The sequence below is a fragment of the Pygocentrus nattereri genome, chromosome 21, assembly GCF_015220715.1.
Source record: "Pygocentrus nattereri isolate fPygNat1 chromosome 21, fPygNat1.pri, whole genome shotgun sequence".
NCBI lineage: Eukaryota > Metazoa > Chordata > Actinopteri > Characiformes > Serrasalmidae > Pygocentrus > Pygocentrus nattereri.
Genome location: NC_051231.1, coordinates 30,322,389 through 30,391,672, shown reverse-complemented (window position 1 = coordinate 30,391,672; position 69,284 = coordinate 30,322,389). Strand labels below are relative to the sequence as shown.

At 40.5% G+C, this 69,284-nt stretch overlaps 1 protein-coding gene across 2 annotated transcripts; it reads left to right on the top strand.

Annotated features, from left to right (window-relative positions):
- The first annotated feature begins 9,486 nt into the window (after positions 1-9,486).
- Positions 9,487-65,703, top strand: grm2b (glutamate receptor, metabotropic 2b). Of its 2 annotated transcripts, none has more exons than XM_017711100.2 (6): positions 9,487-9,690; positions 23,873-24,498; positions 48,729-49,566; positions 52,184-53,247; positions 59,814-60,048; positions 62,967-65,703. In XM_017711100.2, the coding sequence occupies exons 2-5, from the start codon at positions 23,998-24,000 to the stop codon at positions 60,000-60,002; spliced, it is 2,592 nt and encodes an 863-aa protein (XP_017566589.1). In that variant the 5' UTR covers positions 9,487-9,690; positions 23,873-23,997; the 3' UTR covers positions 60,003-60,048; positions 62,967-65,703. The 2 variants fall into 2 exon arrangements, with proteins under 2 accessions (XP_017566589.1, XP_017566582.1); XM_017711093.2 differs by having other exon boundaries at positions 59,814-59,994; positions 62,967-65,702.
- The last annotated feature ends 3,581 nt before the right edge of the window (positions 65,704-69,284 follow it).

The following is a 69,284-nucleotide window of genomic DNA, read 5'->3' as shown; positions in this document are numbered from 1 at the left end:
GTGTGGAAGGTTCCTTTTTTTCCAGCTTCCCATTTAAATGTTCTGCTCCACCTTAAAAGAGAAATTCCACCAGTTTTTAAAAACGCAAAACTGAGATGTAAACAGTCATTTAGAGTGGTTTGATGTGAAGCAGCTCATTGTAGAGACTTTAATTTCTTTACAGTGGTGGTGATGGGAACCAGGGTTTCACCATGACTACAACACAAATACAGACATTTGATTTACTGTCTAACCTACTGAGCCTCTATATGCAATGTTGATGATGGTAAAATATCCCTCCACAGTGAACTGTTTCAGTGTATTCACAACCATTTATTGTAATAACTCTCTGATGGAGCTTTTAGAGGTGGACGTCCGGTTCCTATCACCACCACTGTGAACAATTCTCGCTCGGTACGTTTCTCTAGAATGAAGCATTGTTTACATCTTAATAAGACACAACTTTGCTGTCAGTATAGTGACTAATGTTGGTAGCCAGCTAAACGTGATGTGAGCGTGTTGTGTTTAATATTCAAAAGCATTTTGCTCTGATTTCAGTAATGAGTGGGTAACTTTCTAACAATCCAGCTACAGTGAAGTTGACTAGTTGCTGGTTGTCATAGCGATGTTTCTGGAAAATAATGCTTGCTAGCTGCCCCCCTCAATCCGCAACCAGACCCCATCAAAACATAAACAAACACATGGGCACGTTGACCGCCTGGTGAGTTAGAGGGGGTGCCTTCAACCATTGTCTTTCATCTGTCCCCGGATTGGCTGAATTTGACCAATCCTGTGATGTCACAGTTTCACTGGTGGTTTGACTGACAGAAAGCAGCCTTGCTAACACTCCTCAGACTGACAGCTGGGATGCTTTATGTATAAAACTTTGATTTTTTTTTTCTTATCATTTGCAGGCCTAGCACTTTACTAGCAGAGCTAACTGCCTGTTTCTTTCTGTCTTTTCAGATAGAACGCTTTGAAATGTTTTTAAATGAATTTTAACTCAGAAAAACTAAATTGGAGAAGTTCATAAGAGCTGGTTGTACTTTGTGGAAGAAAAGACTTCTCCATAATGACAATGGCAAAAACTTACAGCAGTAAAGAGTAAAACTGTCAGACTTGGGAAAGTCATTCTTATTCCTTTTTTAGAGTTATAGTTATTTTCCTATGCTAATTAAATGTAGTTATGTGCTTACACACTTTCTTATGTACTTAGTAGCGTAATGAATTATGATTGAATTCGATACATTCTACGTTATACAGTCTGCATCATCCACTTTTGGTCAAACATGTAAAGGATGTTTCGTTTTTCCGCAAAGTAAGATTGCAAAAGATTAACAAAAACTTTTCACAATGTTAGATTCACTGAGTGTGTTACAGGCAGAGCTGGGATGTAACAGAGTACATGTATTGTGAATATTTATTCAGAATATGGAAATTAAGTATCTGTATGTCGTCCAAGTTACGTTTTGTAATGATGGTATTCAGAACACAGTTTTTTTTGCATTTTTAGGTGAATATTTTTTTAATAGTCATCCACGGAATGTAAAAAAACAACACAATATTCAAAAGACTCCATCAATGCTTGTGTTAGCTTTAATTATAGTAATTTCTAGATAGACAAATTGTCTTTACAAACACTGAAGTTCCTACTGAATCTTGAGTAGACTGATAAATCAAAGTGATGATCAGTTATTAATCTCAGTGTTACTGAGCTCTGCTAAAGCCTGAGTAGACTGATAAATCAATGTGATCAGTTATTAATCTCAGTGTTACTGAGCTCTGCTAAAGCCTGAGGAGACTGATAAATCAAAGTGATGATCAGTTATTAATCTCAGTGTTACTGAGCTCTGCTAAAGCCTGAGTAGACTAATAAATCAATGTAATGATCAGTTATTAATCTCAGTGTTACTGAGCTCTGCTAAAGCCTGAGTAGACTGATAAATCAATGTGATCGGTTATTAATCTCAGTGTTACTGAGCTCTGCTAAAGCCTGAGTAGACTGATAAATCAATGTGATGATCAGTTATTAATCTCAGTGTTACTGAGCTCAGCTAAAGCCTGAGTAGACTGATAAATCAATGTGATGATCAGTTATTAATCTCAGTGTTACTGAGCTCAGCTAAAGCCTGAGTAGACTGATAAATCAATGTGATCGGTTATTAATCTCAGTGTTACTGAGCTCTGCTAAAGCCTGAGTAGACTGATAAATCAATGTGATCAGGTATTAATCTCAGTGTTACTGAGCTCTGCTAAAGCCTGAGTAGACTGATAAATCAATGTGATCGGTTATTAATCTCAGTGTTACTGAGCTCTGCTAAAGCCTGAGTAGACTGATAAATCAATGTGATGATCAGTTATTAATCTCAGTGTTACTGAGCTCAGCTAAAGCCTGAGTAGACTGATAAATCAATGTGATGATCAGTTATTAATCTCAGTGTTACTGAGCTCAGCTAAAGCCTGAGTAGACTGATAAATCAATGTGATGATCAGTTATTAATCTCAGTGTTACTGAGCTCTGCTAAAGCCTGAGTAGACTGATAAATCAATGTGATCGGTTATTGATCTCAGTGTTACTGAGCTCTGCTAAAGCCTGAGTAGACTGATAAATCAATGTGATCAGGTATTAATCTCAGTGTTACTGAGCTCTGCTAAAGCCTGAGTAGACTGATAAATCAATGTGATCGGTTATTAATCTCAGTGTTACTGAGCTCTGCTAAAGCCTGAGTAGACTGATAAATCAATGCGATGATCAAATACAGGTCAGAGTATATTCAGAAATCTTTTTTTTATGTAGTTTACCTACCGTCCCAACTTTTTTTGGAGTTAAGCTTGCATTAAAAACTGATATCTAGTTTCAAACTCTGTCCTGGAACAAGACAAACAGTGAATCACCATTATCAGCATAATTTACCACCACTGGGTTAATTCGCACCTGGGAAAACACTTCTGTGTGATTCACAGACACCCTCTCTCTCCTCCTACTGACAGGAGGCAACACCTGTTCTTTCAGGATCTACTCACCCGTCAGCAGAGTGGCGTACATCACCCTTCATTCCAGACAGCTTGTCTGGGTACGTTCTCACTGTAACCCCTTCACTGTAAAAATAATGTGGTATGAATGTAAATAAGCAAGTGAAACTGTCTGGCTCAAAGCTAACAGAAGTAGCAGAATGTAGGATGCAGATTTGGGTCATGCTAACTTACTATTAGCCATTAAATTAACCCAAGCTCATTGACAAGTTATGTATTGTATCCATCAGCCTCATCAGTTTGATAGAATTCGCGATTTTCATATCATTTTCACGTTTTTGTTCTATCGGGAATCCCTGTGGTGTCAACCAATCCTGATTGCTTGCTTAAGCCACTGATCTATAGGCTAATGAACCACCAAGCTAGCATTAGTGTGACTGAACAAAACTGTACAGACGACAATTATATCGCGTTGTCAGAACAAAACCTAGGGTGCTGACCCAGGCAAGGACTGAACCCCAGTCTACAGTGTCAAAGGCAGAGGTGTTATCCACTACACTATCCCAACCACTACAGATGGCTGCAATAAGATATTTGGCGTACTAGCCGTCAGATTATCTACCTGGCTTCTGTCTTCATTCACCTGCTAAAAAGTTTAATAATTCAGGCAGCCTCAATTAGGTTTGCTACATAATGATGAGTTTACCGTTTAAACTGCTATGCTACCGAGCTGCACCGCATTGTTGTGGCTATTTGAATCTAGGCAGGTTGGAAAAGACAACAAATTTGCCACCGTGTTAAGATTAACTCAATTACACAACAAAAGCAATATCCAGTCGTCCCCACCAGTGCGAAGGCTGGTTATTAGTGGTTATTAGAAACCATGGTTAAAGTGTTTATAAAGATCAAAACTCTGTCAAAAATATCTTCATTATAATGCTAATGTCTGCTGGTGCCCCTATGGGGTTTCTAATAGTATGTTAGCACTAAGCTAAGAGTTGTGCGTATTAACTTGTTTTATCCGAAGCTAATAAAAGACATCAGTACATCGCTGTTGTCGGAGGAAAATCTCGTATCCCCACTTTTTCAGTTTTTGACATAATTTGAAAAAAACCTGTGAGCCTTTACAATGTATATAAATTTCATGATGAATGGACTAAAAGAACTGACCCAAAATGATTTGGAAAAAAACGTCTGGTTCCATTGACTCACATTAACAGTAAAGTATGTTTTTCCTTCTCCTGTAAAGTTACCATTTTGGAGATACGAGGTTTAGTTCTGACATTTAAGAACTGAAACTTGGTCAAACTATAGTACTGTGATGTATCTAGAACTTCTAGAAGACCTAGAGTGGTCTTTCTCACAAAGTCGGTCCCAACCATTGCTAATCCAAACAACCACAATCTCCACAGTCAGCACATCATTAGGTCATTGGTTGATTCCACTGTTATTAATTGTGTTGGTGGTCCAGCTCCAGCTCCAGCCGAGTGTTTCAAGAATTTAACCCTTTTGTTTCCAACCAAAAGAAAAGTTGGATGTTTAGGTCAATTTAAGGGTTTTGACAAAGTATTTTGAATTATATTCTCCAGTTCTCATTATTGTAAATGCTTTTAATAAATGTAATACAATTTTAAATACATTTTAAAATAGATTTTAATTTGAATGTACTGGAGAAGCGGCTTAGAAGTGTGTGTGTGTGTGTGTGTGTGTGTGTGTGTGTGGGGAAAGCTTGTCCAACCCAGCAACAGTTACTACAAAAAATGCTTCTGTGGAAGGAGCTCTGTCTACTACTGTATTTCAGGAGGAAATTGTTGCTTTTGTGTTTGCCGAGCGGTTACGTAATTCACAGCAAGCCACGTTCACTCTAATTACACATTCTGTGTGTGTGTGTGTGTGTGTGTGTGTGTGTGTGTGTGTGTGTGTGTGTGTGTGTGTGTGTGTGTGTGTGTGTGTGGAAAGTTCTGGCCTCACTTCTCCTGTTCCACCTAAAATATCTGAGCTGGTGGTTGGGGAAAAAAGGGAAAAGAGGGGGCGTATGACCAACGCAGCAGGCTTTGTACCCATTTGTGCCCCCCTCCATCACTCATTCCCACATCCTCACATTCCCACGCTTGATTTCCTCCCATCATTGCACTCCATTCACAATAGCTGGAGAGCCCGTTCTGATTGGACAGGCAAGTGTTTCAGGAGTCAAAACGCCATTAAGGACATAATGATGAACTGAGCAACACCCATAGCATCACACTTAGCATTTGAATTATGCTTAAGCCTGTTTATTAGTATAGTTTGGCTAAAACTGCTAATATTGCTACGCGTGAATGAAGGTCACTGGCATTAGGAAAATGACCTCATGCTCAGAGGCGGCTACTAGCTTTCACACATTGTTAGACACATTAGCATGTTAATCATCAGTGAGTTAGGGTCATTCCGGCCTAAAACGATCCCTCGTTGGCTTAACAGAGCTCACGCTTTTATACTGTACTCATGTTGTCATTCATCAGTGTTCTCTTACTACAGTTCCCAGCATGCATTGCGCACATGCATCACACAAAGCACTGAGGGGGTCAGCCAGTCCAGACTGCTAGTCTAGCGACTCATCTATAGGCTAATGAATACCACCAAGCTGCATCACATTTAATGGTCAAAGTCATTTAAAAAACAGTGATTTTACTGTTATTTAGCACAAAATGAGAGACATTTTAAATCCATAGACTAGGTAAAGCATCTACAAAGCTCTCTTGCTAACTGTCTTTTGACTTGTTGTCCCACTAGTGGGTCATATTTACGACAGATGTTGTAAATGGGTGTTGGTTGCTTGAAGTGTCCACGAAAGTGAATGGCCACCAACTAGTATTACGCACCACTAGCTTCAACTCATTATGGGCCATGTTAACACATACATGCACACTAGTGAACACACACTAGGGGACAGTGAGCACACTAGCCCGGAGCGGTGGGCAGCCCTACTGAGCAACTGGGGGTTAGGTGTCTCGCTCAAGGGCACTTCAGTCATGAACTGTCAGCTGATGGGATCGAGCGATATATATACGCCAGTGTATATGTAAGTGATATATGCACTTTGTGTCCATTCCACAGGTGTTTGTAACATTACAGGTGCCCATCTTAGTGAATCATGAAACACTGAGAGCTGCATCACAAACAGTTTTGATGTGAAATGTCCGTTCAGTCCACCTACAGACTTTTCCCATATGATAGCTGGAGCTGTGTATGTGAAGGCCACAAGGTTATTATATTAGCACAGCGCTGCGAGCGCAACATCCAAATGAACTGTAGGAGTTTGTGAGCTGCTGTTTTAACCCAGCTGCCTCGCCGCCTCGCCGCCTCGTGTTTTGCAGTTTATGCTGTTTGCTAAACTGCTGTGCTGTGGAAGAAATACAGTAGCATATTGTGAACTGCTGGTAGGTGCAGGTAGAGACAGAGCTTTGTAATGAGAAAAGAGAGTAGTGATGAATTTAAAGGGTCCATATCATTGAAAAAATTTCATTGCTTTTATGAAATTCCATACTGATTATAAAATGCTTTTATTGACTGTTCGCTCCTGAGTACCTGCAAGACCTTATTTCCTATTATGAGCCATCACGACTACTCAGATCACAGAGTGCTGGCTGGCTTATTAATATTTCCTAGAATTCATAAGGCTGCAGCTGGGGGAAGAGTCTTTTCCAATAAAGTCCCCAAACTCTGGAATGATCTTCCAGAAAACGTTCGGGATTCAGACACAGTCTCAAGCTTTAAGACTAGGCTGAAAACTCACTTGTTCAGTTTAGCTTTTGGTAGCTAATGTTCCCCCTTAGATAAAGGCGGCAGATCCAGGGGTCCATGGACACAGGGAATTACAGTAAACTGAGACGCTGGTGCTGTCGTCCCTCTGCTCGCATGCGGTCACTCAGGTTTGTGGACGGTGGAGCGGAGGGATGCCAGACTGTCTCAGAGTGCTGCCGTGTCTGTGTGTCCTTCTGGTTCTCTCCTGTTAGTTAAGCTGTCATAGTCAGATCGGCCGGAGTCTTTAGCCACACTCTGGAATTATTCACATTCCCTGTTTTACATACAAACAGACAGAATAAAACGAATTCCCTCGCTCTGCCATTTTTCCGAGTATATGACCGCCGACCTGTCTGGCCAGACACTGAAGGACGACTGACTGTCGAGCCCTCCTGATACTCACTTTAGACCAGCTGCCCACGCCCAGCTACCGCCACCTGCCTTGGACTAGCTGCCCGGAAAACTACATTGATGTTTTCATGGACTCCTATTTATTACTACTACTAATACTACTGCTATTAATATTAGTAGTATAATAACTTTGTAGATAGTCTGACCAGAGGAGGATGGGTTCCCCTTGTGATCCTTGGTTCCTCCCAAGGTTGCTTCCTCAGTTCTGAGGGGGTTTCTCCTTGCCACTGTCACCCCTGCCTTGCTTACCTGGGGGTTTTTACATTCATGTTAAAACTTTGTCTTACTGGAATTCTGTGAAGCTGCTTTGTGACAACATCAAGCTCCATACAAATACATTTGATTTGATGAAAGCATTTAGTTTTATGTAGTATATTAATGCTTTTAAAGGTTCAAAAGGTCCCCAGTCCATGCAGTCCATATAGGGAAAGCAAACCTGTTTTAAATTCACTTTTTGTGATGTCAAAACCAGCACATTTACATATACCCATCTGTTCAGCCTAAAGCACTTTAGCTCCACCCTTTCATGACAAAGTTATAAGAAGTGTTTCAGTCTGGACCACTTTTTGAATCAAGCACAATACAGGACAGCGAATTAGAATAGAGCTCATTTACATATTTCACTGCATATGGCACAGCAACATAAGCAGCCTGTTCATTTCTGAGATAAAGATTTCATGAAGTCAAATTTGTTTTTGGTTTGTCAAAAAAAAACATTATGTGTGGGCCTTAAGCAAAAAAAAGTAAAATAGGGAATATGGGCCCTTTAAAAGCTCACTCTTTCAAATAAAGGTCCCAAAAATGCTTCTTTGCACAATGGCACAGAAGAACCCTTAAAGATTCCCTGAAGAATCTTTCAATGGATTTTCAACTTTACACTGGTAACAATCTGGATGGCCCTGTACTTCTTTTGCCCAGAGAACACAACGCCCATTATTTAAATCAATCAGAAAGGCTGAGTCATCAGATCACAGCACGTTTCCACTGTTCTTCAATCTGTTTCAGATGAGTTTGAGCCCTGAGAGGTCGGCAGCGTTTCTAGACATGTGTGTTAACATGTGGCTTCCGCTGTGCATGGCAATGTCTTAACTTGCATTTGCATATGCAGCATAGGATGCTGTTTACAGAAAACAGTTTAAATAAAAGTATTCCTGAGCCCATGTGGTGATCTCAATCACAAAACCATGCCGTTTTTAACCCAGTGCTTCTGAAGGGTCGAAGCTCACAGGCATTCATTTATTTTTTAGTTTTTGGACAGTGACACTACACAGTTAGAAATAAAGGTTCTGTGCAGGTTCATTTCTAGTTCATCAAGGCACAAACAATGTAGATGTTCCCTCAAAGGTAAGTGGTTTTAAGACCCTTAAATGTTTATCCAGGTGAAAAGTACATATTTGTACCGAACGTGTTAAAGCTCAGAGGCGAGGCGGGGCGGGGCTCGTGGAGTCAGTACAGCTTTTATCATTTCAGTGGATTATGGTTCAGTTATGTTCCCTGGCTAAAGGCACTGAGATGGTCCCTTGAGGGTCCCACCCCAGTGACAAGAGTGGCAGTTTCATACCTTTATTTCTGAGAGTGTATATTGACCAAATAGCAATGAAGTTGACCAGATTAAACCTGTGGTTTTGCTTCAAACGCATCAATCACTGCCGTCTGTTTTCACCTGCGCCTCACACTCTGTCCAAACTTTTTCCAGGACTGGGTTTGTAGAACTGCATGTTCTGCCGCCTCATGTTGGAGCGTGTTGCACAGGCTCCACCTTTTGCAGATACTGTCTAAATTTGGAGCAGGGGTCAGGGTGTCGGATGCCCCCTTTAGCACAGCACGGGGAAAAAGAGCCGGAAGCCCGTGATTAAGACAGCAAGCAGCAGTCGTCTTCCCTGAAGCGAGCGCTCAGGTGATGTAGGTGTTCGGTGAAGGCGGCTCAGCCGCAGACTGGATGAATGGCTCTGGCAGAAGCTTCGTGACAGAGAACCGAGATCAACAAATCGCTGTGGAGCGCTGGGAGAGCTGGGAGAGCGGGGGTGGGGGGGGGTTGGGGGTGGAGGAGGGGAGATTCCTGCACCGTCTGAATCTCTCCAGCAGCGAGGCTGAGTGGCTGAACTGCGCGCGCTGTCTCGTGGAGCGCAGTTCGGGTCTCGGCTCGCGGACCAATCACCTGAGGAAAAGGCGCGAGCGCGCGAGGAAGTAGCCTATCTGTTGCATACGTTTAGTTATTTATAGGCTGCGCGAGCGTGGCTCCGTCTCATTTTCTCGGCGAGTTTATTCGCGCGCGCGAGTCTGAAAGTTACGCACGTGCCACCCCCGCCCCCCCCCCCCCCCACCACCACCACCCCACCTCACCAAAAAAAAAAAAAAAAACAAGAGAGAAAATAAACCCAAAGGTGTTTTCAGCACCGCGGATTTCCACTTCAGCACCGCGGACAGCTCACCTGCCTGGACACCCGCCTCCAGGTGCCGACTGGACGTTCGGCTGGACGCGAAGCCGAGCTGCTGCCTCCTCCAGAGACGCGCGGGGGGCTGACTCTGAGGAAGTCTTTACAGGTAAGACACCCGACCGCCTCCTTTCAGCGGTGACCGTGGTAAGCGGCACGGCCGGCACTGCGCGCGCGCCAGTGTGTGGTGATTTCACTACTCTAGCCTGAAGCTCGCGCCTCTCTCTCAGCGCCAGATCAAAGCCTTGTTATATCGCGTGCGTGCGCTGGCATCCATTAGTTGCAGCGCAAACAGCGCGAGCCTCTAATCGCGCGCTAATTCACGCGCTAATTCACGCCGGTTGAAGTAGATCAGACATTTGCTTGCGTGTGTTTGTGTTACACAGGGTCCAGAACCGGCTCCGGTTCCGCGATATGCGCCCCTTTATGAGCGCGAGGACTGAAAAAATATCATAAACAATGAGCCACTCCCACTTTCTTTATCAAATAAGTCAACGCTGTCCCGACACGTTGGAGCATGTATGGCACGAGCGTTCTCCAAAGAAATTATTATTATAATTATTATTATTATTATTATTATTATTATTATTATTATTAATAATAGTAGTAGTAATAATAAAGAAACCCAGTATGTCTCCAACTTGTTTCTGAGCGTAGGTTTCGTCTAGGCAGATATTTTAATTGTAATAATGATGTAATTACATTGTAATAAAAGTGTAATAATCATCACAAGCACTAAAACCCTACAAAACGTTTTTGAACGCTTGTGCCACGTTTAAAAATGTTCGAATCTCATTGTGTGAGGAAATAAAACATCAAAGCAGGTAAGTGTTGTTTATTATAAGCGGACTGTTCCCAGACTGCCTTCTTCTTTCATCCTCAAAAGGCTGGCTTGTTTCAGATCATTATTTCTTGGCTGACTTCTGCAGATTTGCATCCACAGTGCCTTTCTGCAGATCCGACTTCGTGATCCAAACAGTGAACACAAGCTCAGCAACACTGCTGTGAGAAAAGCAAACTTTGACGTTATGGCGCTTTACAGTAGGCTTAGTGCAGCCTGGTTGGAGTTTGTTTCTCTGAAACAAATACAATTGTCTTGTACAGTTGTGGGAGGAACCTGAAGAATTTAAGTGTAAGTTTGCCAGTGGTAAATATTTTGCGTGCAAATGTGTCAATAATGTTCCTGAGTTGCTTTTTGAGCCTGGTGTTTAACGTAAGAACGTACAGATGTTGGAACAAAACCTCGTATCTCCAAAATGGTAACTTTACAGGAGAAGGAAAAAATGTGCTTTACTTTTAATGTAAGTCAATGGAACCAGACTTTTTTCCAAGTCATTTTGGGCCATTTCTTTTGGTCATTCATCATGAAATTTACACACAATGTAAAGAGCAACAGGTGTTCTCAAATTAGCTCAAAACCTGGAAAACGACCAAAATGCCAGGTTTTGTTCCGACAGCAGCGATACACTAATAACGGAGACTGTATAGAGACTAGTATAGACACAGTAAACAGCCTTACATGCTTGCATAACTTTTGCTCGCACAGCAGACTGAGCAAACTTGCTAAAACAATCCGATAATGAATCTGCGCTCTTGTGCCCATTTATGTTGCCCTATTTATAGGACTTTTTTAATTATCTCCACTTTTCATGTGGCTTAGCCAGCTGGCAAATGATTTGATTAGGTTGCGTCCACCACTTTCGCCGCTTTAATTAGAGAACCGAGCTCAGGGAGTCTTCACATAGTCTCCTTCTGCCAAGAAACATCACACTTATTTTATATAACAGTATATGTATAGCCACCCGCCTACATGTGAACCCTTTCAAGAGGCCGTTTGTGGTTTTTTTCACGGCTGTTGTGCCTCTGATATAGTAATGCTATAGTCTTCAGCGCTCACTCTACATGAGGACGGTGGCGGTGGCTTCATTCAGTTCAGTTCCACTGCCATTCATTTACCACTAAAAACCTCTTCAGCTGAGGATGAATAACACTTCTTCATAACAAAACACTCTGAATAACACATTCAGTCAGTCTGCAGACCAGGCGTGAATACACGGGGCGGGGGGGGGTGAGGGGGGGGGGGCTTTTTCTGTGAGAAATCTCTCAGCTTCAAGTGCCCTCTTCAGTAGGACAAGCCAAAAGCTCCCTACCTACAGCCATGAGAACCTAATCCAGAGTCCACAGTGACCCCATTCAGCCCAACCCCCCCCACACACACACCCCTCCCCCGGATGAAGGTTCCTTAGTAACTAACATAGAAAGAAAAGGGTGGGACACATTAAAGGAAACGCTCCATGGGTCACATCCAAACACCCACATCTACAATGAGCTAAAGGAACAAAGGAACCTTGTATTGCTGATTTTCTCTAGAACATGATTCCAGAGCTTCGGAACATGATAAGAAAATGATCTTGAAATCTTGAAGAAAGTTATCCTAAAGAACCTTTTGTGTTACTATATAGAACATTTCTTCCTACAGGTTAAACAGTCAATTTCCCCACCCTTAGAAAAAGAGGGTTCTTCAGGTGTTCTTTAGAAAAGACAGTGGCTATGTATGGAACTGTGAAGGAATGGTTACATATAGGGTTCTATAAAGAACCTTTTGCAAATGGTTCTGTTATTGTTAGAAGTCTAAGAACTTTTTTCTTACTTTATAGAACCCTTTTTGCCAGGAGTGCATAGGGTCATTCCCCCCCCCCCCCCCCCCCCCCCCCCCCACTTACAAAGGGGGTTCTTCAGGGGTCCTTTAGTAAATACAATGGTTATATATGGGAACTCATTGTATGTGATTCTTTAAAAAATCTTTTAAAGTGGTTCTGCTGCTGTTACACGTCAAAGAACCTTTGGGGGTCCTATACAGAACCCTTTTTGCTAAGACAATAGCACAAGGTCAACCAGGATTCCTTAGTAAAAACACACACACACACACACACACACACACACATATATATATATATATATATATATATATATATATATATATATATATATATATATATATATATAACCATTGTCTTTGTCATTACTAAAGAACCTTTGAAGAACTCCCTTATGGTTCTTTGGTAAAGGCAATGGTCATATATATGAATATATATGCTATATATATATATACATATACATACATGTTTTCAAATGGTTCTGCTATTTTTACATATCATAGAACCTTTTTGATGCTATATAGAACCTTTTTGCTAAAGGTGCCTGGATGCTCATTTTTGTCTGTACTTTCTAAAGGTAAAGAAATCCCCCCGACTGATGACGGGTGTATGATGGAAGCGAATGAGCAGCTGCTGAAAGTGGTCTTTTATTACTGAGTCTACAGATTCAGCAGATTGAGACTGAGATTCAGGCACTTTCAGGCGTGCACATCCTGAGGCACATTACTCAGTAACTATGTGGAAGCCGGTGCAGAATAAGTGATTATTAAGTTATAAGAGCGAGGAGTGGAATCCTGGACCTTCCAGCAGGTTCCAGGAAGTTATCCATTCAGAACTCACAGTTATTGCCAACGATAACAGAAGCACGTTTTCTTTCTGTGTGGTTTATTACTCATTCATAGCTCTTTGAAACAAATGGAGTTGCCTTTGTAAACGCACATTTCATACTTTCAATCCGGACCACATTTGTGTTCATAAGCAGAAGAGGGGATATTTAATTATGATTTGAATTTGATGAACAGTTGCTGTTGTATATGAAGTCTGATTTTGCAGAAAATGATAGTTTTCTTCAAAATAAACACAAAAATGTCAAAACTGCAGAAAGCTAGAGATACAAAATGTACATTGAATGGCCACATAATTAATTACATGACTATGTAATAACTGTTTAATTACATAATGACATTTAAATAACAAGGTAACATGTATTTTTAAAATATTTTTTGCCGGTGTTTTTGTCATTTCTTAACATCATAATGCAACAAAGCCAAAAGTGCAGATTGAAAGCCGGTGAAGCAGAATGTAAATTAAATACAAAATGCAAATATGTGCCTACATAACCATGTAATAAATATGTAATTACATCATTACATTTGTATAGTAAGGTTTAAAGTAAGTCTTTTACATTTTTCCCCCTTTTTGGTATTAACTGACCAGAATTAAATGAAAAGTGCAGATTTAAAGCCTGAATGCAAATACAGTTAATTATATAGCTATGTAAAAAATAAGTATATTACTATTACAAGTTGAAAGTAACGGCTCTTGATGAGCCATTACTTGACTTATGGGGTTAAAAGATCACTTATTTTTTAAAAACAAGGGCCTTTACAATTTATGATGCTGTAATGTTTGTGTAAAACAGAATACAACTGTTATAAAATGGACATAGTGAGTGGACGTAAGTGGACATAAAGCTGCTCTAATCAAGACAGATCTGTCATTTGGCACATTGGGGAAGCTCTGCCATACAAAACACCTCCTGATATAATTATGCCTGGACCAAACTGTTAAAACACAAGTCTTCTTCATATGAACGCTTCAGAAATTCAGGTTCCCAGCCAAGCAGAAGATCCTGCAGAGATCAAGTGCTTTAGTTCTTCTATGACTGCATCATCAGTGTCATTATCCGGCTTCCCCACCGTTACTCAGACGCATCGCATGTTTGACTATTGAATTCTCTGGCCAGCGCCGCCTCGGGGTCTTGGATATGGATGACACCAGCGCGGTGCTCTCCCACAATTAAATTACACCAGGAAAAAAAATAGCACTGCAAACAAACCCATTCATCTTAATTATCAGCTGGTCAACTGGCAGAAAATTAGAAGGAAGAAGTGCTAATTTTGGAGGGATGCTATCAGTCTGAGCGTCGGAATTCTCCTGCCTTTTCTAGTCCATCAGCATAATCACTCATTCATTCATTTTGGCTTTGCTTGAAGAAATGATAGTAAACTGGGAAGAAAAGCTGGATTCTATTGTCAAACACTGCCAGCTGGAGGCTGAAAGATAATTACAGTATAAGACTGTGCATGGAGCAAATTTGGAAAAAAAAAGGCATCAAAAGAGTTATTTTGTTGTAGAAGAACCAGCTTTGGTCCACCTAAAGATCCTTTCAATGCATTTAATGTGATTCTTTAGAGAACCAACCTCCATTTGCTGGATTTGTATTGTATTTTCAGTTACCAGGGACATAACCTTGTCGCGTGACCTTGTATACCATCCGTTAAAAGGTTCTTTAGAGACCCAAAGGTGGTTCTCTAAGGCGATGCTACAAATAACCCTTTATTTTTGAAGGTCCTGCTACGTTTGTGTGGTTTTATGTACCAAATTCAGTCATCATTTATTTTTACATTCTTCACAATTAAACAGGCTGTTTTTGTTACTGTTTCTTTAAGATTCAGATATGTAAATGACCCCTTGCCTGATTGGTATTTGGCCTTATTCAAATAGCAGTGAAGGCTGAGACACTCCTGATATCAATTTGAATTGACGGAGCTAAGCTGCTGTTGGCTGAATAAGCAGATATATGTAAATTAGTTGGTTTTGTGATGTCACAAAAAACAGTGATGTCCAACTGGCAAAGAGAAAGATTTACGATGACGAACATCGATAATTTGGAGATGGTTGGACTTGTTTGCGTTTATAATCACTCTAATCTGCAACGAGAAACTTGAAAAGTCGTGAAGTTGAAGTCAGGTTCTCATTCGACAGCTTCTGGTTTGAATTCTCTCGGTCCACCTTAAATGGTGCAACAGTTGTATTCTGGTGCCTCAGGTACCATTTAAGGTGGAATGGGAAAATTCAAATGAGAAGCTGATCAATGAGAAGCAAATTCAGCCTCATAAAAAGTCAAATATTGAGAGAAGTTTTGCAAAAAAACTTGGTACTTTTGCGAAAATGTTTCCTGCCAGAGATGTGAGAAAAGCAGCTATAGATAACAGAGCTAAAGCTTAAAGCAGAGCAAAGTAAGCCTGTGTTCTCGTTTATATTATATTTTTTAGTCTTTTCTAGGACTTTGGCTTACAGATAATACGATATATCTTCAGCCAAGATGGTGACACGTTACTCCAGTAAAATGGACATAAAATGTTGTGGCTCCCAAGGTGGTTTGATTTTTGCTGAACGACCAACATTGTTACACATGGGTTGCTGACCCCTGAACTAGCTGTTTATACACATTACAGAAAAAAGCCCAGTTATTTTACATAGCCAGCCCACAAGAAGCTCAGAAAAGGTGAGGGACATTTTCATTACACAGTTTTAAACAATGTAAGGTTAAATTAGGCTAATGTAAAAAAAATACTAGAAGTCAATAGTCACCCAAATCTTTTCTGTGAAAAACATCCCCAAAACTTTTCTCAACAGGTTCAAACCGCATCCAGGTCTTCATCAAGGACATCGTCGATGTGGTTTAGGGCACAGTATAGCTTACCATATCATGTAACTGAATGCAGGGGCAGCTAGTTTAGATAAGAGCTGTGCTGAATTCTGAATTCTTTGCATAATCTGACTCCCCTTTATGTTCATGCAAGTCATACAGACATATAGTGGCTAGATGACATGATTTCTATTGTTTCTATTTATAAACATATATCAAGTAACACCTGTAGTCTAAATTGCTTCCCCTCAGTGTTTGGCTATACAGTGAAATTTTGCTTGTTTATATAGTTCACAGTAAGTCATACTGTAAACCGAAACCACACTGACATATCTGTGCTACCTCACTGAAGACCTGGAGGCAGTTTGAGCTGACAGAAAGGTTTTGGGGACGTATTTACAGAAAAAAGTTTTGGGTGACTATTGACTTCTAGTGTTTGTTAGCTACACCAGCCTTGTAGCTCCAGTATAAAGGTAAGGAAGCAAAATTTGGACACCAAACATATCTTGGCTGATCGACTGCATCTGTGGTAGGTGGATTTTTTTTTTGACAAACTGCTCCTTTAATACAGTATTGAATTGCCACCTACACTGTTTGATTACCACCTGCAATGTTGCCTGAAAATCTACATTATTGAATTGACACCTACAGTGTTTATTGAACACCTGCAGGGCGGAATGAGCATCTCAAACGGAAACAAATGACCACTCTGCTGCAGAATATTTCTCACCCCACAGCCAGTTCACTGTTACAGTCTAAAATCAAATTAAACATCTCGAACTTTCCTCATAATTAGGCCACTTAGTTAGAAGCCTCAGTTTTACCCTCAGCAGAAAAGTTGTGTTGGGAGTTTTTAAGCTTTCCGGCAATACGCCGCTGTTTGCATCATGCTCCAGAAACGACATGACAACATGACAGTGCGGAATGGTTGAAATTGCAGATTGAATTTGCATCATAAATGAGCAAAACACGAGTTTAAATCACTTTCTATCATGCTTACCTTCATTATTGGCACATTCTGGCTTTTGGAGTCCAAAAATGAGGCTGTGTTGCTCATTAGAGTTGGATGTGGATGGAGGAAAATGATTGTTTTTCCTCGCTTCTAATAAGGCCTCTCCTGTCCAGATCCTGGTATATTAGCTTGGCATGGATTAGGCCATTAACTCCAGGCTTCACCCTAGTTGAGGAGACAGAGAGCCCTGCTGGTCCCATCTGCTCTGGAGAGGGAAGGAAAGCCATGATTCGATTTTAATGTCAATTAAATGTTTCGTGCAGCCCTGGTCAGTGGCCCCTGCTGGTCATCTTCAGAGCTGTATCCACGTTGTACCCATGCCAAGGAAGTGTCAGGGCTAGAACTCCAGCTTTCGTCAATAATTATAGAGGCTGTTTGCTTTCGTTAATGACACACACACTTTTTCGAGGTGTCCTAAATTTGTCTTGAATTAAATTATTTCCCCATATCTGTGCACTAAAACATCTTGAATTCATTTTGATATGACTATTTCCCATTCTTACGAATAAACAGGCTGTACCTTTAAGACTGATATATGTAAATGAGCTCTGTTCTGATTGGCTGCTCTGTATTGAGCCTCATTCAAAAAGCACTCAGAGCTGAAGTGCTTAGAACTTCAATATGAAGGAGTGAAGCTAAACAGCTGCAGGCTGAAAAGGTGTATATATCTTGCTGTTGTCGGAACAAAACCTTGTATCTCCAAAATGGCAACTTTACAGGAGAAGGAAAAAACCTGCTTTACTTTCAATGTAAGTCAATGGAACCAGAATTTTTTCCGAGTCATTTTGGGTCGTTTCTGTTAGTGCATTGATCATGAAATTTGCATGCAATGTAATGAGCATCAGGCATTTTCAAATTATGTCAGAAACTGAAAATGTCAAAAATGCAATATTGACAACAGCAATATGTAAATGAGTTGGTTCTTGTTACATCACAGAAACAATGATTTGAAAATGAACTGTTTTTGCAGTGTGGTTTCTATGTATGGACCAATGGAAAGAGTAAATGGAACTTTTTGTTAAACAATGTTTACGACTTTAATATCTCAAACTCCTTTATTTCAAAAAGTGAGTTTTTTTTCTATGATATTGGCCCTTTAAAATAAGCTAACAAGCTGAAGCTTACTTTCATTTGGCTGTATTATTTAAATGTAATTCCATATTTGATTATTTTTATTTACACCTGCATTCAGCTTACATTCTGTGTGGACAGGTTTCAGTCTGCAAAGTTTTTCTGTTATCACAAAACTAAAAATAACAGTAAAAATAACAGAAACATGGCAAAGAAAATAGAAAAGCTGTTTTTTTTTCTTTGTGACAAACAAGGCACAATAACTTTTCATCAAATTCAAATCATCATGAAATATCTACTATTCTACTCATAAGCACGAATGAGGTCTGGATTGAATGTTTAGAATTTGCTCTTTTGCTACATTTTCTCTGCTCATTTTGAGGAGTTATGAGCAAAGTGCCAAATGCAGGGGGGTCCCGGGGGGTCCAGGACCTGCTAATTAATTGCTTGGACCCCATGAATGTCTAAAAATCTAAATACTGGGGGGTCCCTGCAAATAAACTTAATCACAGTCAGTGAGCTTCTGACTGGTATTCTTAACTAACCATAGCTGCAGCACTGGTCTACCTCAGGGTGGCGCTGTAGCAGATTGGTTCAGCCAGCTCTGGTAAGTGAGCAGCCAGCCAATACTAGTTTAGCGAGCCAAAATACCCCCAAATACTAGGGGGGGGGGTATTTTGCACACTGGTTATGAGCAAGAAAAAATGTATATAGAATTACACCATACATTCTGTAATCAGGGGCGATACCTGTGACTTCGGTTAACCAACTCACATATCCATGCTCCGCCCACATATGAATCTATTCCTAGTAGGTTGTTGATGGGTTGGACCAGCTTTGCAGCGAAAAACATTATTCATCTTCATCTCATCTCATCATCTACGGCATTTGGCTGACGCTCTTATCCAGAGCGACTTACAATTTGATCATTTTACATAGGCAGGCCAAGGTGGTGTTGGGAGTCTTGCCCAAGGACTCTTATTGGTATAGTGTAGGGTGTCTGGCCAGGCTGGGGATTGAACCCCAGTCTACAGGGTGGAAGGCAGAGGTGTTACCCGCTCGGACCACCTGTTTTGAATGGAGCCAAGTTGAACTGTGTTGATTTGAATTGAGTTAAGTTTGTGTATAATCGCCATATAATGTTATATACTGTTTGACACTTAAAGTGAGCAATACTGCAGAAGAACCAGGTTAGGTCCACCTCAATGACCTCTCAACAGAACAAAATCCTAAAGGGGTCTTGAAAACTCCAGAGGGACCAGGGGAGAAGTGGTAAAGGTGACTGGTGCAACGCATTGAATAAATCAAATAAAGTACAAATGACAAATATATGGTAGATCTATAGTTATGCAAAGGTCTACTCACTTGGGAAATCTGCTGGAAATCCTCCTGTAATGCAGCCAATACAAAATGATGCAAGCAAACCCTCCTATGTAAAAGTAGTGGGTTGAGTGGGGCTTTGGGATTGGACAGTTGGGCATTGCCCCACTAAATGACCTTCTAATGCCAGGCCTGCTTGTCCCTATACTGGAGAATTTGAAGAGTTCATTGGCATCCTTTAAATGCCATCCTTTAAAAACATGAGCTGGAGGTCATGAGTTATTCTACACACAATGTATAATGAACCTTAAATACATTTGGTCACAAAAGCCATTTTTGTCTATTTTCAAGGCATTGCAAGTTCACGCTTTACAGCAGAAATGGTCGAACGCCAGTGCTGTTCTCCCGATAAATCTGTTCAGCTAATCAGCACGCAGTATTTGGGTCAGGTGGCGCAACACTGCCGCAAACTGTTTTAAGCACAAAGTGCAGTATGGAGATCTTAAAATAACAGCTACTGCCATTACTTAAAACAGAGGACAGTGTGTTTAACAAAGAACCACTTTGGATTCAGGCTTGTGTGCAGAATTCCTACTAAATATAAAATTTTGTAAAAACACAAAAAAATGTAAAAGCCAAAATGTCATAACTCACATAGTGGCTTTAGACACTTGTTGTATTTTGTAAAGAATGTTAAATATTGCACTTAAAAGTGTTCATTACATGGCTTGTTTAACTCTGAAACATGAAATGACCATTGGAGTGGTCTGCTTTTGCCAAAACCTAGATTTAAATAAATAAAAAAAAATAATATGCATCTTTGTAAGTTACCTGCATTTTGTTGAAGTACTTTTACTTAATCAAAACAACCCAATGGCAGTTTGATTGATATTACCTGGAATCCGCAATAAATTGTCTTTCATCCACTGAAGAGTTTGTTAGGGAACCAAATGCAGTAGTTCAGTGAAATAGTACAAACAAACCTCTATTTTGAAGAGTATATGATTTAAATAGACTGGACTAGGTTCAATACACAGCAAAATATCCACCTGCTGTTTGATGCTTACAGTGTTCAATTAAAAGATCAACAGCTGCAAGAATCTTGGAAATCCTCTGCATACAATTTTGCGTAGAGCCGCTATGTAGTGTTATAGTATTCCTAAGTATACAGGGAGATTCACTTGAAAGAGACCACAAATGTTCTGTAATAACTCTCGCTAGGGTAAAGCAATCTGGCCGAAACAATGTGTAATGTTCTCCTCAGTATATGAAGCTTCAAACAAGCCGCGATGCCCCTGCGTCGGAGGGATGAGGTAGGCGCTGGACAGCTGTCGCGATGTTTAACCCCTCAGTGAGTTGAATAGAGCTGAGTTGAAGTGAGCTGAATGGAGCTGAACTGAGTTGGAAGGAGTTCAGTTGAACTGAGTTGAAGGGAGCTGAGTTGAATGGAGCTGAGTTGAAAAGAGCTGAGTTGAACTGAATTGAATGGAGCTGAGTTGAATTGAGTTGAATGGAGCTGAGATTAATTGAGTTGAGTTGAACAGAGCTTAGTTGAACTGAATTGAATGGAGCTGAGGTGAATTGAGTTGAAAGGAGCTGAGTTGAATTGAGTTGAATGGAGTTGAGTTGAAAAGAGCTGAGTTGAACTGAATTGAATGGAGCTGAGGTGAATTGAGTTGAAAGGAGCTGAGTTGAATTGAGTTGAATGGAGCTGAGTTGAATTGAGTTGAATGGAGCTGAGTTGAACTGAATTGAGTTGAACAGATCTGAGTTGAACAGGGTTGAACGGAGCTGAGTAGAATAGAGTTGAATGAAGCTGAGTTGAATTGAGTTTAACAGAGCTGAGTTCCTGAGTCGAGTTGTGTGGAGCTCATTTGAACTGCATTGAATTGAATTGAATTGAGTTGAGTTGAACTGAATAGAATTAAGTGCAATACAGCGGAGGAGAGAGGACTTGAGATGAGTCGAGATGAGTAGATTTGCTGATGATGCACTTTAATTTGAGGCATTTCGATTTGAGCATGCGACAGTTTCTCATTAGGCTGAATGAGAGGTTTGTCAGCGTGTCTAACCTAGCTACACATTTGTGGGCGGAGCCTGGAGAGGTCCATGATAAAAAAGGCAAAGAGGTGCAGAGGAGCATTTGAATACAAATCCAATAGTTGGGGGTTTGATTCCAACTGTTAGCATCTTAGATTGGCCATTTGCCCCTGGGCACTTAACCCCAAATTAGCATCTGTCAGCCGCCTTGCGAAACAACGTCAGTGAAATTGGCATCATTAATATTCCCCCTCACGCTTAGTTTGTAAGCCAAGCTGCTGTCATTGTCATTCTGTCTCTCTTTAATTCAACTTTTCAGGAGCCAGTCTCAGAACTTTTTACTTCCACGTTTATTTGGCAGAGCAAACTCTATTTCATTCGCTTATCAAAATTAACTCTTTGTTCTAATGTGCACTGTTTGTTCTGGCAAGATGAAAGATTCAAATTAATTGCTATATACTGCTTACCTTTATCTCAGTACCTCGTTTCCCCAACTTCCACACGTCCTCTAGTTTCCATGGTAACAGAAGTAAAGGAAGAACACCCTAATAAATGTGAGAAATGTTGCTTCATTAGACTAACTGTGGGAGTTTGCAAGGGAGAAACGGGGCTGCTTCGAATGCAAATATTATATATGAATAATAAATTATAGTTGACATTTCTAAAACAGCATCTAAATTAGAGGTTTGGTCTCAGAATGTGGCCTATACAATGTGCATGTAACATTTGCCGAACATGGTGTTTTAAATGCAGTAGAAATATTGGACGTGTTATGGTGTTAATCTGTATTTGATTAGCAGTCCTCACTTGGAGTTGAATCAAACAAAGAGTTGAAAATATTTTGAAATATTTGGATTTGGAAATATTACACTATTATCACAATTACCCTGTTCTCCAACAATGAGAGCATCCACCCATTTTCTAACATACACACTCTTAAAAAGGTGGTGCTTCAAGGGTTCGTAAGTAAAGAAAGTGGTTCTATATAGAACCGTGAATGCTCAAAGAACCCTATACATGAATAAAGGGTTCATTGTGAAAAGGTCATTCAGAGCAATGAAGAATGTGAAAATCGTACTAGATAACACCCAAAAACACCCACTTCTATTGTTATAGTATCAAGCTTGTACAAAATAAGAACCTATTTGGCTGCTACATGCAACCCTTTTCAGAAAGGTTCTGTATAGAACCATCTGTAGAACATTCATGCACCTTTTCTATCAATCCAAAGAACCTTTTAATCAAGCAAAGAGTTATTTGAGTGTTCATGGCTCTATACAGAACCATTTTCTTTACTAAAGAATGTCAGTCTGATAAGGTCAGTCTGTTTTTAATCAAAGAAGTTTGACTGGTGGTGGAACATCACTGCTCAAACGATCAGATCTCCTTCGTAGAAGGACATTTTATGGTAATGCACTCCAACACCCTTAGAACACTTTTGCAAGCTTCTTAGTTTGTCTCCAGTTTGTCTCTGTTTGATTCAAGTATTTTTCCTAGAATCCAAAGAAAATTGAAGAACCTGTTAGAGACCTTTATTTTTAAGATTATGTACTGGAATTGAAGTGGACTGACAGCTGAGTTGAGTGGAATTGAGTTGAGCAGAGCAGAGCAGAGCTGATCTAACTTAAGTTGAGATGATATCAGATGAAATGACTTGACTTGAGCACAGCAGAGTTGAGTCGATCAGAGATGAGTTGAACTGAAGTGAATCAGATTAGAGCTGTGCTTAGCTAACATGGTCTTGGTTGAGTTGACCAGAGCTGAGCTGAGCTGAATTGAGTTGAGTGGAGCAGAGTAGAGATGAACTGAGCTGATCTAGCTTGAGTTGAGTTGAGTTGAGTTAAGTTGAGAAGAGCAGAACTGAGCAGAACTGAGCTTACCTGAGTTGAGTTGATCAGAGCTGAGCTGAACTGAATTGAATTGAGTGAATCAATTAGAGCTGAGCTAAACTAACTTGAACTGAGTTGAGTTGAGTTGAGCTGAGCTGAGCTGAGCTGAGCTGAGCAGAGCTGAGCTAATAAATGATGACTAAAGCAGAGCAGAACTGAGTTGAGTTGTGTTCAGCTTAGCTGTGATGAGTTGAGTTGCACTGAGGTGAGTGGAATAGAGTTGATGGGAATTGTGATGAGATGAGAAAAACTGAGTTAAGTTGTTTTGAGTTGTGTTCAGTTGAGCGGAGCTGCAGCGAGATGAGTTGTATCGAGTGACAAAGAGTTGAGTTGAAGTGTGTTATGAAAAGTTCATTTGAGCTTTGGGTTGAGATTTTAAAATTCATTTTATTTTATGTTAATTTAATGAGGGTAGTCACAGTGAGAAAAAAATAACCTTTGGAAGCGATCCCTGGCCAAGAAGACAGCACCCAAAAACCAAGAGGACAGTCAACAAAAAAAAAACACCAATAACAAAACCAAATCAGTATGTGGAGTTGAGTGTTGAACTGAGTTGAGTTGAGATATGTGGAGTTGAGCTGAGTTGACGTAAGTTGACTGGAGTTTAGTTTTTCCCTCACATTTTCTCTAATATTTCCCCCCTCCAGGTCCTTGACAGCCCAACAAGATGCAACAACATTCAATGGAAACCTCACCTGCTCATGAAATCCAACACTTCTAAATATACAAAGGTTTCTTAAAGGGTGCACCTAGCATCTCCATCTCCCCCAACATGGCTGGGATTCCCCACCAAAATATCCCATTTCTATGGCTCCCCCTGGTGGCCTTTCTACTGCTCCTACCACCCCAGATCCAGCCCAGTCCCAGGTACCTCCCTGCCCTGCCTGGCACCAAACGTGAGATTGTGATGGAGGGTGACTTGGTGATTGGTGGCCTGTTCCCTGTGCACGAGAAGGGCGAGGGGATGCAGGACTGTGGGAAAATCAATGAGCAGCGAGGGATCCAGCGGTTAGAGGCCATGCTGCTGGCACTGGATGAGATCAACCAAGATAATCACATTTTACCAGGCATCAAGCTGGGGGCACACATCCTGGACACCTGCTCCAAGGACACGTACGCACTGGAGCAGTCGCTGGAGTTCGTGCGGGCATCGCTCACCAGAGTGCACCAGCCTGGCTTCATCTGTCCCGATGGTTCCAACCCAGTTCCGGACGAGGTGCCGCTGGCTATATCGGGAGTGATCGGAGGCTCGTACAGTGACGTTTCCATACAGGTAGACGGGGGGTGTATTGTGTTGACCAAGTGTTAAGAATGGTTTTACTTTATAACAGGCTACCTTCAAATACATATTTTCCTAGAATAGCTCAGGTAATAGACACACTTAACTGCAAGTGTCCAAGTCTTGTACATTCAAGATCAAATTCCAACTTGCCACCCATTTCAATACTGGTCATAACAGGCCTCGCCCACTTGTTCTTGGCATTTCCCCTTGGAAAAAACCCCAACGGCATTTTAAGGCCCACTTAGTTGAATGATTGAGGGACTGAGTGAACACAAGTGTCAACTACAGCAGCAAAACTTGCCCAGAAATCACTGACCTGACATAATTCCCTTTTAAAATCCCCCCCAAAAAAGGAAGACAAAACCATACCTACTTAAACATAATAAAATGTTTCATGTGTTTTTGTCATTTGAAATTGCTTAAATAATGGAAGTATGTGGAAAAAATTATTCTTAAAAATGAAGTGGGTTACTTAGTAAATTGTTGCCATTTGGCAACAAAGCACAATCGTAACATAGCACCATGAAATATATTTAAAAATAGCACCATAAAATCTGATTTTTCTCTAAAAACATCCTTTTATCATTTTATTGGAAATAAGCACAAACAAACCCAACTTACACTTAGTGAAATGTATGACCCAGTATTTGCAAATAGTTAATTAATACAATAAAAAATGTATACAATTTCAACTGGTATTTGGAATGTATGGTTATAACAACATCATAACAAAAATACCTGGTCATGTGATGTCATGCAGCATTTGTCCTTTCAAAGTAAAAGGCCTTTTTCCACAATTAAATAGGAAAACACAGATTTTATAATTACTGTTTTTTAGTAAAAATGGTGAAAAAGTAATTGTTGCCATATGGCAACACCGTGCAGTAACTATAACATTTGATTTGATGGGTTTTAGGTAGCAAACTAACTCCATCTGTTGTACCTGACTGTTGATACAACTGTATCACTTGACTCTGTTCGCTTGCTAGTTGGCAAACTAGGGATATATGGTTAACAACAGAAAGCAAGGCAGCACAGGGTTCTAAAGCAAAGCTTACAGACAGCAATATTTGTACAAACTAGCTGGTTAGTTGACTGAGGATAGCTGGAAAATTCTGGTGCTCCCCGACGAGTGATTAGCATTCACCTCCAAGCCAGGGCATCACTAGAGGTTCATACGGGGATACGGGGGCTAAGCCTGTACTAGGGGGGGTCTGGGGGCATGGTCCCCAAAATGATTATAATGCAACTAGTAGAGTAGCAACAGACAGAAAAAAGGTCAAGTATATCAACAAATGATTATTAGCTCCACAGAGATCTGCCTCTTCACAGTTTGTATTAAGCCCAGAGCCAGTATAACAAATACAATATCCATCCACTTACAACAGGAACAGATCAAGCAAGTGTACTGACGTCAAGCAACGCTCTCTCTCCTCTCTTTACGATAAGCTACAAGGGCCTAAATATACTATTCAAACAGATTATAGATCAGTCTCAGATGCTGCAATCTCTTTTTCCTCTGTAGGCATGCTTGATTAGCCAGGTGACAGAACTTCATGGACACGATGACAAATATTGTTTTGTTCAGTTAAGTTCAATTAATTTCAGCATTCATTTTAACGGAAAGCTTATACAGCTCTCCCTCAACTCCAACCCCCGTCAGATCTGATGCTTCAGTCCTTTTAGTCTCCTTCAGCTCCTTTCGCTCCACCTCCTCCTGTGCGAAGTAATACATTCATTTTATTTAGCTCAGATTTACAAGAACTCCAGGGAATAATGAGATATATCAATTTAATCTTTTTTTTTAACTAGGAAAAAAAATCTTTTCATCTGGAACTGCTGACTTTTTATTTTCCATCTACCGGTTGAAAAATTGAAGGCTATAAAACTGCTACGATGACCTTTTCACACAAAGTTGAAGTCAAGAATCTGCCGAATAGGAAGCAGCTTCAGCCTCGTCCTTTTCATTGACATTAACTTACTGTAAACAACAATATATGGCAAATGCCGCTGTTATTCTTTCCAAATACTGAAGAGAAATCTGAAAAACAAAGAATATAAAGAGCGTTATTTCTATCCCTCTTGTTCGTTCACACTCTCTAAATGAGGTTAAACTAGTTGGCTTGCCAGCCAATTAGCTAATGGCAGTATTAGCCTAGCCTCTTTTCTTTACCTCACTCAAACCCAAAGTTAGCCAGATGGAGTTAACAAGCAACCAAGTAAAACAGATATCCAGCTATACTGACCATACTTTGCCACTAATCCATATTGTAGGTGGATATTTATTCTGTTTTACCCTGTTTCACTCTGGATATTACAGATTTTGAATAAGGACGAATGTTTATTTTACTGAGCTTTTATTCAATATATGATATATGATTGGCTTACAACATGAGGTCTGATGTAATTGGCTGAATGTCACATTAGTCAATCTCTGCTAATACAGCAGAGGCAGTGCTGTATTAGAGCAGCAGCAGCAGTGCCTCACCTAGGTTGCACCCTACTATGACAGTATATTGTGAACAACAATAAACTATAAACAGTTTAGACTAGTAACTCAGGAAGGAGGGCTAAATAACATTTAGGAGGGACTAAAACCCCCTTAAACTTGGCCTAGCAATGCCCATGCCTCCAAACATAAAGTATTAGAGAATACTGAGCGGTCAGCTAACACATGAAAAGACCAGAATGATGCTAGTTACATTTGTCCCTGTTTAGACGCTAAACATTTGAGTGCAATTTACAGCTTTGTTGTTGTTGGAAGTCCTGCATGGTTTCATTAAAGAACTTTTGGCGATCATTGATTGGTACTTTCAGTCTAAACCCCCACAGGTCTGCCAGCATTAGAGCATTCTACATACAAGCTGCTGTGCATTGCAGTGGAGAACACAGGGGCTGCGGGTGTAAGCATGCTTAATTACCATCCCTGTTCCTTTAGGCTGTCAGTGCCAGAGAAACGGCCGAGCACTAATTACGCTCCCACTGACTGTTCCACAGGACTAGATGCTTAATAATTCCTTCAGCTGCTGCGATTTCAGGCGCTGATGGTGCAACGCTCACAGGAGAAACATGTCAGCTTTTGGTGGCCACTGCTGCGGAGGGAAGCATGTGTCAGCTTTTTGCCCGAGTTCACCTGGACAACCTTCGGCCACATGAGGATTTGTTATGTTGTTTTCTTATGCAAGAAGCAGTGGAATGTTAAATGTCAGGAAGCTGTCAGCTCGCTGGAAGTGCAAGGCTTCGAATTTTTATGCAGCTGCAACAGTTACAGTAGATTTAGTTAGAGCCACTGACCAGCATTTTTCCACGGAGAACTAATTGCCATTCCCAAGACAGCTTTTCAAAATGTCCAGGATCGTCTTACAATGGAAATAAAAGTGATAAGAGAACTACATCATCTCTCATATAATTTATTTTTCATTCAAAAACACCAGCTGCCCTTTACATTGACTTTGGTTCACGATGAATGGTCCAAAACAAATATTGTTAAAGAGTCACATTGTAAAGGCTGAAATAATCATTTGAAACTTGGATTTCACGAGAGTTTCTCGGACCAGGGTTTCTGTCTTTACCTATTAAAGTCATAACCACAGCCTCCCAAAGAAGTTCCGACTCCATGTTCAGATCTTAAATGCAGAACCAACATTATACTGATGACAATAGTAGATAATTCACTCACATCCTTGGAAGATCCTCGCAAGTTTTGACTGAGTTCTCTTTGAATTTTTTTTTCAATTATCGGGTTCATCCGCTCAGGGAAGGGGGCCGAAACACAACTCACATTACAAAATGTTTCTCCCTATGTTGGTGCAATTACACATTTCCACCAGAGAGGTCTCCAAATCCCTAAATCCTACATAGTGTAGCTGTAAAGATAAGAATATTATACACTACAATACACTGTTGAAAGGCTTCTAAGGCCATTAGTCTTATTCCAGTGTGGTTACTGTGGGACCAAGTTTTTGCTGCAACACAAGTTACTGCATGATCAGTTGACTCTAGCATGGGTTCAGACAGACAGCACGTTATAATTGATTGCATACAGTTACTTTTACATATAGATTTAAATTACTTTCAGTTACAATCAGTCAATTTTGGAATAAAATTTATTTAGTGCAAGTTACTGGTTCACCCACATTCACCAGTGACCGCACCCTCTGAATAGCAATTACTGCTTTACTGACAAGTGGTGGTCAGTGCTCTAATCAAAACTACTGCAACTCTTGCAGCTTCACTGTTTAAGCTGACAGTTCCTTGACATTTGACATACCACAGCTTTATGTACAACTAAAAAATGGCCACACGTCTTCATGCGGGCAGTTCTTGTGTGGTCCATCTGGTTGTCCAGTCAAATTCTGTAAAAAGCTGACATGTGGACAAGAGTTTGGATTCCCGCACCTTCAGTCAACTAATAGCTTAGATTAATAGTTAGCTTAATAGTTTATTAATCAAATTACGGAAAAAAAATTGAAATTCGAATAAGATTAACAGTCAAAATGCAGTTTTAATGAAATTGATAGTTTAGTTTAATAGTTAATAGTTTCATAGTTTATTAATAAATTTAGGGGACAAAAACTTTTGATAAAAGCTGGTGGCTGCCAAAATGTTTGACGGTCAAAAAGTTGGAATCACTTGCCAACCTTTGTAATTTAACAAATGCATTAATAACTTGCACAATGTAGAAATTAAAAATTTGATAACGATTGCAGAAACTTCATACCACAAGTCATTTGTAGATGTTTTTTTCCATATATCAAGTTGAGAAATGATAAATAAATGCTACAATTATGTTTTGCCAAGGTTCTGACCTTAAGTTTTGAAGACCACTTGATTAATTTTTTATTATTTAAAGCATTGAGATCAAACTTTTGAATGGCAGTTTATACACGTAAGGAGTTGCATACACTAAATCCACTAGTGGGCGCTGTGGACAGTAGTCAACTAGTCAAGGATTACCTGAAATACAACGGTGATGAAATTGTAATGATCAAACATGCAGGAGGATAGAACATAAACTAGTTTTTCTGGTAAACTAAAAAGTATTTTCGAGAGTGGAAACCAGCTCCACTGCAAGCTGCATAAGACTTCACTGTAATACAGGCTCACTTTCACTAATAGAAAAGCGTTGTTTGACTGATATCCTAAACCAATCAGAGACCATTCAACGTGATGTACTCAGAATTAAAGCAGGCTGGTGCTTGTGGTGTACCAACTGTCATAGGCATGAGGTTATCTTGTTTACTTGCTATCAATGGCTTCAAACCAGAGTCTGGAATAACTTCTTAAAATGAGGTAGCATGACTCTTTCCTGGCTCTGTGACGAACCCTTATTGGTGAGTAGAGATGCAACTGCTTGCTAGTAGTATTTGTTTTGACAAATATATCACTGCTGTTGGAAGAAAACCTTGTATCTCCAAAACTTTATAACTTTACCTTCATAACTTTACAGTAGAAGGTCATTTTGGGCCGTTTCTTTTAGGCCATTCGTCATGAATTTTACAAACAATGTAAAGCGTGACTAGTATTTTCAAATTATATGAAAAACTGAAAAATAATAATAATAATAACAATAATAATGATAATTTTATTTACATAGCACTGTTCATGCTGGTGGCAGCTCAAAGTGCCTTAAAGACCATTGATAAAACATAGTTATGGAAGAGATCATTAGTATTTAATTAGAATCAGAAGGAGGAAGAAGATGAAATTACAAGATACCACGAGACATAGAATATAGTGAGTGGTAGACTAAAACACCAGACACAGTTTAAATACCCTATGAGAGCTGAGTTTCTGAGAGTGGTGATTTTAGTGTGCGGTTAACATCAGACGGTCTGTGTACTTTTGTGGGCAGTGGGCCGAGACGGAAACTTACTAATATTGAGCAAAAACTCTTCTGTGGTGCATCTTACTCCTCCAACCACAGCATCTCCCACTAGAACCACCCCTATTGGCAAGCTAGTAAGCTACTTTTTAATATGGTATGGCCAAATAGATGGTCATCATCTCTAAAGTGCACTTTCAGAAATAAAGGTCCTAAACTGTCGCTGGGGTGGTACCTTCAAGGGTACATCTCAGTACTTTTAGTCAGGGAACATAACTGAACCATAATCCACTGAAATTATATTTTCTAAGCTGTACTGACTCCACACACCCCTTTATTAGGTTATGAAAAGGTAGAAATACATACTTTTCACCTGGAAAAAGGTATTTAAGGCACACAGTTGGACCTTAAAAACCACTGCTGTACCTTTGAGGGAACATTTACATTGTTTGTACCTTGATGAACGAAAATGTTGTAGAACGAAAACTTGCACAGAACCTTTATTTCTAGCAGTGTATAAGTAAGTTATGCAGTGTTATTGTATGCAAAGTTATAACAAAGCCTTACTGTATAAGATATAGCACAGTGGATAACATTACTTCTCTCCACACCGCAACTTGGGGTTCAGCAGACATCCTGCTCTACACCAATACGAGACCTTGGGCAAGACTCCTAATACTGCGTTCAGCTACCTCAGTAACATAATTAAGTCACTCTGGAAAAGAACTTCTACCAGATGCCTTACACGTAAAACAAGAAAAATCAGTATGAGAAGCACCTCCAAACTTTTGAATAGTAACGCATTTCTTTCAAATACGTTAGCTTTATTAAAATGTGCAGATATTTGTCGCTGTAGAGGATGTTTTCATTTATTTTTACTTACAAAATCAACAAAACATCACTTGACCAGGGCAACTTTTGCATATGACTGTAAGGCATCAATAATCTCTTAAACGCTTCAAGTGCTTTCAAAACCAGCAAGTCTCCTGCCTGTAGTTCGTGCTCCAGCTGACTCCGTCAGCAGCGGGTGAATCAGAGCGGTTCCTCGAGCTGCTTCCTCCATCTGTGAGGGGCTGCGGGGGGCCTCGGGGTGCCTGGGGGATCGCTGTTTGGCAAAGCCCAGGCCACCTGTCCTTCGCTGGGGAAAGAAAGCCAAGAGGAGCCTTCGGGCTGTCTGGAGCTCAGTCGGCCCACTGGCATCAGAGACACGGCCTGGCAGGAGCCCCGAACAAACATGACGCCAATGAGCATGAATATAAAACACACGGCACATGGCAAAAAAACACATCCCAGCCATTTTAGGAGCTTCTTCACACCTTTCCCCCACTGAATGCCATCTGGGTAGTGAGAGGGAAGGAAAAGGGACGTATTAGCGTTCATTAAATGATGCTATGAAGCCTCTGTTAGTGGGTGTTTAATGGAGCAGAGGGATTTTCTTAGTGCAGACACTGAAAAAAGTGTTTGGAGTTCAGGCTGGACGAATGTGTGCAGTGCTTCCACATCAATAAATTACATCACATCAACCCAATTACTGCTTAAAGTAAGTAAACTGGAAGACAAATTAGTGTTGATGTATGTAATTTATGTGGAAACGAGGTGCGACAGTGTATTAAAGGGCCCATCTCACATTTTTCTTGTATTATATTCTCTTTATTGCTGAAGTTCACTAATAATGTATATCCTTTAGAATTAAACTGGTTGTTTTGTTACTGTGTCTTTAAGACTTATATATGCAAATGAGCACTGTTCTGATTGGCTGTCTGGTATTGTGCCTCATTCATTGAAATATGTGTGTTGCTTTTTGCGACATCACAAAAATCTTGAATTCAGAATGGGCTGTTTTTGCAGTACAACTTCCATATATGGACTGAGAAGTAATTGGTATGTTTCGAAACTTTAACAAATGCATACATACTATATCAAATTCAACTTTTATTTAATATTATTTTCCCTGATATAGACCCTTTATGGGGGGCGATGATGGTGGGTGGCTGAACTATATTGGGTGTGAGTGTGTGCGATGGTGTCTGTTCTATATTTGAGTGTGTGCGTGGGTGAGATTGGCACACTGTGTGGCTGTTTTGAGAGTGACAACCCCCTTAGAGGAGAAACACACAGAGCAAACAAAAGCTACCACCCCAACAGAACATGCACTGAGATGGAAACACATACAACACCAGGTCTCATCGACAGTGAATGGTGAAAGATACAGAGTCTGTGCTTGCTGGTCACTTTATTAGAAACCCCTACTCTGTATGTCCACTACCTGGCCTCTTTATTGGAAACTCCTACCTTGTGTTTCCACTCACTGGCCGCTTTATTAGAAACCCCTAGCCTGTATGTCCACTACCTGGCCTCTTTATTGGAAACTCCTACCTTGTGTTTCCACTCACTGGCCGCTTTATTAGAAACCCCTAGCCTGTATGTCCACTACCTGGCCTCTTTATTGGAAACTCCTACCTTGTGTTTCCACTCACTGGCCACTTTATTAGAAACCCCTACCCTGTATGTCCACTACCTGGCCGCTTTATTGGAAACTCCTACCTTGTGTTTCCACTCACTGGCCGCTTTATTAGAAACCCCTACCCTGTACTTTCACTCACTGTCCGCTTTATTAGAAACACCTACCTTGCACTTCCACCAGCAGCCTGCTTTATTAGAAACATACCTTTTACTTCCACTTACTGGCCACTTTATTAGAAACACTTCACTTGTGTTTCTACAGGCTGACCACTTTATTAGAAACCACTCCCTTGCACTTCCGCTCACTTTATTAGAAAGACCTTCCTTACAGCTCTAATACACTGACATATCACTGATCTATTCATGTTCTGCCTATGAATACATTCTTTCAAAGAAGCTAAAGCAAAGTTAGACAAGCTTTACAGAATAATTATGCAACCAGAAAATGCACCCACTCCTGGCAGTGTGACCCCTCACACGCATACAGATGGGCTACAGTCTCTAACTGCTCACCAGCAAGGTGGAGTTCTAAGGGACTATAAGATACACAACCTGTACAGGTCTGTAAATTTTTACTTAATAGAATCCACATTCTTATTGTATTACAACTCTGCAAGTATTGTGGCAATGCTTTTATTATATTATTTTAAGATTAACTTACATTAAAATGCTCTACAGAAAACTGCCCAGTCAGGCTATTTTCTCCATAGTATCTAGGTAGATATGATCAAGAGAGCTCTCCCATTGGTTAGGGCTTCAGGAGCTGAACTGAAGGCCATACACAGCAGATGAACCACTAACATAAATAGAAAGTGACAGTGAAATCAATCATAAATAAGTTTTGGTGAGCTGCAACAATTTTGTGAGAATATCACTATAGTTCTTCTGGAAGTTCTAGATACGTCACTGACTGTGAACACGAGCCAAAGTCTAAGCATCTTTCAGTTAGTTGTTAGGAATAGAAAACAGAGGCAGTGGGACTCTTTGCTGAAAGAATCACTCTTAAACTATAACATATGAGGTGAAATGTATGTAAATCCCTGTTACAAGCTTTAAATAAAGCATATGTTATGTCTTTACAAGCTTCGAAAGTTTGTGTCTAATCTAGAACGGTTTACTGCTAACATAGTAGAATCAATGGGGGGGGGGCAAGCAGAATTTACCTTTATCATAGGAGTGTTTTTTTTTTTTTTGCCTCGTTTTTTTTCCTCGTTTTGACATTTATGGGCCAGACAGAAGCCCTAGCTCTAATTATCATTGCTGGTAGCAATGCTTTAAGCCAAGATATGTTATTGTTTCTTTGAATGTGTTCTTGTCAACTTATTGTGCTAATTGGAGAGGCCAAATGTTGTCTGGGCTACTGTCTGTATGCATGAAAGTTTGGCAGATTCTGCAGGCGTGCGTTTGTTGAGACTGGCGCTGATAATGCCAACCAATCGATAGCCGCTTAGCACTGTTCCTTTCAACTCGCCCTTGCTCTCCTCTTCGTCCGCAAGGTGACAGAATAAATTACCATATTTCTTTTGCACACAAAAAAAAACAGCTTTGTGCATTCATAGTATCGAGAATAATAATGGCATGCAGAAATATGCATGGCAGAATCGTGTCCTTTAGGGCAGCACTGGACCACACAGGCAGGGACAGCCTGCCAGGCAGCTGGACGCTGATGTGGTCTTCAAAAGGCAGCAAGTTTTTACAGAGGATTATTCATACAGTTACTCTCATTAGAAAGATGCTATTGTTTTAGTATTGACAGCTAAAAGTCTGTGTTTGTGCGTGGAGGTCACTCACGTGGAGCGCTCCGCTGAGCTTTGAGTCAGAGAGAATGCTAATAAGCAATACCTGCATGTGGTGTTCACCGGGTGGCGAAACACAAAACAGCATCAGCAGATATAAACCAGACATGAACTTTTACCATCTATCTGCATTGTTTTTGAGTTCAGAGCCAATGAAATTAGGTGGAGTATCAGATCGAAGTCTGCAAGCACTCTTAAAAACAGGACTAAGCAAGCTTAGTTTTGCTGAACCGTCATCGGTTGTCTACCTTTGTATAGTGTGCAGGGTGGTGTACATGCCCAAATTTGACGTTTTTAACCAGCCACTTTTTTCCTCAATGTTAAATTTACTATCATAGCACTACTACACTTGCCTGCTACTACTACTAGACCTTTAATCAGGCCAGAAATTTTGCTCCAAGCCTCAATGCAGCATTGATCAAGTTCAGCCCAAATCACGTCATCAGGTTTTGAGTCCAAACTTGATGTGAGCTCAACAAAAATTTGTTTTTTATAAAGCTTTGATTCTGCACCTAAGCCTAACAAAATTTTGTCTGAACCATCCCCCGATCCAAACCGCACCATCAAGTCTGAACTTGATCCAAGCCCGACAAGGTTTTGTGTGAATCCAACCTGATCCAAAACTCTAGTGTAAACCTGATTTAACCTTCAAAAATTGCCCAAATCCAGCCTGATCTGAATCACATTATAAAAGTTTGAGATTGGACCGGACCCGAGTCTAACAAAATTTTGTCTTAACTCAACCCAATGTGAAATACGTTATCCAATTTTGAGTCAGAACCTGAGCCCAAAAAAATTTTCAAACTCAGCCTGATCTGAATCATATTATAAAAATTTGAATTTGAACCAAACCCAAGCCAGACAAAATTTGTCTGAACCCAACCCAGTTTTTGACTCCAAACATGATCCAAGCCCAGCAAAATTGATCTCAACCCAATCTAAACCACATGATCAAGGTTTTTATCTGAACCCAACCCGAGTCTAACAAAACTTTTCTTTCCGATACCAATTCTGTCCAATACAGCCCCAGATTGGCTCATCATCGCCCAAAGGTTTAGCGGTGTAGCAGCCACGCATGCAGGTTGAGCAGGTTTCTCGAATGATTTGCCGCTAGAATCATGCACAAACACACTTGATTAAGCCTTTAAAACAAGCAACAAAAGGTTTTATTTTGCAGCTGTTTTGATTTTTGAGGTCAGCACCACAAGATTTTTTGGACTTGTGAGAATTTAAGGCTGTAACTGTATGCAGATACTGAAAACACATTCCACTTACATGCGTTGAATGTTTCCTTCTCTGGAGATCCACCTTCCTGCGGAGTCTTGTTTCAACCACAACCTGCCACACTTGCTCCAGGTAGTTAGTTTCTTCATAAGTCCCTGATTGGCTGGAACAGAAGCATTAGTGTTAGGTGAAGGAGAGTGTTACCTGTTAGATGCTGGTTAGACCTAAACTCTGCAGAAAAGTAGATCTCCAGGAGGAGCCCTGGATCAGACTGCTAGCCTTCAGGGAACTGGAGATACACACCCTGCAATCTCACAAATTTCACACCGACTCAGGTGCACTCTAGGTGGTCTTGCTGAGATGTCTGCCTGCAGCAGGTCCAGAGAGCCAGAGAAATTTTAGAGCACCGTAACCCGGCAAAAACAAGAGTAACTGACTTTGAACTTTGCAGGATTATAGGGTGTTAAACCCCCTCTTCAATGAAGCATTTTTGCTGTAGTCTTCAGAAACCGGAGATAATGACATTCCATATCTGACATTTGAAGCACTGTTGATCAGCAAAGAAATGTTAGAATGAAGTCCAACTCTACAGGTCAGTAGAGCATGATGAGCTTTTTCCAGCAACCCCTTGCATTGCTAGCCTTTGGGAGCCTAGAGGTACAGACCCCAGAATCATCAGGCTCCTCACCTGTTATCTTCTCTAAGGCGTTAATGTTCATAATCAAGTAATCACAGACTAGTTGACATCAAGCTTTAAGCATCATTGCCAGCAGCAAAGTCCACTAGTCTGTGGGACCCCCTAGTTTGTCTTGTTTGGCTAAAACAAGTTTGATAATAATAAGTAATAAAGAGGTATTCAGATCTGATAATGAATCTGTTCAGGAATCTGACAATAAATAGGTTTTGCTCTTAAAAATGTCCTAAAAGGTCTCTGGTTGGGACCCATGGTTCTAGGACAGACCTTCAACTGGCATAGAGCCTTTACACTGTGGAGAGAAAGGGTTTTCTTGCATATCTCACTACCAAATAATTATTCTTTGAAAAACCATCCATTGAAAGTCTCTTTAGTGAATCAAACAGGGTTCTTCTAAGGCAGTGTCAAGTGCTAAGAAGAGCCATTCAACAAAAATCAAACCACCTTAGAAGCCACAGCATTTTATGTCAGTTTTATTAACGTAACCTTTTACCGTCTTGGCTCTAAATCTGTCTCAGTGTGTACCGATGTACTAGTTTAGGCTAACAAAGCTCTGCTTTAAGTTTTAGCTCAGCTATAGCTGATTTTCTCGCATCTCTGGCAGGAAACTTTTCCGCAAAAGTAGAGCAGTTTCTAGTAAAATGTCTCTCAATGCTCAATTTTCACGAGCCCTTTGAATTTTGAGTACAGCTCGGCTTGACCCACCATCCTTCAAAGCGCGTGGAAGACGAGCATCAACACTCTGTACTGGCACCCAGAAGGTGGAATGAACTCCCACTGCCTGTCCGTACAGCAGAGTCTCTTGCTGTCTTCAAACTCATACTGAAGACCGTCTCTTTATAGGGCACTTAAATGAGCTGAATTAAGTATTGATTGTAATGTATTGTATTGCATTTATGGATTGTAGTGTATTGTATTGTAATGTATTGTATTGCACTGCTCTGTGTTCAACTCTGTTCCTTTTCTCTGGGTATCAACAGTGACTTTTTGTTTCTAGCAGTATCTGAGCTCAGGACTGGCTTTCTCTAGCCTATTGGTAACAAGCAATGATACTTTAGATGGACAAAGCACTTCTTGTAAGTCCCTCTGGATAAGAACGTCTGCTAAATGCTGTAAATGTAAATGTAAATGAAGTCACTTCTCATTCGCCAGCTAATTGTTCTAATTTTCCCGTTCCACCTTAAATGGTGCCTGAGGTGCCAGAATGCAACTGCTACACCATTTAAGGTGAAATTGGAAAATTCGAACAAAGGGCTGGCAAATGAGAAGTGACTTCAGCTTCACGACCTTTTTAGTGTTTGACAGTTTCTCACTGCAGATTAAACGTATCAGGAAATCAGCTGGAGGGATTGTAAACACAAATAAATCCATTCTCCTCCTAATTAGTTGTGGGGCAGTTGTGGGCTGGAGGTTAGGGATCTGGCCCTGTGACCGGAAGGTTGGTGGTTCGATCCCCAGGGCCGACAGTCCATGACTGAGGTGTCCTTGAGCAAGACACCTAACCCCCAACTGCTCCCCGGGTGCCATGGATAGGGCTGTCCACTGCTCTGGGCGAGTGTGCTCACTGCCCCCTAGTGTGTATGTGGTGTTTCACTTCATGGATGGGTTAAATGCAGGGGTGGAATTTCCACAGTTGTGGGATCAAAAAAGTATCACTTATTATCAACTTAAATCTATCTCTTTGCTATTTCGTCAGCTGCTAGCTAGGCGAGGTTGTTGTCTGTGTTGCTACGGTGACCAGCAGTTTGCATGCCAATCTTCCAGGTTAAAGGGTGAATCAGCAGTTCTACATTAACTCCAGTGTTTAAGATCATTTACTGTTAAACTGTGTTGAAGGATCAGCAGAGCTTTATTTTACTGTAAAGGAGGATTATTTTATTTTTACCTAAAGATCTAATTCTGCTGTGGAGCCACAACAGGGCAGTAAAAGAGTCACATGTTGCCGACCGCTGTTCTAAGGCATCACTCTGAAGAGCCCTTGATGGCAACTTAATTTTTAGGAGTGCACTGAACAGAGTCAGTGTTGATGAAATGAAGTGTTCTCCTGTTTCCAATCAGCCTCCGTACTCCTCAGTGGAATCCTGCAGATTTGAGGGATGATTTCATTGCTTTTTGGCTTCTTGCTCTGAGAACATTTCCGGCCAAATGTTTGTGCGTTTTTCATCTCTGCGCTGTTCGTGCTCGCCTGTGGAGAGCGGGGATTCTTTTTAACTTCTCTGGCTCAGTCTGGAGCCTGCTGAAGCCGTGATGCGGCTGTGTGGGATGCCGGCTGGCGCGGTAGCCGTGGAAACAGATGGGCCTTTCATGTTGAAAGCGGGACGGTACCAGTCACCGTAGTGCGTCACTGGGCTCTCCGTTCTCAGTCAGCGTAAGAGCACACAGAGTCCTGCACGGGGTCAAAGTATCATACCTCTACATCCATCTGGATCCCTTCACTCTCTGTGTCTCTCTCTATCTGTCCATCTGTCTCAGTGCTCTCTCTCTCTCTCTCTCTCTCTCATTAGTCTGCCTGACCGGTCGTGCTACCAACGGCATAGTGATAACATGTGACTGTCTGACCAACAACTGGACTGTGCAGCATGTTGTCATAGAAAATCAAGGATGAGATGGTTTGTTGTTTTAATATCATCCCAAGGCTGAGCTACACAATATTATATAAAACAACCAATAACATTAAATGCTGGCTTCAGGCTAGAATACAACTTTTAAAATAAACAGTGCTTCCAAAAGTCATTTCTTTAATTTCCAGTTGAAATGGCCAATAACTACAGGTCATTTTTCAACATCACAAAAAAGCAGAGGACAAAAATTTAAGTGCGTTTTTAGTACGTCCACCTGTTTCCTTTATTACAGCTTCCATTCTTTTCACTTTCAGTCCTTCTGCAGACAATGTTCAGTCTTAGAAACTTCATTTTCTGAAGTAATCAAACCCATTCAGTGGTGTTGAGGTCTGGACTCTGGGGTGGTCAGTCCATCAGCTTGTTTGTTTGATGTGTCCGTCTCCTTTTCTCAGTGAGGTTCTTCTTGATGAGTGGTCTTCTCACAGCAGAAGGATGGACAGATGGACAGAAACACCTGTGGATGTTCTCAGATCTGGAGCTCTCTCTGAGATGGAAGCTTTAAGTGCTGTTTATCTGATGGGGACGGTTCTGGTGGTTTACCAGGTCTTCCAGGTGGTGTTTAGGAGCCACATTTGCTCTATTTCCAGTTTAGGAAACTCCTAGTTTTCTCACTTTAACCTTTTTGTTCTTTATGCAAGTGTATTATCTTATATCTAATCTCTTCCAAAATATTTCCTGAAAAATCAATGACTTGTAGTTATTGGCTATTTTGACTGGAAATAAAGTAAAAGAAGTGGGGTCTCTGGTTTTTTCACAGTACTGTACTTCACCCCATTTGTTTTCATTAGAGCACCAACTTGGTTGAGACAGCAACCACAAGGTTCTAGGCCCTTGTTATGCTACTTGAAAAGAGACAGAAAGAGGTGGATGAATAGAGAGACAGAAATATATGGCCTTGCTTTCCCTCTGTGTTATCAGGGATCCACTCAGAGCCAGCAGCGTTGAACGTGTCACTTTTCCCGGCTGGTGTCTGTCTGAGAAAAATGCAGTGTGATGCAGCTCAGTCACACACCCACTCACACACATACACACACACACGCAAGTCACCCGCAGCAGGATGGACAGACAGCAGTTGAGGTTATCTCTGTCAAACGCTTCAGTGCTGTCCTGACACACTGCTCTCAAGGTTGGGGATGCCAAGTGGAAAAAAACAGAAGACACACAAACAGAATATTAATGTCAACAGTGCTCAAGAGTTCTAGAATCAAAACAGTAAACTCTGTCTGTTTAATCAAAATGCCTGAAAATAAGTGAAAAAACAGAAGTTTCCAAAACTGGAGCCCACAAAATAAGAAAACGGGCCTCCTAACAACCACCTGGAAGACCTGGTAAACCATTAAAACTGCCCCCATCAGATAAACAGCACTGAAAGCTTTGATCTCTGAGAGAGAGGAGAAGATCAAGCTGCTTCAGATCTGAAAACATCCACAGGTGTTTCTGTCCATCCTTCCACTGGGAGAAGACCACTCAGCGCTGTGGGTCTGAAAGGACGTGTAGCTGTTCAAGAAGAACCTCACTGAGAAAAGGAGACGGACAGACCAAACAAAGAAGCTGAACGATGGACTGACCGCCCCAGAGTCCAGACCTCAACACCACTGAATGGGTTTGATTACTTCAGGAAATGTTCAACCAGCTTCTAAGACTGAGCTTTGGAGGCGTGTCTGCAGGAACTGAAAGTGAGTCTCCTGAAAAGAACGGAAGCTGGAATAAAGTAGACGCAGAATGGACACAATAAATACTGAAACTATCTATTCATAATAAGTTCTTGAGCCTGCTGTTAATTTTATTTGCTGTATAAACAAAACATCTTGTCTCCATCTTTGCAGTTTTTCACTTTTTGACGTAATTTTAAAATAAAAACTGATCTTTACAATGTGTGAAGATAAATCGACCAATAGAAATGCTGGAATTAAATATCTTTGCATTAACTTGCATTGAAAGTTAAGAATGATTTTTCTTGCCTTACCATTCTGGAGTTTTTTTCCTAGAGCGACAACATGTTTCCTGCATTTTTCCTGATGCTAAAATGTGTAAATTATTCAATTAGCATATTCAAATTTGCATGTGAATTGGAAAAATGTCTGGAATACACTGCCATAAACACTGAAAAACCTTTTTAGATTAGTCAGCCAATACTGCAGTTTCTCCTTTCACCTGACGGTGGCAGTATTACTGCAAACCCACAGTGAAGCGTCTTAAAAAAAAAAAAAAAAAGTCTTTTACTTTAAAAAGGATTAATAATTTGTGGCATCACATGACCAGGAATTCTTATGATGTTGTTATTACCATATATTCCAAATACCAATTAAAATTGTATTCATTTTCAGTATTTGTAAATATTGGGTCGTACGTTTCACTAAGAATAAGTTGGATTTCTTTGGTCTTGTTTTCAATGAAAAGAACCTCAAAAATGAGAAAAACTAGATTTTATGGTGCTTTTTGTAGGTTTTATGGTGCAATTGCGCATTGTTGCCATATGGCAACAGTTTACCAAATACCCCACTTTAAAAATGAATCGTATATATGTATTTAATATTTCCATTATTTAAGGAATTTTACATTTTAAAGACACATTCATTTTTATTATCGTGTTTAAGCAATAATTCATGCAATAGAGGGCTAATAGCGCTTCGCATGGTGAAATGGTTCTTCAGACTGATGGAGGATATTTTGTATATGGTTCCTTTTTGAAAATGGTTCTATATAGCACCAAAGAGGGGTCTGCTGTTGCTATGATGTCAAGCTTGTAACAATAGAAGAACAAGTTTAGTGCTTTATAGAACCATGTACAGCACTTTCTCCATCAGCAGAACCATTTCACCATGCAGAGAACCATTTAAGCATGAATTGGTTCTATATAGAACTCATAGTTCTAAATAGAAGCATTGCTTCTATGTAGTTAATGGCTGTTTTGAGTGGTCTCCAAGAACACTGCATCAAGAACACAGACTCAGCCATTTTTGTGAGAACATTTAATACTTTTTCAATGAGAACCATAGCAAAGGCATATGCCTCATATTTCAAAGGACTGTAATGGGTTTAATATCAATAGAAATGAAACACAAAGACATTACAATAAATATTCAGGTGAACAGAGGGCAGAGAAACTAGAGCAACTTCTTATCAGAGCAAATTCAGTAGTTCAGTGAATATTTAACCCTTTAGGCCTGAAAAACCGTGGCTATTGAAACCCATTTATCTTATTTAATAAGGTGATGTCTAAATGTTGTTGTTGCATTTATTTGACATGTAAAGATCATGATCTAAAAAAATGTAAATGTATGGATTATTTATTTTGTTTGCCACAAATTATTAACAAGTAAACACTTGAATAAAGTGTAAATAAAGCGCAATGCAAAGCGTTGAATGCAGTGGTGTAAAGCGCTGACACTGGACTCTAGAGCAGTGGAGACGTGTTCTCTGGAGTGACCAATCACGCTTCTCCGTCTGGCATTCGACAAATCGGAGTCTGGGTTTGACGGTTGCCAGGAGACGGTACTTGTCTGACTGCATTGTGCCGAGTGTAAAGTTTGGTGGAGGGGGGATCATGGTGTGGGGTTGTTTTTCAGGAGTTGGGCTCGGCCCCTTAGTTCCAGTGAAAGGAACTCTTAAAGCTTCAGCATCAAGCGATTTTGGACAATTTCGTGCTCCCAACTTTGTGGGAACAGTTTGGGGACGGCCCCTTCCTGTTCCAACATGACTGCCCACCAGTGCACAAAGCAGGTCCATAAAGACGTGGATGAGTCCAGCAAATTGAATGTTATGGTTTTGAAACGTTACACAATTTAAAGTAGTTTATCGCTACAGCTTATTAACAACTTTGTACACCATTATTTTTGAGTCTGAAAAGGGAAATGCTTCAGGAATGCTGAATGCTAAAGTTGACACCTGCCCCTCCGAGGGCACATCTAACATCCCTTAAGAAGGCGCTGGGGATTCCCCCAGGGGGGAAATGATGAGTGGATCAGGGTTTGTTAAAACCAGTATTGAACTGCGGGGTATACCTCAAGCAGGAATGGGTGGGGCTTAACTGCTGCAGGCTAAATGGGCAGATATACAGTTGTATGCAAAAGTTAGGGCACCCCTAACTGTTTATCTGCTGAATTGAGCATACTCAGCAAAAGACAAAAACAAAGGTTAAGGCAAATGTATTTTATATTTATTTTCTAGTTTAATATTTAAAATGTGTTTCTTCTCTGTAGAGGATGGATTAGCAAATTAGCAAAACATGTCATTTGACCAGGGAAGCTCAAATATTTGTGTACAACTGTAAGTAAAGGAAAGCCTAGAAAAGGATGGTATGCCCTCTCCAGATAAGGGGGAGGACCTGCCCCAGGTGGAGGAGTTGATGAAACTCCTTGTTCAGGAGTGATGGAAAGAGAGATTGTGATATTGGCCGCAGGCTGGGACAGGCGGCGGCAGTAATGCCGTCACTGTACCAGACTGCAGTGGTGAAGAGGGAGCTGAGCCATAAGGCGAAGCTCTCTGTTTACCGGTTGGTCTACATCCCGACCCTCACCTGTGGTCATGAGCTGTGGTAATGACTGAATAATGAGGTCATGAATACAAACGGAAATGAGCTTTTCTCACAGGGTGGTGGGCTACACTCTACTTGATAATTGTACCCAAAACACCAAATTTAACAGCCCTGCTCCCCATTCACACCTGGAACCTCGTAACGCTAACGAGTCACATGACACCAGGGAGGTACACCAACACAACTGGGCACAATTTGGACATGTTCACTATGAGGTGTGCTCACTTGTGTTGCCAGCTATTTAAAATTAATGTCTGTGTGTTGAAGTTATTTTCAGAGGACAGTAAATTTGCAATTTACCAATCTACCAAATTACCAATTTGCCAATTGAACATGTTACGTTGTGATTGTGTATGCAATGGACTGGCGGCCTGTCCAGGGTGTATCCTGCCTTCCGCCCGATGACCAGTGGGATAGGCTCCAGCACCCCCCCACGACCCTGAGGGAGAAGTGGCTTAGAAAATGTGTCTGTCTGAAGAACATTGATTTTTGATATGTGCCCTTTAAGATCCCTCCACAAATACTCTATATGCCTGTTTTTGGCAAGCAAGATGCAGTCATGTTCTTTGGCATAGTGCTTGAGGTGGAACACTTCCAGGGTGATATTTGTATCACAGTTTTTGGCCATAAACCCAATCTTGAATGGAAAATATAAAAGCGATTTTTCAGTGTTGGCTGCCGAGGCAGCAGCAGCGTAGTAAACAGCAGACGCATAAACCTGGAGTATAAGATTATTTCAGCTTTCAATGATGGAATCATGCCGGCATGAAAAATGCCTTATCCACACACCTATATGTGGCACACAGACACAGATAGCATGACCACAACAGCGACGTGTGTCTGAGGGCTGAATAGATTTGCTTCAGGTGGAGCTCGAAAATTGGAATTCTAAATTGGAATTTGAATCGGGGGAGAATAAATTGCATGAAGCCCTTGGGAACGTTGCCCGATTTAGTCTACTGAACACTGCTAAGTCCTGCTCTTTTGACTCTGTAGAGCCTGAAGGATTGAACATCCCCCAATTGTGAGAATGCTGACCTAGGGTCAGTTCCACCTGTCTGTAAGTGTGAATAATTGCAGAATGAAAAATAAAAAGTGACCCTAAATCAGCACAATTGCACTCATACATATGGACACTGCAGTGAGGCGTCTGATGCAGTATGTACAGCCCCCAGACGCTGGATTTCCATCATTATCCTGCGTTCCCTGTGGGCCTAATTGTCACTTCAAATTGCACAGCTAGCAGCTTCCCAGAATTCCACCACACAGCTCCTCCAGCGATTGCTCGGCACCTCTGGGAAATAAGAATGCGCCGGGAGTATCCAACTGAGCTACAGCACTTTTACAGCCACTGCGAATTAAACGTTCATGAGCAAACTTTAACCAGAAGAAAGCAGGAAGGTTAATGAGGTTGCACTTGTACTTTGTACTTTGAAATAGCTGCATGAATGATAGCAGCTGGAACGTCAAATGATTTTTCAGCATTTCTGCATTCAGAGTGGTTTGGTGGGAAGTGCTCCGTTCTAGAGCATTAGTCAGAGTTGTTCACAGTGGTGGGAGTAGGAACCAGAGGCCAGATTTAAGAAAAAACTTGTGAAAGTTCTTAAGGCTACCACAAAGTTCATAAGGCCCTCAGTCACCAGTATCTTCCTAAGATTTCTCCTAGAAAGTTCCTAGAAAATGTCTACGTCAGAGTCATGACGTGTTTTTAAACCTCAGAATTGTTCACACCTTTGGCCACGATCACATTACCAGGTTAAAGTGGCACAAATCAGACCTGAACCACTTTTATATGGTCCTTGATCAGAGACGTATCCGATTTGTGGCCATGTGACCTTAATGTGATGCTCGGATCGTAATTTATGTGCTTTTTTTCCACTGTGCGTGCGCCATCATTCAGCGTTACCATGGCAACAGAGCCGAACAGACGTTAAAGCCTGTAAACGGTGGAAAAGCAGCTCATCTCACCTTTTCCCCCTTCGCCTGGCTCTAATAATGAAGCTGAGAGCTGATCAGAGTGAATGATCTTCTCAGCGAAGCTCGTTCTGCTCGTTAGTTTGTGCTGATGATGCAGTGATTCAGTCACGTGACGTTACTGAGCAGGACGTGTGCATGAGGGTCATTTCAGACGCCGGTTCATGACATTAATGACAGATTTGAGTTACTTACCTAAACGAATGTGAACCATCGAGTCAGAGATCAGATTTGAGCAACGAGGCTTGTAATGTGAACTCAGCCTTTGTGCTCGTGTGTAGAGATTCTGTTCCTACACTGGGTTCTTTAGTAAAGAAAATGGTTCTTTACAGTACCATGAACACTCAAAGAACCATTAAAGGGTTCTTTGCATGGTGAAAGGAACAGATGGATAATGTGCTGTACATAGTTCTATATAGAGCCTTTTTGAAAAGGGTTCTATGTAGCACCCGAAAGGGTTCTTCTATTGCTACAGTGTCAAGTGTGCAACAATAGAAGAACCCTTTATATAGAACCCTTTTGAAAAAGGTTCTCTATAGAAACATGTCCAGCACAATCTCCATCAATTTCATTGATTTGCTGATGATGCGAAGAACCCTTTAATCATGCAAATGGTTCTTTGAGTTGTATATAGAACCTATTACTTTACTAAAGAACCCTTGAATAACCATCAGAGAAGCAAAATGGATGAAAAACATCAAACCACGAACCTCAAAAAAGCATGTTTGGCAAATAGGAACTAGAAATGATGGTGGAAGAAACAGCCAACAGGAAAAAATCCACATTGGAAAATATAATAATTGCAGGGTGACGGACGAGGACGGGCAGGAGCAGCAGAGGCAGCATCTGTGATAAATTCAGACGCTCACCTCGTCACCTCTTACAGCCTAAGACGAGTGTGAGGCTGTCCTAAGGTTACGAAATCATTTAGGAACGTAATTTTTTCAGGAATACCACTTGTTCTTAGAATTATTCCTATGGAAAAAGTAAAGAAAAGAAAAGAAGAGAATTCTTACGACGTTATTTGAATGATAACAATTTCTTACAACTTTTTCATTAAGAATGAAGTTAAGAAAAAAACAGATTTCAGATTTTCTTTCTTAACGCACTTTCATGAATCTGGCCCCTGATGTCCAAACGCCTCAGATCTCTCACAGAATGTTCTTACTTGAAATGGCTACAAATATATGTAGTGATGCCGTTTGGCCTAAAACCAAAAAAGTTTTTCATTGATTCATGGCCGAGTGCTGTGAGGCAAAATAGTCCTATGGAAATCTATTGAGTCAGTAAGTTTCTCTACAATGAATCACTTCATATCAGATCACTCTGAATGACTGTTTACATCTTACTCACAACATTATGCAGAAAGTTTGAAAAAGTGGTGGAATTATTTTATTTATTTATTTTTTCAGATGTTGACTTCAGGCAGTCATTATAGCGAAACACAGATGGTAGATTTGAGCACCGAAATTTAACCTGTTCCAAAACGGGGCTCATGGCCTGCGGTTAACATGACTGTAAGCCACTAACACAATTCCTTATCTGTTGTTTTTTGTTGCAGCCGTTATCTCGAACCATCAGAATTAGACCTGCCTGAGTTCCGTGGATGAGCAGGCAGAAATGATCGACTTAGATGAGTTAGATAAGGAATATAGATGGAGGCTTTGTAGAATCAGAATCCTATCTCCTCTCCCTGCCCAGCAGTTGCACCCAGAGGCAACTGTGTCCAAGACCAGGCAAAGGACAGGCACACAAACTGAATTGCATGTCAACAAGTTTTGCAGAGGGCCATTGGCACTTTTGTTTATCTATCTAAATCGATTTGTTTCACGAGCCGATGTGGTGGTGATAACTGGAGGTGTGGAGGAGACTCTCATTGGCTCATCTAGCAGCTGATGCTTAGAACCTGAGAAACTACACCGATCAGGCATAACATTATGACCACCTCCTTGTTTCATTGTCCATTTTATCAGCTCCACTTATTGTATAGTTGCACTTTGTAGTTCTACAGTTACAGACTGTAGTCCATCTGTTTCTCTGATACTCTGTTACCCCCTTTTACCCTGTTCTTCAGTGGTCAGGACCCCCATAGACATTCACAGAGCACTACTATTGGGATGGTGGATCATTCTCAGCACTGCAGTAACACTGACATGGTGGAGGTGTGTTAGTGTGTGTTGTGCTGGTACAAGTGGATCAGACACAGCAGTGCTGGGGTTTTTAAACACTGTGTCCACTCACTGTCCACTCTATTAGACACTCCTACCTCGTCAGTCCGCCTTGTAGATGTAAAGTCAGAGACGACAGCTCATCTGCTGCTGCACAGTTTGTGTTGGTCCTCCTCTAGTCCTTCATCAGTAGTCACAGGACGCCGCCCACAGTCGCTGTTGTCTGGATATTTTTGGTTGGTGGACTATTCTCAGTCCAGCAGTGACACTGTGGTGTTAAAAACTCCAGCAGCACTGCTGTGTCTGATCCACTCATACCAGCGCAACGCACACTAACACACCATCACCACGTCAGTGTTAATGTAGTGCTGAGAATGATCCACCACCCCAATAGTACCTGCTCTGTGAGGGTCCATGGAGGTCCTGACCACTGAAGAACAGGGTAAAAGGGGGTACCAAAGTATCAGAGAAACAGATGGACTAAAGTCTGTAACTGTAGAACTACAAAGTGCAGCTATACAGTAAGTGGAGCTGATAAGATGGACAATGAGCATAGAAACAAGGAGGTGGTTATGATGTGATTCTGATCAGTGTACCTCTATGTTCTCTTGCAAGTTCTGAAACAGTTTTCAGAGTGGACCAGTTTCCCACAGCCATGCCTATAGAAGACATGTACACAGTGACGTTTTGTTCATTTTTATAGCTTACAGTAAGTGATACTGTGTCCTAAACAAGACGACATGTCTGCAAGACCTTTATGAATACCTGGATGCAGTTTGAGCTGAGTGAAAAAAGATTTGGGTGACTATTGACTTCTAGTGTTTCTCAACTACATTAGCCTCATAGCTCCAGCAGCAACCAAAAGATGCACCAAACATGTCTTGGCTGATCTTTTTTCTTTCTTCCACTGATCTTTCCAGGTGGCCAACCTGCTGCGGCTTTTCCAGATACCCCAGATCAGCTATGCCTCCACTAGTGCCAAGCTAAGTGACAAATCCCGTTATGACTACTTCGCCCGAACCGTGCCGCCAGACTTCTACCAGGCCAAAGCCATAGCAGAGATCCTGCGTTACTTCAACTGGACCTATGTGTCCACAGTAGCCTCTGAGGGTGACTATGGGGAGACCGGCATTGACGCCTTCCAGCAAGAGGCGAGGGTGCGGCAAATCTGCATCGCTACATCGGTCAAAGTCAGCCGTTCTATGAACCGGATTAACTACGAGACGGTGATCCGCTCGCTGCAGCAAAAGGCCAACGCCAAAGTGGTCATCCTGTTCACTCGCAGTGAAGATGCAAGGGAGTTGCTGGTGGCAGCTGCCCGAATGAACGTCACCTTCATTTGGGTGGCCAGTGATGGCTGGGGGGCGCAGGAAAGTGTGGTGCATGGGAGCGAGAAGGCAGCCAATGGGGCCTTCACCATTGAGCTAGCGTCCTACTCCATCCGCGAATTTGAGGACTACTTCACCAAACTAACTCCCGAGCTCAACACCCGGAATCCTTGGTTCAGGGAGTTCTGGGAGCACAAGTTCGGATGTCGTCTGCATGAGCCGGGCTGTGCCAGCCACAGCTTGAGGGACGGTTCGTTCAAGCCAGAGTCAAAGATCATGTTCGTCGTGAACGCAGTCTACGCCATGGCCCACGCGCTGCATAACATGCGGCAGGCAGTGTGCCCTAACACCACCCGGGTATGTGATGCCATGAAGCCAGGCAATGGCAAGAGGTTCTACCGTGAGTTCATCCTCAAGACCAAGTTCGATGGTAAGGAACATTAGTGACAATCACTTACAATACAGTACGAATGTCAGACTGTATTTATTTAATTTCCAGACAAAATAGCCATTAAGCACAAGTTATTCATTTTTTAGGAGATATTTCTGAGGAGATTAGATGTAAGATAATCAATCCACAGGCGTTTCCTAAACTGGAGTTAAAAAATGATTACGACATAGAGAAAATGGGACTCCTAACAACCACCTGGAAGACTTGGTAGACCAAGCAAGACCAAAACTGTCCTCATCAGATAAACAGCACTTAAAGCTGAGAGAGAAGAGAAAATCTAACTCCACTCGTCACCCAAAATATTAACATGACTAGCATTAACTGAAAGCAATTGGGGTCCAATTAGTACAATCCTATTTGCATAATCCTGGTACCCACTGACTTTCATTCATTCCTTTTATAAAGATACGAAAGCTGTTTCATTCAACATTCAGGCATCACTCATATCAACGGATCTTGTTGTATGCAGTTTTCACTGCTGGTAGAAAAGATGAGATGAAACTTTAATTATTGGGTTATCAGACGGTTCCACTCAGAGAGAAACTGCTGTTAAGAATAACAATCAGGCAGTGGAGATTGGCTCAGCTACAGCCTGCAAGAACAAAGACGCTGATTTATCCACGATGAGTCTTTGAAACGTTAGTGTTTTTTGCCATTAGAGGAAACACTTTAGGAAAATCAAGGATGTACATCAGAGATAATGCAAGCAGATTCAGTGCAGAAACACACTGATGTCGTTTCATCTCCAGTCGAGCCAGAAACGCTAATTAATGCGCTCCACAGCTGTTTTTTTTATTATTATTATTATTTTGAAGTTATTTTAATTGATTCGGATTGATTTAGCTTTGGCCTTTGGCCGCTAATAAAGAGCTGGTTTCCCACAGTGTTTACATGAGCGCAGATTAAAGTTGTCCAGTTTCCATCCAGCAGATGATGCGGGTTAGCAACCAGTGCTCAGAACTTTACAAACTAATGATGAAACTGTACTGTGAGGCGCTTTTTAATCAGCATGGCCTTTTTACTAAGCTTGGACAATGGACGTACGATTGTGGACTGGAGAATTATTACAATAAACAATATCATCATGGACCAAATTCAGTTACAAAGCATCACTATATAGCTTGCATTTTCCTTAAAGTAATATAATTACCATATAATTACCAATGGGGCTAGCTTCTAAAATGACTTAAACATTCATTTTGAAAACGATATTCTGCACAAATGGCTTGTAACAGCAGTCATTTGCATTCAGTTGGTTGGAAACTGTTGCCAATTGGTGTTTAGCACCCTTCTCCTGGACAAGCTTATCCATTTATCTGTCCACTGAGCAGTAGATCACAAAGTAGTAGTTTATTTCCCCAGAATGCTTTGCCAGAGTGAAAATCTACATTATAATCTTTCTACTTGTTTCAAGTATGTATAGTGCTGTGCAAAGTCAGAGAGTATCTTTTATTATTAACTTTCCAGTCAAAATGTCCAGTAATTACAAGTATATATTAGTTTGTGTACTGCTTGACCTTTCTGCTGCTACACCCTACTACTGAATGGGATGGGAACTTTTTATTGAACTGGTAGAAAGTAATAATAATTTGTAACTTTGGTGAGCATGTGTCTAAAAGTATGAAAGTCTGTATGGTGTTCCACAGGGATATATTCTTGGCCCCCTTCTGTTCTCGCTCTATATGCTGCCCTTTGGTCCAATTATTAATACATATAGCATTAATTTCCATAGCTGACACCCAGCTTTACATATCTGTTAAGCCAGACAGTACTACTGCTCTAAACACTCTGCCTGGCTGCAGAGCCAGTGTCATTAACTGGATGAACAGAAACATCCATAAATGAAATTTTTTTTGTTTTGGTTTGATGTGAAATGTGAATTGTTCACGCTGGTGGTGAACCAGATGTAGGAAAAATGTAATGCCTAACGGCTCCATAAAAGAAAGCTGTTTTTACTGAATTATCCTGTATGACGTCACAGTTTTAAGACAGTTTTAGGATAAGTTTATGATCGAAACCATTTAAAGTCCATTCATGGCAAAGAGGTGGATGCAATTTGTCACAAACAAAAATAATACTCATAGTTACATTTTGAGATTTACTACTATTGCATATGAAAATTTAGAAGACGTGTAGGTTCACAGATGGTTTCAAATGGTAGTGATAGTGAAAAGTATAATAATGTTTAGATATTTATGGCTTTCCAACACTGAAGAATGAATAACTCATACTTAAAGGCCATTTTGACTGAAAATTGACTGGAAAGGGTGCACAAAACACTTCTGCACAATACTGCATGACTGAAATTAATTAGTTGACATGTTTTTGTAGCTTATAATTAAGTAAAATTCTTTCAACTGTATACTTTTTGAATTAGAATTTGAATGAGACTAGAATGTACAAACAGAAAAGATTAAAGATTTTGCATGAAACTGAATAAAATAATAATGATTTACATAATACTGGTGCTTATTTTAATTACTGCAGTATTTGGTAACATCACTATTAATAATATCAAGTCTACTTTTTTTAACCTAATTCTGTTGCTCAACCCTAAGTTGCTTTTTGGCCTGTTTCTATTCTGTATTCTAACCAGCTCCATTTAGACCTGCTGACACAGACAACGTTGTGCGTTTCACCTCTCTGGGGGACAGCCTGGGCCGCTACAACATCTTCCACTACCGACAAGAGCATGGAAAGTATGTCTACAGGAAGGTGGGCTATTGGGCTCAGGGCTTAGTCCTTAACACTAGTCTGGTCCCCTGGGCTGGAGGTGCAGTTGCCACTTCCCAGTGCAGCGATCCCTGCCAACCCAATGAGGCCAAGAGTATGCAACCTGGCGACGTCTGCTGCTGGATCTGTATCCCTTGCCAGCCCCACCAGTACCTTCTGGATGAGTTCACCTGTGAGGACTGTGGCTTTGGGGAGTGGCCTTTGGCCAACCTGACTGGCTGCTATGAGCTCCCAGAAGAGTACATCCACTGGTCAGATGCATGGGCTGTAGGACCAGTGACCATTGCCTGCCTTGGGATGCTATGTACCATGGCGGTTGCTGGGGTATTCTTGCGCAACAATGACACGCCAGTGGTGAAGGCAAGTGGACGTGAGCTGTCCTACATCCTCTTGTTGGGCGTCCTCCTGTGTTACGCCATGACCTTCATCTACATTGCCAAACCATCAGCAGTCGTCTGCGCCCTTCGGCGTCTTGGCTTGGGTACCTCGTTTGCTGTCTGTTATTCTGCGCTCCTTACCAAGACCAATCGGATCGCAAGGATATTCGGTGGGGCACGGGATGGCGCCCAGCGGCCTCGTTTCATCAGCCCCGCTTCCCAAGTGGCCATCTGCGGTGCCCTGATCTCTGCTCAGCTTCTGGTGGCACTGGTGTGGCTCCTGATTGAGGCTCCGGGCGTCCGTAAGGAAATGAGTCCCGAAAGACGGGACGTTGTGACGCTGAAGTGCAACAGCCTGGACTCCAGCATGTTGGTGTCACTGACCTACAACTGCATCCTCATCGTCCTGTGCACCTTCTATGCCTTCAAGACCAGGAAGTGCCCCGAGAACTTCAACGAGGCCAAGTTCATTGGATTCACAATGTACACCACCTGTATCATCTGGTTGGCCTTCCAGCCCATCTTCTATGTTACTGCTAGTGATTATAGGGTGAGTGGTGATTATGTTCCTTCTGTATTAGACAGCCTATGAATCCCTACACGTATCTTTGACATCATGCCTAGAACAGCTAACATTACTGCTGGAAAACTAAATATCTTTTTCCAGCTGTATAACAGTAATAACTATCTACAAATCCTTGTTGCTACAAAACAAAATGACTTATCAGATAAGCAGAACAACAAGATAAAAGCCACAGTTAGAAAGGTAGCTATCAGGCTAGCCAGATATCTTACCTCAGTTTGGCTTCATTTCTCTAGCTGCAATGGTAAAAAACTCACATCATTTTGTGGTAAAAAAGAAATATTGATCACTGTTTTCTTCACAATTGTGTTTGACGATCTGAGAGGTTCACGCTAGGTTGGTTGCATTTATTCGCCTATAGGTCATTGGCTACCAGTCACGATTGGTTGACAACAGTGGGATTCCCAGTGGTTGTATGATATATCTGAGCAATGCATGCATGGTATTGTAGTGCGAAAATATATCTGAATGATATAAAATACCAATAAACACTATAAAATTGTGAATTCGATCAAACCGATGAGGCTGATGGATACAATGCTGCACTGTTGCTGTACTGCATAACACAATATATAATATACTCCAGTTTTGGCTGGAGTTCCTCTTTAAGTTAGTCCTTATTCCATCCTTCCCCATAAAAACAAGAGTAGCACCAAAAGCTTGGCTTAAGATGATCCATTTGCTGTGTATCTAATAGGTGGGGCTTCGTGCATAAAGCCAAATTAATGATATCAAATTGTTATGCATACAGCTTAAACTTGCCATTGTGGTCAGAACATTAAATGGCAGATTGCTTTTTACTGGAGTCCCCTGGCTGTTTAACCGGAAAAATCTAGCAAGCCAACTCAATACCCACACACACCACAGAGACGTTAGCTTGTGGTGTTAGCGACTCCCTCTGGGAGGTTGTGGGCGGCCTGTCGCACTTTATCAGTGAACTTGTTTTGCTGTGAGGTGCGAGATGTCAGAACTCAGTTAGCTACATGATAAACACAGTCATCAAGAACGCCCCGCGGCTGTGTGAGTGGCGATGCCTGGACTGCCACAGCAAACAGCTGTCAGAAACAATCACTCCACCAGCAGGGAGGAGTGTTCCCGGATCAGTATGTGGCAGAAAGAGTAGCAAGAGAAAATTGTCTCGTATATAGAGAGAAGTGTTCCCAGATCAGTTTGAGATGGTGATAATATCAAGGCAGAATCATATTATATACAGACAGTACTGAAAGATCAGTGAGGGGTTGAGACACTGTCAGGGAAGAGTGGTTGTGTATAAAGAGACAGCTGTGTAGAAAGGTAGCTGTTTCCATATGAGTGTCTCATTATTAGTGTCTTCTATGGCAACCGAAGGTGAAGGTCTACAGAGGCTGGCTGGTGACGTCCCCTTTAATAAAATTAATAATATGCATGGCCACAGTACACTCAGGCAAAGGGAATGGGCTTCTAATTCAAGACCATACATTAGTACAGCAAGGGAATGACTAAATTATCTTGTTCCCACTTTTTACTATGTTGTGGCCACAGCACATGAATTAATTAACTCGTTTCCATGTCTTATTTAGCTGTAGTTTTGTCTTAGTTATCTTTTTCCCAAAGCCCACCAAGTCATGGCTATGGCTTAATTATCTCATTCATACACCTTACTAAGTCATGGCCAAAAATAAATTATCTCATTCATACACCTTACTAAGTCATGGCCAAAAATTTATTATCTCATTCCCACACCTTACTAACCCATGGATCTGACTTTATTATCTCATTTATATGCCTTAAGAAATCATGGCCATGACTTGTCTCGTTCCTCCACTTTACTAAGTCATGGCTGTGACTTAATTATCTCATTCATAAGTGGTACCAAAAACTTAATTATCTCATTTGTATGCCTTACTAAGTCATAGCCAAGCATTAGGATCTTACCACACCTTACTAAGACAAGATCAAGATCAAGTGGTGATTTATCTCATTCATACGTCTCAATAATCCGTGGCAACTATTTAATTATCTCATTTTTCATGGCTTACTAAGTTATGGCTATGTCTTAATTTTCTTGTTCATACACCTTACTAAGTCATGGCCATGAATTAATTATCTCATTCCTACACCTTACTAACTCATGGATCTGACTTCATAATCTCATTTATTTGCCTTATGAAATCATGGCCATGACTTATCTTGTTCCCCCACTTTACTAAGTTGTGGCTGTGACTTAATTATCTCATTAATATGCCTTACAAAGTGGTAGCAATGACACCTTACAAAGTAGTGCCTAAGAGTTAATTATGTTGTTCTTACACCTTACTAAGTCATGACTATGACAGTTATCTTGTTTTTACACCTTATTAAGTTGTGGATATGACTTAATTATCTCATTTCCAGGCCTTAATAAGTCATAGCTAAGATTTAATTATCTTGTTCTTACATTTTACTAAGCCATGACTATGACAGTTATCTTGTTCTTCCACCTTATTAAGTCATGGCTATGACTTAATTATCTCATTTCCAGGCCTTTGTATGCCATGGCTACGATTTAATTATCTTGTACTTACACTTTACTAAGCCATGACTATGACAGTTATCTTGTTCTTCCACCTTATTAAGTCATGGCTATGACTTAATTATCTCATTTCCAGGCCTTTGTATGCCATGGCTACGATTTAATTATCTTGTACTTACACTTTACTAAGCCATGACTATGACAGTTATCTTGTTCTTCCACCTTATTAAGTCATGGCTATGACTTAATTATCTCATTTCCAGGCCTTTGTATGCCATGGCTACGATTTAATTATCTTGTACTTACACTTTACTGAGCCATGACTATGACAGTTATCTTGTTCTTCCATCTTATTAAGTCATGGCTATGACTTAATTATCTCATTTCCAGGCCTTAGTAAGTCTTATCTATGAGTTATTTACCTTGTTCTTACACCTCACTAAGTCGTGGTTATGACTTAATTATCTCGTTCTTACACTTTACTAAGCCATGACTATAACAGTTATCTTGTTCTTACCCCTTATTAAGTCATGGCTATGACTTATCTCATTTCCAGGCTGTAGTAAGTCATGGCTGTGGTAGAATTAACTCGTTTACATGTTTAAGTAGCGTCTGTGAATTAATTATTCCATTCCTATGCCTTACTAAGTCGTGGCCATGCATTAGGATCCCATTTGCACGCTTTACTGCTCCATAAAGCTCTGTGCAGCATCACCCTATTATCTATGAGAAAATATATCACCCAGAAAACATTAACGTTTTAAAAAGTAATGAATAAAAAGCCACTAATTATCACAACGCAATTGAAAGCATGCAAACTTTTTCACTTATTATAATATAATTGGACAGACTTTTTGTGTGTAGTCTTGAATGTAGTGCGATGATAAGTAATTAAAATTGGGGGAGTAGTGCTAACTCTGCAGATATGAGAGTAACTTCTAACATACCATCTCTGATTATAAGCGTACATAATGATATGCGTAGCGGGTGCAAGAGTGGCACTGTTGTTTTTCAGCGACTTTGTTGCTGCAGAGAAAGGGTCCAGCCACAGTGATCCCCGACTGGGCTGTCAGGATATAGTGAATGTTTACAACAGCCTAAAAATGTATTCATAAAACCTTCAGGCCCGTTTAAACCGCGGAATCATAACTAACGAGGAGCTTTGTCTCTGTATGAAAACAGTTCGGAACGGAATTAGTTTTAATATATTCTGACATAAAAGACAGGCTTGCAGGCGGTGTGATTCAGAGCAGCGCAGCGCGGTGAACCCTTGGCCTCGCAGATGGGTGCAAAGTGCAGCAATCTTCAGCAGAACAAAGAGATTCTTATTTTCCTCGCTCTTTGCTCTCCCTCCTTCCTCAAAGCTGTTGATCTGCCTGTGTGCTCCTGTCAAGCCTCGCTTTGTTAGTTTGTCCAGTATTTAAAAGCATACCGCCGCCACCAGACAGCACAGGGGACACTGGCAAGTAAAAGTTGTCCGTCACATGCTGGTACCTGTTCGGTTCCGTTTTTGAGAATTGCATTTGAAACGATATGGACCGAACAAAAGAGTTTCAGCAGCAGGCGCATCTTTCAGAAGCCTTGGTGCTTTAGAACCCAACAAAGTGCATTCAGGCTTTTCTGAACAGGAAATAAATAAATAATGAAAGGCTGCTGGCGGTCTGGGCAAGGGGTCTGCAACACTGTCTTGCTTTTCAAATAAACCGACAAACCCGATGGGGAAACATTTTAAAGTCTTCACTAAATACATAGAGACACACTTTTTGGTAGGATTTCATGGTATGGACATAAAACGTGATGTTCAGTAAAGTTGTTGGATATATAAATATATATATATATATATATATATACAACGACGTAAAATGTTTAAAACAGTGTCTCTGACTGGGTCTACAACAAATATCGACTTTTTTTCCCCCATGTCTACTGAAATCTAACTTCTCTGTTAAGAAATAGTACAAAATTACAAAAGCATTATTTATTTGGCAGGCGCTCTTATCCAGAGCAACTTACAGTTTGATTATTTTACACAGGAAGGCGAAGGCAGTGTTGGGAATCTTGCCCAAGGATTCTTATTGGTATAGTGTAGGGTGTTTACCCAGGTGGGGACTGAACCCCAGTCTACAGCATAGAAGGCAGAGATGTTACCCACTACACTAACCCAACCACTACATTACTATCATTCACTGTTTTGCATAGTGCAATGTAAACAATATTAACAGCCAACATAATTGAAAGCATAGGTATTGCCTGAACAAGTTAATCTATAAAAAAAAAATTATTTTCTTTTCCACATTATTCTACAACCCCATTTACAAAAAAAGTTGGGATGCTATGAAAAATGTCAATAAAAACGAAATGCAACAATGTGCAAATCACAAACCCTATATTTCATTGAAAATACTAAAAAGACAACATATCAAATGTTGAAGCTGTTAAGAAATTTTTGTGTTTTTTTGGAAAATATATGCCCGTTTTGAATTTGATGCCAACAATGTGTTCCAAAAAAGTTATGGGCAGGATCCAAAAATGCTGCCACCTTCTCTGGGCCCAAGCTCATTTAATATGGACTGAGGGAAAGTTGAAAAGTGCCCTGTGGTCCAACAAATCAAAATTTGAAATTCTTTTTGAAAATCATGGACACTGAGTCCTCCTCAGCTTGTTATCAGTGCACAGTTCCAAAGCAAGTATTCATGATGGTATAGGGAAGCATTAGTTGACATGGCATCGGTGACCAAGGCACCATTAATGCTGAGCAATATATACATGTTTTGGCAACATATGCTGCCATCCAGACAACATCTTTTTCAGGGAGACTATTATTTCAGCAAGACAATCACAAAGCGCATTCTGCATTTATTCCAACAGCATGACTCCACATTCAAAGAGTGTGGGTGCTAAACAGGCCTGCCTGAACTGATAACATTTAGTGTGTTATGAAATCAAAAATACAATAAAGGAGACCCTGAACTGTTGAGCAACTGCATCAAACAAGAATGGAAAACATTTCGCTTTTGAAAACTATAGCAGTGTCTCCTCAGTTCCCAAACACTTACAGAGTCTTGTTAAAGGAAGAGGTGATGAAGCACAGTGGTAAATATGCACCCATCCCAACTTTTTTGGAACGCATTGTTGGCGTCAAATTCAAAATAGGCAGATATTTTTCAATAAACAATCAAATTTCTCTGTTTCAACATTTGATTTGTTGTCTTTGTAGTATTTTCAATGAAATATATGGTTTAAGTGATTTGCACACAATTGAATTTTGCTTTTATTTACATTTTGCACAGCATCCTAAGTTTTTTGGAAATGGATTGTGCTTCAGACAGGGATGCAGTCTCCCTTCCTGATATAAAATGCAGGGGTGTGGCTAAAATAAGGCTCCGCCTATGGACTAAAACTCTGGTTTCGGTGGTGACGTGAAAATAACACAATACATAACATACGCATGAAAACTGAACTGTTGCTGTTCCATCACTGACCAGTAAAACAACAATAAGCATGTTTTTGTCCTTCGAAATAAATAGTATTTAGAGTTTTGTCACCTAGGCAAAAACTAACAGAGTCACACAAAACACAACTGAAAAAATAAAAAACAAGTCAGGGACTCAAACAGGGGCTCCAGTGCATATGGACAATGACAGACAAGCCATTACAACCAATCAGAAGCCACAACTCAGTGCCACAATAAAATGCTGGTGAACAGACATCCTTGTAGATCTCAAGGCATCTCATACCAAGAATGGGACCGTGGTGCAGGTGTGGTTTAGTCATCAGCTCACAGCGGTTGCGGATGAGTCATTCAGTAGAGTGATTATTCCGAAAGAAAAACAAAACAGACAAGTAGATGCGCTGAAAAATCAGTTGGTAAACAGTAGAAGGGAAAGCATTGATGCATTGCTCTGAAAGTGGGGATTCAATTGTGTCCAATTTGGAACGTGATAGCTGTTGTTATAGAAGCTGTTATAAGTCTGTCATGGTAATTTTTAGTTATGGGTCACATACTGTTCAGAAATGTTCTAAACCATGTCTCTTTCTACAGGTTCAGACCACCACCATGTGTATCTCGGTCAGCCTGAGTGGATCGGTGGTGCTGGGCTGTCTCTTCGCTCCCAAAATCCACATCATTCTGTTCCAGCCACAGAAGAACGTGACCAGCCTGAGGGCGAAGGACAACCGCTTCTCCACGGCCATCACAGCCCCCAGCTCCACCTACTCACAGGGTAGCTAACCTCTTTTCCAGGATACATGCTGCAACTTTAAAGTGAAGAACAACTGTAAGGAAGCACAAACACTCATATGCATTCATACACACTTTCCCACTTACCTCAACTGAAGTTGATCAGCCAAGCCATGTTTGGTGTCTGAGGTTTGCCTCCTGTAGTTTTGCACAGGAGCTACGAGGCTAATGTGGCTAACAACCCAGATAGCAGGCCACTGTTGGCCTGATGACAACAAAGCTGGAGGCCCACTGGCTTTTGCTCAGCATTTTCTGGGTGGCCCATTGATGGTTAAGCAGATTATTAGATAAAATGGCACTTTTCATCATTAATTTTCCACTGACCGTACAATTGTCATTTTTCTTCATTTCTTTCTATAGTTATCCTTTGTAAATTAACTTAAATATTTTTAACAGCAATATCATAAATAATGCTGGTTATACAGCTGTAACCTATCTAGCAGCGTCAGACACAACATCACTTTATATTAGGCCTATTAATATTTTCTCTCAATAAGTGCATTTACATGCACTCAGTAATCAGATCATCATCAGATTTCCGCAGTTATCTGATTATTCAAATGGTCAGGTAAACGCCATACTCTGGATCTTAGCTCAGTAATCAGATTTTTCAGTGCATGTAAACTCTTACTCTGATTTCTTTCACGTTTCCCAGTCTGTGTACGTGCACATAGTGCTGTACCAGAAAGAAGCAAGCAACGTTGCCAAGAGATGCTGCAAATCACATTTGGAGCAACACTGAAAACAAATACATTCTCATCAAAATGAAGGATTAAATGAAAAAAAAAATTCTAGAGGATTTATGTTCATTTTTCCAGGTAAATTAGCTAATTGTTTTTTTGCTTTTTTTAAAGAGTTTTACAATCCGTTTTCACCACGTCTTCTACTGTGAGTTTATTGGTTGGTTGCAAAGCAGAAGTCCAATTACTGCACAACTCATGTAGACCTGGAGTTTCCTCACAATCTGATTACTCAAGTGCATTTGAACACAATTACTGACAAAATCTGATTTTCTTGCAGTTATCGGATGATTAAGTGCATATAGCCGCACTCAATTGTTTGTAATATTTGTCTTAGATAATTTTCCAAAATAATGCGATGTGCATTTAAAATCTGTTTGAGGAGATTCAAAAAGTTAGATCTTGTGTACAGGACAATCATCTGCAGTGGCATGCACAGTGACCTTATCAGGTCAGCAGATTGATATATGCTTGCTAACTGGGAACCATAGAAACTTATTCAGTTGAGCAAACTGCATGCTGAGAGCCGCTGTCACTTATTGCGAGTAAAATTTGTCTAACCTAAAAGCCAATTCACTTCAATGAGAAAGAATGTGAAAAAGCTAAAAAGGAATTTGTTTCCAGTGGTCTTCTTTCTAAAAAAATCTACACAGAGGAAACACGACGTCGCTTGTCTAGACAGCAATCTGTTTATCATCCAGTACATGCCCTCCAAAATCACCTCAGATCAGGACCAAGACTTAATCCACCACAGCAAAGTGCAAAACTGAAGAAGGAAACTTCAGACACCAAACAGCTGAATGACTACATTTGGTAAGAAGAAAGCTGGGTAAATTTGATATTTAGCCAAACTATTTGTTTAATCTAAAATACACCAACAATTTCTGGATTGTAACATTGAGTAAAATGCACATGACAAGCTTTGTAGACTACAAGCAACAACTTTCCCCAGTTAAACTGTACCTACTGATTAATGTTACACAATTAATCAGCAAATATATATGGAAACCCTCTTTCATCAGGCTGATTGTGGCAGTAGTATGTCAAAATATTGACTACATATCTTTAAATAATGGCTTAATTTCTTGAAATATTGTCTTATTATATCAAAAAAAATTATTTTCTTGAAATATTGACTTAGTGTTTTGAAAAACTTACATTACTTATTTACCATATTTCTCTAAATATTTACTTAACTTCTTAAAACAATGACCTATTTCCTCAACATATTCACTTGGTATCTCAAAACCATGTCTTTTCTTAAAATACTGAGTGTGTTTACATGTACTCAATGCTCCGATCATAATCATAATCAGATTTCTGCAGTTATCCGATTATTGGAATGGTCATGTAAACTGGACATTCCGATTTATTAGATTAGAGTAAGGTCTAAAAAGCCAATTAAGAAGTCTGATAAAGAGGCTGGATTTTAGCTCAGTAGTCAGATTTCTCAGTGCATGTAAACTCTTACTCTGATTTCTTTCAGATTTCTCAGTCTCTGCATGTGCAACAGAGAGCAGTGTTGCCATGAGATGGTGGCAAAACACTTTTGGAGCGAAGCTGAAACCAAATACATGCATGATAAAATGAAAGACAAATATTCTTAGATTATATATGTTCATATTTTCTAGCAATGTTGTTAAAAAAGAAACGTTAAGTTTGAGTTTTACATCACGTTTACTTCTGTGAGTTTATTGGCCGGCAGATTACCACCTGACTGATGTAGACCTGGAGTTCCCTATTATCTGATTACCCAAGTGCATGTAAACACATTGATCTGATTACTAACAAAATCTGATTTTTTGCAGTTATCAGATTATTAAGTGTGTGTAAACGCACTCATTGACTTGATATCTTGAAATGATTTACTATCACAAAATACTTATTTTCTCATTATATTGATTTAGTATCTCAGAATAATGACAATGACAGATTTTGAGATACTATGTCAAATAACGAGTAAATTTTAAGAAAGTCATTGTTATGGGATACTAAATCAATATTTTGGAAGAATATGCAGAAATTCCATTATTTCCAAATAAAATAAAGTAATTATTTTAAGATTCGAAGTCAAAATTGACAAACTGCTGCCAGAACATGAGCAATTTTCCCCTCTATCTGGCTTCCATAAATATATGAATTCTGATTATTTGTGTGACTCATTGTTGACACTGTTTTCTCACGTGATCTGACCACCAAAACATTTAATCCACAGCTTCCTCTGCGACCGTAGTCCCTACCGTGTGCAACGGACGAGAGGTAGTGGACTCTACAACGTCGTCATTGTGAAGAAGAACAAACACACAAACACACATCTCCAGTGATGTCATGGATGAATATCTTCCAACAAGGGTGCTTTAGTCATCCATTTCAGATAATTATGTTAAAAGTCTTAAATTACAAATGAATACTTGACCATCTAAGAATATTTATGAAAAAAAAAACCCTGTAAATGTGATTATATGGAAACCATGTGCCAGTATGAACTAGTCAAGTAGATCTGTCATCACATGACACTGTATTTAAGTTGCACAGCTTTGATGACAACGTCTGAATGTTTCCCCAGCTGGACTATAGCACTGATGGAAAACTCCAGTCCTAGATGATCAGAGAAAACACTACACTGTGCTCGGGCCTTCTAGCACTGTAGTTTGAGTTAGAAGGCCAGGGTTTAAATGACGTTAAGTATTTTAAATGAACACAGCGTTTTACAACCCAACCTCTATCTGCTGTATCTGTAGAGTTCGGTTAAAAGCCACAGACAATGACTTCAAATCTGTCTCACTGTACTTAGAACTGAAAAACCTCAGACTCAACAGATGCCAATGGGCACCTGCACAATTCTGTCAGTAAGTGGTTTTCAGACCACTTCATATACATTCATATCATGTGCACAGGCTCAAAAAGAAGGTCCAGCTCGATGTTTAGGTCTCAAAAGCAAAATTAACATTATATTGATGAAGATATGATGAGCAGCAGATCATTCACCCCATGTGTTTACACATTTCCACCAGAGAGGTCTCCAAATCCCCAAAACATAAGTAGTGTAGCTTTAAGCTGCAAATCTTTTTATTTCAAAGATGGGACTATTTTTCAAGAGGGAAGAGTTGTAGTGATGTGGTCAGTTGTCGCAGGTTAGGCCTGATCACCATGGATACCAGAAAGCCACCAGTGAAGTAGATAGGTGTAGTAACCAGAGTTGCTTTTTCATCTAGTTTTTCCAGCATCGGAAAGCTTGCTCACATCCTAAATCCTGTACTATTGCAGTGCAATGGTTGTAGTTTTCAATATAGTCACATACACTATATCACCAAAAGTATATGGACACCTATCACGCCTATATGAACTCGTCAAACATGCCATTTCAAAACCAGGCACATTAATATAGTGTTGGCCCCTTCCGGCCCCTTCAGATCTTGGTGCCTGTCTGTAGGAATTTGTGCCCTTTTGGTCAGTAGAGCATTTGTGAGGTCAAACTCAGATTTGTACATAGAGAAGTGTAATTTATCTCACCAGAGAACATTTCCAGTGCTCCAGAGTCCAACGGTGGCATAGTTTACACCCATCCTGCCTACACTTGGCGTTGCGCTTAGTGATCCTAGGCAGATGTGCAGCTGCTCAGCCATGAAAACCCATTTTATGAAGCTCCCGATACTCAGTTTGACCTCTGTAGTGGGTGACACAACAGAGGTGCACTTTTTTTATGCACTTCAGTACTTGGCAGCCCCACTCTGTGACTTTCCGTTGTTCTACTGCTTCGTGGATAAGCTGCTGTTTCTCCTAAACGATCCCATTTCACAATAACAGCACTTACAGTTGACTGGGGCAGACCTAACAGGACAGAAATTTGGCATCCTACGACTGTGCCACATTTAACGTCACTGAGGTGACCCATTCAACTGCTAATATCTTTAGAGACTGCATGGCTATGCGCTTGATTTTATACACCTGTTAGCAATAGATATGGCTGATGTTAATGATTAGGAGGCGTGTCCACATACTTTTGGCCATATAGTGCGTTTCAAATGTTCTTGGAATTTGGCATCTGCCCAAAAGGCCTCTATTTTGAGTTTGAAGTTTTCCAATTCTATTATAGGTACAGGAAACCATGTCTGAAATACGGCCTATAGTAAACAACCACAAGCTACTGATAGAGATCTGCGTTTGATTCAATGGACATCGTCCTTGGAGTAATCAGTCAATGGCACAACCAACTGTATCAGCTCACACTGTTATACAGTCTCCAGGCGGTCATGCTTGACGACGATAGCAGTACAGTCAGAGATGCACACACGTTTCCACTGTAGATACCGTAGTGTTCAGCTGTAATTACGCCCCTGAAAAGTTGCCTAGATTACTCCTGCTTTTAGCTGAACAACAGCAAAGTGTATCTTCTCCGTGTTATGTTAGTTTAGTTCATTGTGGTCCATTGATAGCACTGGAATGAGGTTCAGACAGTCATAACGTCCTACGATATTAAAATGAATGAACAATCTTTCAGGGAGCGTATTTACTTTGCAACACCAGTGTTCATGGCTATAAGACACCGAACAGTGGGAGTTACTCAGTTTACTCTGCTATTGAACTCAAATTCATTCCCACCAAATGGGAATCCTGGACTTCTCCAACATGACTCTGGGAGTACGAGCACTACAGTGTTACCAATGTTTTACTTCAGTAGTACGGATCGTAAATGTCATTGGGAGGTTTCTGTTGTTCTTTAAGTGTTGTTGATTAATTGTCCCATGTTTTCTTCCGTTGCACTAGTATAGTGGCAATGCAAGAACAAAATACTATACTCAATATTTCTTTTTGACTTGAAAACTAAATCTTAGTGTGTCAGACTTGGAGAAAGTAGCTAACAGTACAAAGAATGTGTTTCAATGTGAATTTTGGTGAACCAGTCAGTGATCTTCCTGTAACATATGTAAATAAACTTTTTTTTAAATGACTGTGTTGTGCCATTTATGAGCTTTGAAAAGGCAACAGAGCCAAACGCAGAAGCATAGCGATCTGTAACAAGCTCGCCTCTGACCTAGCTCTTCTAGACCTTTGGCGTGTCTTCAATCCCTCCTCAAGAGAATATACTTGTTATTCAGCGAGACACAAATCATTCTCTAGAATTGAGGTTATCCTCATATCATCAGCTTTATTATCACAGGTTCACTCAGCTGAAATCATCCCTTCATCACTATCTGATCACCATCCAAATATTTCCAAATTAATCTTACACAACCTGTCTCAACGTGCTCTCAGATGGTGGTTTAACACTACGTTGCTGCAGAATGAAAAATGTATTGCTGAATTTTGCTCTGGCCTTAAAGATTTTATGGCTATCAGTTATGGCTCGGTTACAGATCTACGAATTTTGTGGCAAGCAATTAATGGATATATTAGGGGGAAAACCACCCGACAACTAAACAAAACTAAACTAAAAGAAATTACAATCCTAGAAAACAAAGTTGCCTCTCTTGTCCGTTCACTACAGATGTCCTATAATGAAACTGTTGCAGCTGAGCTTGAATTAGTTAAAGGGGAACTTACTTCTTTACTTAGAAGGTGTTCTGAATTTCTTGTGCACAGACTTAGACAATATTATTACTTCCATAGTAGTCGCCCTAGCCATTTGTTGGCCCTTAAATTGCGTAACAGTGAACATTTTTCTGATATTCCAGTTATAAAATCACCCCAGGGTATTTTGATTACAGATTTGGCTCAGATTAATTCTATGTTTCAGCAGTTTTACGCGGAGTTATACCAATCGGAGTCACGAATGGAATATAATGATCACATGAGTTACCTGAGGGCTCTAAATTTACCATGCCTATCTAAAGAAGAAGCAGATATACTCGGCCAGCCAGTAACAGTAAAAACTCAGAAAAGCTCTAAAAGCAATGAAGAAAGCGAGAGCTCCAGGCATGGATGGTATACCCCCAGAATTTTATTTGACCTTCTCCCAACTAGGTCCACCTCTGTTAGATATGATAAATAATGCAATAGAAATAGGTTCTTTCCAGAGGGATACTAACACAGCAATAATCTCTCTTCTCAAACCACAAAAAGACCCAACCTCATGCAGTAGTTTTCGCCCCCTCTCTTTGATTGGATCAGATGTCAAATTATTTGCTAAGGTGCTTGCAACACGCCTTGAAACATATATGACTAAATTAGTTCACCATGATGAGACAGGGTTTATTAAAAATCGACTTTCCTCCGACAATGTCCGTCGACTGCTTCATATCCTTGATTTTGCAGCTGATATATTTACATGTGCTGCTATCCCTTTAGATGTGGAGAAAGCATTCGAAAGAGTCGACTGGGGCTTCTTATGAGCTGTCCTGGACATAATGGGACTGCGTCCTAATTTTATTAAACTGGTCCAAACTCTGTATGCCAACCCTTCAGCTATGGTAATAACAGGTAATAAATGTTCATCTTCATTTTTAATTTCTCGGGGATCTAGACAAGGCTGTCCACTCTCTCCTCTCTTATTTGCTTTTTCACTTGAACCCATGCCCAAGTGATTTGGCTCTCCCCACTTTACTCTCCAATAACCATTAACACTCCAATAATACTCATCACTACATTTGCTTACATTTACATTTGCTGACGACATTCTGCTTTTCATTAATAATGTACCTGAAACACTTCCTCATGTGCTCTCCACTCTGGCTATTAGGTCCATCCATCCATTTTCTAAGGCGCTTCTCTGTCAGGGTCACAGGTGGGTGCTGGAGCCTATCCCAGCGGTCAACGGGAGGAAGGCAGGATACACCCTGGACAGGTCGCCCGTCCATTGCAGGGCAGACAGACACACTCACTCACACGTTCACACACAGGGGCAATTTAGCATGTCCAATTCTGGAAATAGGACTTTCTGTTCCTAATTTTAAATTATATTATTATTCCTTTGTTCTTCGTCCATTGTCAGTTTGGCTCAATCCAGATACTCAAACATCTTGGCGGTCTCTTGAGGAAAGTCTGGTTGCTCCACATAGAATACAAGATCTCATCTACTCGAATATTCCTGCAAAGCAATGTAAACTGAGACATGGTCCTCTAATTAGTAACTTGGTTCTAACATGGTGGGTGGTAGAAAAACTACCTAAAACCACAACTGTTTGGCACAAATGCTCCCCAATTTTTCACAACTATAAATTACTTACTGCCAATAATCCTTTTTTTCTTTCCTCAATGGCAACAAAAGGGAATATATGTTCTGGATGACATCTTTAATGATTCGGGACTTCGGACATTCCAAGACCTGCTCACATGAAGGTGTATGGTGTTCCTTGGGGCTGCACTTTGCCTTTACACCCATTGCATAAATGTTAACTGCCAACATAGAGACCAAAGGTATCCAAAGTGTATCTTATGCTACGTGCTGTATATAAACCTTCAGGTCTACAAACCATACGGGAAAAAGAGCTTAAAAGTGCCCAAGGTCAAATCAATTGGCCTATTATATGGAATATCATCAGATCAGCCTCTAAGAATCCTAACCGTCAGCTTATTCATTACTTTATCCTCAGATCCTATTTGACTCCCTGTAGACGCTACCATATATGCACCTTACTGCATCTGCTCTTTGTAATCTTCGTCCTGATGGCACTTACAGTACTTTTACATTATCCGACATTCTCAGTAAAACCATTCAAATACAGCAGGAACTTTGCTTTTGGTTGACGATTCTGAATGTAACTTAAATGGTGCTGAAAACCAGAGGTGGATGAAGTACACAAATCATGGACTTGAGTTAAAGTAGAGACGCCCAAGGTAAAATACCACTCCAGTAAAAGTAGAAGTTCCTCCCTTTAGACCTCCACTTGAGTAAAAGTACTAAAGTATTTCCCTTCAAATGTACTTAAGTATAAAGTAAAAGTACTAAAAGAGTAATTCTGGCTCTGATGTCCTGTTATCATTTTTATAACCAGACTGGCTTCATGAACTCATTTCAGGTGAAAGTCCTCCAGCGTCTCTCTTGGTAAACCAGTCTTTTAATAGAACGTCATTAATTAGTGACGCTGACGTCTATTAAAATGATCAGAAGCACAAAACACTGAAGGTAAACAGTTTCCATCAGGGAGAATCGAGTGGCTCTGAAATCACTTTTTACACACAAGCAAAGTTTCAGTTTCAGATTTATTTACAACTTAGTTCCAAGTTTAAGTTTAATAAAAACTGGCTTTAAACTCAGGATCACAGATGAGCTCCTTTACTATGTTGATCTGTAGGCGTCTGTTCATAAACATAAACCAGCCCAAACTCATTTACTATAAAATGAAATGGTGTTTGTAGAAATTCAGAAAAAAGCCGCGTCAGTCTCGACTGCATATGTGGACATATTTCTATATTGAGCTCTATTTACACAAAGTTAGGTTAGTTCATCATTTATGTTGAACAGACTCTCCCAAAGTTTAAAAAAAAAAAAAAAAAAAAAAAAAAGCAGGGTTCAGATGCTCACAGCCTGCCTCCCCACTATTAACAGACTTTACCCTGTTTAAGACTTTTTAAAAATGATGCACAGGAAACG

Bases quoted from the DNA above. Each gene is read 5' to 3' on its own strand.
- grm2b (XM_017711093.2), top strand. From the start codon at position 23,998: ATGGCTGGGATTCCCCACCAAAATATCCCATTTCTATGGCTCCCCCTG. The intron at 49,567-52,183 runs GTAAGGAACATT...TATTCTAACCAG, and splicing joins CCTCAAGACCAAGTTCGATG to CTCCATTTAGACCTGCTGAC. The intron at 59,995-62,966 runs GTAGCTAACCTC...TTTAATCCACAG, and splicing joins CAGCTCCACCTACTCACAGG to CTTCCTCTGCGACCGTAGTC.